Below are 67,373 nucleotides of genomic sequence, written 5' to 3' on the forward strand. Positions count from 1 at the left end.
TTTTCTTTCTCCCCTCGTTCTCGCGCGTCTCCTGACGCGATTCTTCCCGCGTTTTGTTCACCGCAGCGCCCCGACGACCCGGACCCGAAGCCTCGCCGCCGCCGCCGCCTCTTCGTCGTCCTAGGCGACGAATCCGGCCACGAGGGAGAACGTCGACCCCGTCATCGTCTTCGCCGTGCCGCGCCGCTTCGTCTCCGCCCTTCCTCGAGCCCAGCCATCGCAGGAATCACCCCACGCCGCCGCTCCCGTGCCCGCGCCGCCACTCCCGTACCCGCGCCGCCGTCTCCTCCAACTCCGGCGAACGCCGCCGCCGCCGGTAAACCCTAGCTCTTCCCTCGTCCGTCCGATCCAGATCCCAGGGTCGAGATTAGATCTCGCGTTTTATTTTTAAACGAACCGGTATGCACCAATAGGGACGTGACACATGACACAGTAATAGAAAAAGGAAAATGCAATTTTAATCCCGGAATTTATTTAAATGGCACTTTTGCAGAAAAACCCCTAGAACTTCAAATGATCATAACTTTTAAACCCTTTGGCCAAATTTGACAAACTTTACCTTTCTGGAAAGCTCTTGACCTGTAGAATCTTTTGCACTGTTTAAATTTAAATTTGAATATTTGAATCACAGTCAATTTACAGAGAGGCCTTTTATGCCATTTAATTCATAACTAATTAATTAGAGATGCTTTTTAATTGAAACCAGTGCCCAAAAATTTGTTTTATTATCCTCTGTCCATTGGGACAGGGAGATAAAAATTTTGAATTAAATTATTTGGCTGATGCCAATGAAACTATAATTTAGGGTTTTAATCAATTGTTTTTGCCTTTTGTTTAAAACCCTAATGCATTTGTTTTAATTGCTAATGCTTTGGATCAGTTGATCACCCAAATAAAATGAACTAAATCATGTCACATGTTGCACTGCATCATAGCATATCTTATTTTGTCGTGATGTGAATTGTGTGTTTATGTAGGTGTATGTTTGTTTGTTCGTATAGTTTTCTCGGAGAGCGAACCTTGTGATTGTGATGAGTGTTTGAACTCCAACTGCTACCAAGGCAAGTTCACTTTGATCATAACCTATTACTGTTTATTTTTAAAATACTTATGCATTAGAGTTGTTTGTAGAAATGCATTGATAGGACTATTACTCGTACTTATGCTAGCTATGATTGACCTACTAGTTATAGGGTTACCTTTGTCATGAATCCTCCACCAATAGCCATCGTGATTAGTATTGCTTAGCCATGCTATGTTAGTAAACGTGGGAGGGAATCTCAATCACTGTGAAATGATGAAGTGGAGTGATTCTGGAAACTTGGCAAAACAACCCTAATGAACCATCCTGAGTGGACTGCTTTGAGATTTTGAGATGTTATGCGACGTCAAGTCCATTTCTATGGGTCCCTCTTAGTCAAGTCTCCGTGGATACGGAGATGGATCGTCCATGGACGTCTCTTTCGTGGATTCGGGGAGCGCTTGCGTCGCAAATGTGGAATGCCACCTGGGGTATCAGAGACTGGACTAGTTTCCTGTTTAGTAGCTTCCAGTACAACCACAAGCTAATATGGGCTCTGGCTGGATGGAGTAAGAAATATGAACCTAGATCCGAGGGATTGTACTGAGGTAGTTGTGTAGGTGGGAGCGCGGGTCCCTCAGGTGCTCTGGGTGAATATGTTCTGAAAATTCTTGAAGTCGATGTCGTTGCTACTCCACCCGGAGAACAGCAAGGGATTAACACGTCGATTTCTTGTGGGGAATGTGTACAACCTTTCGAGAGTGTCAAACTAAGTACTTAGCCGTGTCCCCGGTTACGGACAATTATGAGCGACTAGATCTGGGGGCTGTAAAGAAGGCCGCACTCATTCCAATTTCTAAATAAAATGAATGGTTTGAATTTGGGTTTAGGAGCATCGATGTGTCTACTCGATGCCCTTAGATTAATAGGAGCATCAGTGTTTCTACCCGGTGTCCATTAGTTAACATTACTGTAACATTCAATTGTTGTAAGATAAACTATGTTTTGCTACCACGCCATAAAGCCTAAACTCCACTATCCCTCAATTGCATATACTTGGTAGGATTTGTTATAACTTACAGGTGAACTTGCCAATACATTCAATGTATTGACCACGTAGTGGCTGCAATCAATAATGCAAGTGAATCTGCCGAAGAGTGAGGTTCGTCGATGTTCTTTGGGTCATGTGCTTACATTCCAACATGCTCTCTCCTCTGGGAGTAGTTGAGGCCCATTTGCTCTTCCTTTTCGCTGCAGTTTTATGATACAATGTTTTATGGTTTTCAAACAATATTTGTTTATGCTGGCCCAAGGGGTCATGCAAGTTTGTAAGTACAATTAAGTCTGGATGATACGATGTAATAAAGTACTTTTGACCTTTGTATCTTGGTATTACATCTTGAAACTGTGTGTGCTAGTGAGTCGATTCAGAGACTAGCACAAATAAACACAGATATCGAACCCTGTACGGGGGCGGTCGCTTCCGGGTCAAAACACCCCGGCCAAAACCCTAGCTGGCCCAAAAACCCTAACCTCTCTCCGATTCTTCTCTTACTGGTGAGCGACGGCGAGCCGCGCTGCCGGCTCTTCTCCTCCCCCCGCCTCCCTTTCTTTCTTCCTTTTCTCTTTCCCAGTGGAAGCAACAGCCCCCGTCCGGCCGGCGCCCTCCCCGGCCCCTTGCCGGCGCGCGCGTGCACGCGTCGCCGTCAAGTGGCCGGTGGCGGCGCCACTGTCCGGCGACCCGGCGGCGCCAAGGTCAACCGGCAGCGAACCTTGAGTAAGAGGTAGGCTAGGGTTCCTTTTTGTTGTTGTTTTCTTTCTCTTTTCCGACGGATCTAAAAGCCTAGAGGGTGGCTCTGATACCATTGTTAGAATCCTAGTTATCTCTAGGAGTAGATCTAGCCGGTAAAACTGTTCTCTGTGGATCATCTTGAGGTTTGGGTATGGGATCGGGAGAGAGAGAGAGAGGAGCGGAAGAGGGATGTGTACCTTCTCCCTGGGACGACGAGGAACTCGACGGCACGGCCATGTCGACGGTGAGAGAGCAACGGCGAGGGAGAGACGGCGGCGGGGAGCGACGGCGTCGGCAGAGTTTCCCGTCGCTGTCTGCGCAAGCCCTAAATTGGTAGGGGTATTTCGGTGGGGTGGACGGCAACGCAGTGAACCTCGTAGTGCATGCCCCGGTCCCCCACCTCTTTATATAGCACAACGCGACAGGGGCCCGTCAACCATATTGGGTTGGACGTCCTCGATCAGGACGCGTCAGATCTAGGCCCGGTGGGCCGTTGGTCCCACAAGGTAGGAGATCACTCTGACAATATCCAGTGTCATGAACGCACGAAACGCATATGTGCAACTTGGTGATCGATCGGTCGGTCGAGGAAGGAATTGAACGAATGATGTCACTGTTGTTGCCTTGCAGCGCAGGCATGGCAATATAAGGTCATCAGGCCATGTTCTGATGCCGGCCGGCCGAATCGAGTTTAATTATAACAAGCAGAAGACATAGAGCCAGCAGCAGCTATATATTTATATCGGGATAGCTAGCCACATCATATCCACACCATTTTGGATGAATAGGCTATCTAGCTAGGGTGCCCTTTTTGGGAACAAAGGTATATGTGCATCTTCTCACTATATCATCAATTATCTGCAAACGGCGTGTTAGTTTGTCTCTGCAGGGACAGGACGGATGGACATAAAGGGAGCTTCTAGAAAACTTGTACTAATATAACCGTGTTTTTTCTGAGATGCAGCGATACAGACAATGCCAAATATTATGCAAGTAAAGTTGTAAAATGTGACAAAGATTTTAATATATTTTGTTAAATCTGTTCAAATTAACTTTGCTCAGGCCACTTGATTCCAACCGGTACGGTCGCCTTACCGGCATGCATGCAGCTCTACCTTCGAGACCACTACGGAAAAGGCTGCGTCTTTGAGCAGCCCATTTTGTGGCCCAACAGATTTTCTTTTCCTGCAAGAATGTGGGCCATTAGATTTTTTTTGAGGGGGGGCATTAGATCTGACACCGGAACGACCACCAAATCCTGGGCTCCTCTCTCAAAAAAAAGAAAGACCACCAAATCCTGGGCCACAAAGGCCGAAAGGTCACCACGGACGCCCTGCGGCACAGAGGCCTGAACGTATGTCACTTCACTGGCCTTCCGAGATTCCGGTAGATGCAGAGAAACGCAGCCGGCCGGCCACAAGCAAAGGTCAGGATTTCGCTAAAAAAAACGGTTCTGCTATGACGACACTGAGAAATGACTATTTTATTTTTTTAGTTGATGATAACAACTTTTTTGATTCAATTATTGAAATTGCATCTCAGCAATTTCCTTGCATGGCTGCAACTGGCGTCCAAGCTAGGGCCCTGGATTGGACTTCCATTCCTGCGTTTCTTCAGCAAGCAAAAGTCCCGTACAGAGACGGAGTTAACAATCATGAATGGTGTAGTGACTGATGGATGGTCCAGTTCTATCGCTGCTGGCACTGTACAGTGTACAGTACTGTGTACATATTAGCTCCAGCCCATCGATGGTAAATCGTGTACTCCCTCACAGCAAACGCATAACACACGCAACAGCAAAGCAGATGGTCAACTCAGCACAAGCCCAGCAGCAGCTAGAGCTCACACAGAGAAGCCTCGGTCGGCCGGTCACACTCACACGTACGCACCATGCAAAAGGAGATGCAAACATAATTGGTTTCTTTGTATAGAAGCAAAGCCCTGCAGATTATTCTCCTTTTTCACGAGAGAAATGGCTTTCAAGATAGAGCCCTGCCTGTGCTAGTACATATGATGTTCGTTCCTTGCAAGCATGCAAGTAACGGAATCCTGCTGCATATCAGTTTGGATTATAGTAACATGTACGAGTAGTACTGTAGTGTGATTCTTGCCCCGTACATCTTCCAATCAAGCCTGCCAGGTTCTTGGCTTCTGTAGTATACTACTCCCTCCGTCCCATTATACGAGGCACGCACGTTTTCCAATATCATCAATTTAACTACCAAAATATAAGTTATATAATGTAAAGAATATATCATTAGAAAGTACATTTAATTACGAATCTAATGATATAGTTTTTATAAAATATAATTTATATTTTGCTAGTTAAATTTGTAATCTTGGAATGCGTGCGTGCCTCATATATTGGGACGGAGGGAGTAGCAGCTAGCGCTCACTGTTCTTGTTTATACTGAGTCTATATCAGTATGTATAACCCAAACAAACAAATCTAAAGCAAAACCTCTCTATTAATCTGGATTTGATTCCTGGCTGCACGCAGAAACAGAAGAATCCAGCACTGCCAATTGCACTACGCAAACAGACAGCGGGCAGCTGGGGGCACGTATGTGCCCACTGCTGCTAGGCTGCATTTCTGCATCACCCGTTCGCGTTGAACCGTTACTATGTCCAGCCTGTCGAAAGTGCCAACATGACTTTATTTCCAGTCAACGAGCACCAGTGTCCACTCAACCACAATGAGCAGCACTTTTATTTCTCCGTGTTTTCCGACTCTTTTCCCTCTGTTTTTCCTTTTTTTCGTTTCCAACTCTTTTCCTCTGATGATGTGCTAGCTAGCTGCCTTTGAAAAAGTCCACGCAGCGATGGGTGACACGTCATGAACACAGCGGCGCAGCAACGATGACGTACGGCTAGATATGTGCAATGCTAATATACAGTTAGTAGAAGAAATCGACGTCTGCCATCACCATCAAGGCGACAACGACGAACCGTGGAAGAAGAACCGGGGGCTAAATAAAGCAGGTTCGCTTTCAGAGTTTGGAATTATGAGTCTATTTGGTTTATGTCCAATGTAGCCTTACCAAATTTTGGCAAAATTTGGCTTGTCAATTATTTGGCCAATAATTTTTAAACCCACACTTGACCAAAGATTTGGTAAAAATCTATGAGAGTGATATCTAGAAGGTCATTGTCAACCAAATTTTTGGTAACAAAACAAACATGCACCAAATTTTAGTGGGTTGCCAATATTTTGGCATGGCTAGAGTTGGCTCAAAACCAAACAAGCCCTGTATGTCCCGGCCAAACTTGTGTCGTCCGTTTTGTAGAAGAAGTACTAAGGGCCTGTTTATTTGTGCTTCAATTTCAGCTTTTGGTGCTTTTAGCAATCTCAAAATCACTTCTTCTGTTTACACATGAAGCTGAGAAGCACATCCGGACGTGCATTTGGTGCTTCTAGCTGAGAAGCACATCCGGAGGTACTTCTCAGCTTCATGTGTAAACGGAAAAAATGCTTTTAATATTGCTAGAAGCACCAAAATCTGAAACAGAAGTCCAAACAAACAGTTCCTAACATGGACACATTGACCTCTCACTCTGACGGGGAAAACTAAAAAAGAAAGGCAGTTAACCACTTCAGCAGGGTGCCAACGGATCTGCTGCTGAGTTGACTTCCAGGTTTGCAAATTGCAAGTGATCTCGAGAGCACGTGACTGTAATAATAAAGTACTCGTAGCATTCTTTCGCATAAAGTAAGAACACAAAACCACACACACACATGAGAAGGAGAAAGGAGAATTTTACTGGTTGACATCTACATTTGACACTCTGAAAGGAGCTCAAGAGTGCAAGTGCATGCCATCGATCGTCAGCACTTACGCCTAATTTAGCCAACGACACTTTGACCGGTTAATTAACACATCATCATGCAATTCATGAATCCTGTTGCAGCTAGCTTTGGCACCAAGCATAATTAAATACGATACGGAGGAGCAGCAAAAGGTTGCTGGCTGGACCAAAACTAGAGTACCTAGAGTAGACCGCCGTGCTGACCTAGCTAGCTACCACTGACGACTGCACCTCAGCTCTATTATTGTCGTTGTCGGGCCGGCGATGGCGATATATGGCTAGCTCCGTCAACCGAGATCACTCTCTCATCCTTCTTTTCCACGGCAACTCAACTCTCACAGCTCGAGATCTCAAGATGGGAGTAATTGAGAGTGTGCATGGAGCCTTGGACACGACAGATCATCCGACCGGCTCGTTACTACGGTGGTTGCACTTGCACGACGCACGTACCACATCACATGTCGATCGAGATGCCTTGCATTCATTCAAAATTGTAAACGGAACAACAGCGGCCGTACGTAGCACAGTCCTTTGCTTTATGGTAATACTACAGGAGTTTGGACGCTGTAATTCGTGGTTTAACTTCAGTTTTGTTACTTTGACGAGAACTGCACCTATACCTGGTATCGACAGAACGTCCGGAATTCGGCCCTTCGTCCATCGGCGTTTGGTGTCAATCCAAAAATAAAAAGTGCATTGAGTATTTTTATTCTCATTTAGCAATATTGACTCTTCCCACCGATTTTCATTGAAAATAAACCCGCCACGAGTGAAAACTACATTGAGTATGTATTTCAACGCGGGTTTTGTCAGGGTTTTTTTTCTTCAAAACTCGAACAAAACCTTTACCTCATTTCATTGATACAACACACCCATCAGGGACTAGGCAACTCTGATTCTAATGGTGAGCAATGGAAGAGAGATGCGCAAGGTTCGCCCTGCAAGAGGATCATCACAAACCAATCGCTTATCATTGTCACCGCCTGAATGACCACGGCTATATACTCTGACATCACAACAACACACAAAGGCCAATGGGAACATGTCAAAGAAACGACTACCCAGACACAACAATGACCCGAAGACCACTCTCCGCCGTCATTGTTGCCACACAAACCCTTAAGCCAGCCATCCCCATCATCGATCGACCTCCTGTCATCCGTCAACATGCGTGAATGCGAGAACAAGGTCCAAGATCTTCAAGGCGACAGCCCCCAAAAGGGTAGCGACATCGTCACCCGATCTGGCAAGCCAAGATATTAGGCTTTCGCCCGAAGTACAAGACCCAAGGCAAGAAGAAACTTGAAGCTGTGATGCCTCAACAAGGAAACGCCACCTTTGTCAGGAGACTTTGACCCAACAACTCCACGCATCCGCCACCAGGGAGGGCCCTGCTTCCCGCAGATGCAACCCAGGGACAACGACCGCGAGCCCTATACAAAGCCCAGCACCGCCGAGCTACCAGCCTCCACAGAACGTCATGGCGGCGGCGAGGATGGCTAGTCGCGTGTGTATTCTCTGTCGTGTTCACGAAATTATGACGTTATGTATTCTTTAACCTTACAAGATACTACCTCTGATACTAAATTCTTGACTCAAATTTGCCCAAATATGGATGTATCTATTCTTAAAAAGCGTCTAGATACACGTAATATTTTGACAACAATTTATAATCGGAGGGAGTAGATCGGAAGACCATAAGGATGAGCACCACTAAAACACAAAGAAATCCTAGCTAGCAAAAAGTTTGACCAGATGTAAATTTTCCTCCAAAATAAGGACAAAGGAATCAACACAAATATTTTTTTTAAAAGAACCCTCCAAATATTCTTTAAATTTTGAACGAATCAGAGGAGCCCTTTGCACCTGGTTCCCGTTTTATTTCAGCTTGGCCGAGAGAGAAATCAGGCCGTGTGGTGCGCCCCGTTTCACCTGGCAGGGGGCCCTGCATTATTACCGCATCTACGGTTTTACTCTCCCAGTTCATTAGTGCCCGCCGAGAAAGCAGGGGAGGAAACGGACTACGGCAGAGAGGCACCCACTGACCAGTGACTGACAGCAGGCAGGCCAGGAGAGTGTTGTATGTGTCCTGGTACTGTGGATCCTACACCTTCCGTTCCATTCCTCCCATTAAACGCCCTCATCTCTCTCCATCTCCTCGCATCTCGGACTCGCCGGCGTCTCCCTCAGTCCCTCTGACCCTCTCTTCCCCATCTCCGTCGCCGATACCCAGCGGCGTCTCCGGAGAGCGACGACCGCCGGAGGCGAAGAGGCTGCCCCAACTGCGCCGCGCGCCATTCCCCGCCGCCGCCGGCCGCCGTGGAGGTACGTGCGTGCTCCTACTGTTCTCCTCCGGCGGCTCCGCATTCACGGCCGCTCTAATCTCCTCGATTCCGTCCCGCTAGTAGTGTTTCTCTGCTGCTGTTGGCGAGTGATCTATTTTCCAGGACAAATTTGCTTTTCTTGGAAATTACAGGGTCTTGATGCGTTGAACTGTTGATTGTACTCCGTATTTTGGAAGGGAAAGATCCGTGTTCGTTTCTGGTTTGGAGACTAGTGTTCCCATCTAAACCCCCACGAGCATTCACTCGATTTTGTTTCTTTCTCCACTTTAAATTGTTTTTGTTTATTTAGAAGACTGCCGTTTTTGGATTATATAGAACCCGACAATATTTAGAGGGTAGTCGGTTACAGTTGTAGCAGCACCGCATCATCTTTCTTTGTTCATTTCGACGCATCGAGGGTACGCAATGACCGCAGAAAAGAAAAGGTTGGTTCTTGTTCTTCCTTCCAAGTTTTTACCCTTCCCGGGCCCAATTCCACTTCTTTCCCCATCAGGAATTCTCATGGCTTTTACCTTTGTTCTGATGCGCTGGGGTTGGCATCTCTTAGTTACTCCGTCCAGGTGCATTTGGAAACCTCTTTGGGTGCATAAGGGGTTCTGGAGCGGGTTTAATTCCTTAATTGTGTCTACCAATCGATCAGATACTAGTGATGCTTACACATACACGCACAGGTTTACTCAGCCTAAAATCACTCTTTTTTGGGTTCAATTTTGCTGTTTGGACTGGCTAAAGGTTGAACCTCTGCCGAGCTCCAGTTCTTGTTCTTGCCCTGTGGTGGATCTAGCAGTAAAGAGTTTTTATTTTGTGGAGTAATAAGCAGTAAACAGTAGCGCCCACATGAGTGTTAATTTCTCGTACCAGCATGTTCCTGGCTCTTGTTTAGAATTGACTCAAACCAGCTACTTTCACATGAGCTGTAACTTGTCGGGAGCTAGTAGTAGAGCTTAGAAATGTGTGAGCTGGGCTTGGACTTTGGACTTTGGAGCACTGGTGATTAGTCATTTGCTGGCTCTGATTAAGAAATTGGTCCTTGTCTTTAAGTGCAGATGAAGCAATTGCGTGCTGCTCTAGACCTTGTAGTCAGTAAACAACGCTGTAAATCTGGACGCACATTGCCATGTGCAGCAGTTCCGACCATCTATCTCCAAGGCCACATTATCTCCAGAGTTTCTTAACAGTTCTCTCTTTTTCTGTGGCAAGTGTCAACCTTTGTTTAGTGGATTCTCTGACGAAGCAGTTTTTCTCAGCAATGTTAAAGCTAAGTCGTTTTAGTCCTAAGCGTGCCCAGAGATTCCACAAGTAAGATTTCAACTTTCATCAGACAGTTACATCAATTTCTGTCGGCCGTGTTGCATTACAATTCACAATGTATGGGAGTTATGTGCCTGAGTTTCACTCTTTCATCTAAGTAGAGACAAAGGTAGATACATGATGTGATGTGCTCATCTTTATGGGATCTATGATGGATGGGTTCAGCTTTGTTCCTGCTATTCTCCTTCTCCCTGCTTTGTTGATGCTTTTGGCTTTTATACGCTGACCGTATCATGCCACTTTTGTTCTTTTTCCTTCTTACCCTTTAGTTTGCTTTCTGCCAACAATTTTTAGGACATGTTTTCCTGCCTTTAGACTTTAAAGGGCGCCATTCCTTGAAGGTGGAATTTCTGTCCCTTCAGTTGATTTTCATGTTCAACTTGTTATGTATTTTTACTTTGTCGTAGAGAACCATGCGTAATGTGAGCAGGAAGTTCAGTAAAGTGCCTGGCTGCTCGTCCATACTGATCTCTGCTCAACTTGCAATTTACTACCGGAGAAAGCAAGTTGCACTAGTTTGGAATTATCAAATCTGTAGACAATGATGGGAATTTCCTCTTTTCAAAGTGTCCTGCTTCTTTCAGACAGTCACTTGATGGAAACGAATAGCTTTTTTTTGTGCTGACATCCCTTGTTTATACAGACATGTGTAATTCACATGATTGCATGCGTTGGTGTTCCCTTTGCACCTCAGACATGCGTGCAGTGATTGCCAATTTATGTTTGTTCTCTTTTGATGAAATGTACATGCTGTTCACGTTTGCAGCTAAATTTTAAGTCTTACTGTCGGTAATGCTTGTTTTCGTCACTGAATGTCTACCCTTGTTTGATCAGGGTTGGTTACCTATCTGGTACAAACAAATGAAGGCGCTGCTGATCTAGTTCCCCCATTTGAAGACTTGACAGATGGATCGTCTCAGTCTTAGAAGCCCTTTCCATCTCCTGCTGTCACTACATTTGTTACTATCGTCATTCAACCCCTTGGCAGTAGCGGACTTAGCCTCTGAGAAGCAAGCCCTTCTTGCCTTTGCCTCTGAAGTCTATCGCGGCAACAAGCTCAACTGGGACCAAAGCACATCAGTGTGTTCATGGCATGGCGTTACATGCTCAGGGGATCAGTCACGCATATTTGAGTTGAGGGTGCCAGGTGCAGGACTCATTGGAGAAATCCCTCCAAACACTCTTGGAAAGCTTGATTCTCTCCAAGTTCTGAGCCTGCGGTCTAATCGCTTATCTGGAAGCCTTCCATCTGATGTGGCCTTGCTTCCTTCTTTACGTTACATATACCTTCAGCACAATGAACTTACAGGAGATTTGCCTTCTTCTTTCAATCCTAACCTTAGTGTATTGGAGCTGTCCTACAATTCCTTCATTGGAAAAATTCCTACAAGCTTAGAAAACCTTACTGAGTTATCTCTCCTAAATTTACAAGAAAATTCTCTCTCTGGATCAATTCCTGATCTGAAGCTTCCAAGTCTAAGACTGTTAAATCTGAGCAACAATGAGCTGAAAGGCCCAATTCCTCGCTCGCTCCAAAGGTTCCCGAATGGCTCGTTCTTAGGGAATCCTGAATTATGCGGGCCGCCCCTAGATGATTGTTCATTTTCTCTTTCGCCAACACCCTCACCAGAATTGCCTTCATCTCCACCACATCCGGTGTCACCGCATCACGAGAAGAAACCTGGTACAGGGTTGATAATTGCAGTTGCTATTGGAGGATTGGCTGTGCTGATGCTAATTGTGGTTGTGCTGATTGTGTGCCTTTCAAAGAGGAAGAGCAAGAAAGAGAGTGGTGTCAACCACAAGGGTAAGGGAACTGGTGTCAGGAGTGAGAAACCAAAACAGGAATTCAGTGGCGGTGTCCAAACTGCTGAGAAGAATAAGTTGGTTTTCTTGGAAGGTTGCACCTATAGCTTTGACCTGGAGGATCTACTAAGAGCTTCTGCAGAAGTCCTTGGCAAAGGGAGTTATGGGACTGCTTACAAAGCTATACTCGAGGATGGTACTGTCGTGGTTGTTAAGAGACTAAAAGATGTCGTGGCAGGGAAAAGGGAGTTTGAGCAGCAGATGGAGCTCATCGGGAGGCTGGGCAACCATGCAAATCTAGTCCCGCTTCGTGCTTTCTACTATTCCAAGGATGAGAAGCTTGTCGTCTATGATTACGTTACCACCGGCAGCTTTTCTGCCATGTTGCATGGTATGCCTTTTCATCTCTACATATTTCTTGTATGCTGAGGTCAACATTTCAGTGTCAGCCTAATAAATAGCTTAGCTTGAACTATGCAGCTCATATCCATACCATTGTAGATAGTTAACTCCACATGTAAATTCACACCATTGACTAGTCACCAGTGATAAAATGCCCATGATACAATGTGCAACTTGTGTTCGATAAAACAAGATATTTAATTGTTGAATTGATAGTATCCCTTTCAATCTTACTAAATTGCTGATCAACAGGTATCAGGGGTGTTTCTGAAAAGACACTGCTAGATTGGAATACCAGGGTGAAGGTCATACTTGGAACAGCATATGGCATTGCACACATTCATGCAGAAGGTGGCGGCAAGCTCACCCATGGCAATATCAAGTCAACCAACGTCCTCATCGATCAGGATCACAATCCTTACGTTTCAGACTACGGTCTCAACTCTCTGATGAATGCCCCTGTCAGCGCATCCCGCGTCGTGGTTGGTTATCGTGCTCCAGAGACCGTTGAGAGCCGGAAAATCACGCAGAAGTCTGATGTGTACTGCTTCGGCGTCCTCCTCATGGAGATGCTCACCGGGAAGGCGCCGCTGCAGTCACAGGGTAACGACGACGTCGTCGACCTCCCAAGATGGGTGCACTCGGTGGTCCGAGAGGAGTGGACGGCCGAGGTGTTTGACGTCGAGCTGATGAAGCACCAGAACATCGAGGAGGAACTGGTCCAGATGCTCCAGATCGCGATGGCGTGCACGTCGGGCCCGCCAGAGCGCCGCCCGGCGATGGAGGAAGTCATCAGGATGATCGAGGGGCTCCGTCATTCTGGCCCCGAGAGCCGCGACTCCGCCGATGAGAAACTCAAGGACTCCAACCCTCCTCCAGTCTAGTTCTAGTGCTGCTGCCCTCTCATCAAACCTCCAGATGATGCCCCATTCGATTCGTTAGCTAATTTGTGATTTGAGTTCCTTCGTTGCCAACATTGGCTGACACCAGGTGCAGAACCTCAATTGATTTAGCGTTTGGATTGTAACTTTGTACCTTGGCAGGTGTAGAATTTCTCATTGGGAGATTGATTCGTTTATATAACTGTTCATTGCTGTGTTCAATACTTGAGGTGCCAGGTGAAATCCTTTCACTACCATTCAGAGCAGCCAACAAACACCTGACCGGCGCTGTCCCTCGCGGGCATCATATGATCATACCCATGGCGGCGGCTGGCTGGAAGTTTTCTGTGGAACCAATGGATAAAAGGGGAAACTTCAAAATTTCAAAATTCCCTTGAACCTATTGGAAACTCACCCGCCAAGTTCTTTGAACCAATGGGAACTCCCCCGCCAAGCACATCACATCAAGCCCTTCATATAAGCACCATAATTAGTTCTGCAGTCTTCACCGAGAGAAAATTAACCAGAAAGGATTCCGACAGAGAAAATCCTTACGCCAATCCCTTCGCCGCCGTCTCTCTCGCAACGATTGATTCGCCGCATCCATGGTGGACGAAGAAGAAGAACGCGTCCATCGCCTGTCTCTGGATTCTTGGTTGTCGACTTGTCGTTGATTTGATAATCTTTTTTTTAGGGGTTTGTTGATTTTTTTTTGAGGGTATGAGGGGTTCGTTGATGATAATCAGAAAGGAATTAGGGTCCTTGGGCCTTGCCCAAAATATGGCCCGTTATGAGGCCCAACGAGCTAAGCCCAGCAGGTCAGTATATCTGTAGGCTGTAGCACCCTGTCGCAGGACCTGAGCATTGGTGAAAGCTTCGGATCGTCTTTCTTGGGAGCCGCCACATGGTGTGAGGATTGAATTGAATTGAATTGAATTTGACATGAATTGTGGCCCCCATTTTTGCAATGTGTCCTTGTGTGGCCATGAGTTTTGTTCTTTTCTTTTTGATTCATAGGAATGCAAAAGAGTTTAGAATTAATCACAGGATTGTGTTGCGGCTCAGAAAGAAATCCTGTCTTTTCCTATCCATGAAGTATATATTTTAAGAGATTGCATTTCTGAGTCCCGTTAACTTGGCTAGCAACTAACACCTGCCAATACAAAATGTCAGATGTTTGCTTCTCTGTTTCAGTAAGAGGCCAAAGAACTGATATCATACAGGCAGCAGTACAACATGGTTAACAAACTATTATCAAAATTGCACGCATATTTCGCTGCTGAACTCAGCTAGTCTTGCAGCCTAGCTAGAAGTGGAAGGCTTCAGTTCCCGTAGGAATGGCGTGGGCCTGACGTAGGTAAACCCGGGAAAATTGCCTTGCCCGCCACCGGCAGTGACAGGGGTGGCAGCGGGTGAGTCCAGCACAGAGGTGTTCGTCCAGCATGCATCGAAATTGGCGATGCAGGTCAGGCCGGCAACGTTTGGTCTGAAGCTCGGCTGGATCTCCCGGGCTTCTAGCTTCCTCCAGTTGATGGGCTTGAACCACTTGTGCTTCTTTATCTCGTCGCTGCCACCAGGACCGGTCCCCAGCCGCTTAGCAGCATCTTTGTTGAGCAACTGCAGTGGACAGCGGGTTGTCAGTTTTCAGATAAAAACGACATTTTAAAGAGCTCTAAGCCTGTAGTATAGAGACAGTGCATTGGTATTCTCTTGCCGTTGGAATGCATGTGAGTGATATTCTTGAAGGTCATACTTCAGTACAAGTTACATGAATAATGAAAGCAAGCCAGCTGGAAAACTTACTCCTTTAAGGAGGGAGTGAGCTTCACTAGACAAAAATGGTGGAAGCTTCAATTTCTCCTTCACTATCTTCTGCTGAATTTTCTCCCTGTTCCCGACAAATGGGGGCTGCAGTAAGGAGCAAGGCTTGTAACTCGTGGACGCAAGTAAGATCACAGCATCTGCTACGCAAATATGCAACTCACCTTGCCCGTCACCATTTCAAACAGGAGGATTCCAACACTCCACCAATCAGCGGCCTTGTCATGCCCCTGGCCAAGAATAATTTCAGGGGGCATATATTCGAGAGTACCACATATGGAATTTGATCTGGTATTCTCGCGAAATTCTTTCGCAAGACCGAAGTCAGTGAGCATGGCCTAGAACAGTGGCACAAAAAAATTCATGTCAGACAACTAAAGAGGTGGCAAAATGGTTTGTTGGTTATAATAAAGAATTCTTACATGGCCATCAGCATCTAACAGGATGTTTTCAGGCTTGAGATCTCTATGCATAATACCATTGGCGTGGAGGTGGGATACTGCAGAGACAATTTCGGCAGTGTAGATTCGTGCAAGTTCCTCCCTGTTATATCAAAGGATTTAGTTAAATGCATGTGCTGCTATCCTTTCGACAAACAAAATAACTAATAAGAAGCAGGACATGACCTAAATAATCCTTGCTTGTAGAGCTGGAAGAAGAGATGCCCCCCATTTATGAAGTCCAGGACAAGGTAGAGTCGATATTTTGTCTGCGCACACAGAATACTGTGTTTGAGTATCGGCACTATAATATTCGACAAAAAGTGATTTCAACATAGAGATGAGAATATGGATACAAAAGGCCTACCTGAAAGGAATACCTCAGCTGCACTACAAAAGGATGGTCAACTTTTGTCAGTATATCTCTCTCAGCTTTCATGTACTCAGAATGGTTTTTCTCCAAGATCTTATCTTTCCTCATAACTTTCATTGCATATATCTCTGAAGTGCCTTTCTTTCTCACCTGAAAGACTTTACCAAATGCCCCTTGGCCTACAAGTTTTAAGATTTCAAAGTCATCAAGCCCAACACCCTCATCCTCAGTCATGGCGTTACCAAACTCTTCATCACTGAGCTGCTCTAGGTTCACCTCATTTTCTTCTGTGGTGCAGTCTACTGGTTCTGGTGAGCCCTCTGCTTTGCTTAGCGTGAGCTTGTCAAGTCCCAAGGAACAGCTAACAAGTGATGTTGGACCAACAAGAGAATGGGACCGCTTGATGATGACAACAGGATCGTTATAAACCTCCTCATTGGACTCAATCGGAGCTGCAGGACTGTCTGGACCAAGAAGACAAAGGTTTTCTGCCATCTGGACTGGACTGGAACCAAAAACATCAGAGAAATCATACTCGGCATTTTCAGAAGATGAAGCATTTGGGGGATCCATTGGTAGAAGTATGTTTCTTGTAAATGTCTTAGGTCCGTGTGCAAGCTTTATTGTCAGAGAGGATATCTGCGAAGAAACCATCGATCAAAATCCTATACAGCTGACGATGGGCTGGTGACAGCTACATTACACCAAGGATGGAAAAGATGCACTGCTCTGACCGAAGGCCTTGGACAAGTGAAAGTTTAAGCCAGGAATTCCCAAGTATCGTGCGAAAAGGCAGAGCAAGAAGATGATGCTGTTCTCTGCTGAATATGAGTTGCTGGATGCCAATGTGCTTCCTGGAGTCATGAAGCGGAAATCTAAAATGAGCACAGAATAGGTAAACATTAGTCTTATCTTTTACAGGATGCAATCTAAACAGAGGAAGTAAGTTTGCCAGGAAAATTATCAGATAGGATACACGATGCCTTCCCCTTCCTCCTCTACAAAACTAAATGAATTTGACCTGAGTGACCGATCCCAGTTGACATCAACATTCATCAGCACTGGTCACTGGACATGGCAATCACAAGTAGGTAGCCCCGCAGCTTTGTCACTCACAAGTAACAAAGCTGCATCATCGACAATATGAGTATCTGGAATGCCCTCAAGCATGTTTTCGGTCTGCTAATGCACGCACTACACTACTACGATGGGGAGTCGGAAGCCTTGCACTACAGCAGGGACCGCAAATTTATAGAGCAAAGACAATAAACCCTGCTACGACATTTGGTTAAAAAGCAACAAGTCTCTTTATCCAAAATTGTACTCCCAGATTCTACAATCATGCTATTCGCGAAAAATAATTATTCTACAATCATGCCATCCATCCTAGGCAGGCAGTTCAAGCCTCGAATCAACCCACAGATCGACATCCTATATGGCCAAAATTACCAGTCAGTTGTTCCCAGCTAACCCGGAGAAAAAAGGCAAGCAAGCATCGATCGATCGCCCCGAGAGATCCACAGGATCTGCCGCCGGGAGACGGAAGAGGGAACCGGCCACGCCAACAAACCCAGATCGATAACCCGAACTCATAGCCGATCTGCTAGCTCTTCTCGCGAGGACCGACCCCGTCAATCGTGATTAATCTCAAACGCAGGACGTGAAATCGAGAGAGCGGGCCGGGCGGGGTGGGGAATTTTGAGATAGCAGGGACTAGGGAGTACTATTGTAGTAACCTTCCGTACCCGGCGGTTTTGCCGAGGGTCGGGGAGCGGTGAGAACGAGGCGGCGCGCTTCGCTCCGCCTCCGTGCGCGGCGATGGCGGCGGCGGCGAGGCGAGAAGAGGGGCGCGCGGTTGGTGGCGGGCGCGCCGGAGAGGTGAAGGGGAAAGGCACGAAACGGAATGGCCCCCGCCGCCGCGTCGGACTTGGCTGGCTGGCCTACCTGCCAGTGGGCCGTCGTGGGCCAGATTGACCAGCAAGTTTGTTTGTTTTTTTCCGACGGCTGCTAGTTTCGCAGCAAATGCGGGCGGGGCACGTGCAGAAGAGCACGTCACGCTAGCGTCCTCTGCTTTGCTGCCTCGGATCTCAGCCGTTGGTGCGTCGGAGACGAACGGCCCCGGATCTGCTGCTTGATACAGTAAAAGCATTATTGTATCCGAGCTATTTCTCGCTTCTTGAATTCTTGCTGTGGTTTTAGTTTGAATTTAAAATTAGAGGGAGTACAAAATTAGGCCTCCTAGCCAAGACGCTGAACCAGTCGTCTTTTTAAAGTTCAGGCCCTCGTCTCCCTTCTCCCCCATTGATTTTTTTCGCGACTTTCCTCTTTGTCTGCCCGCTCCTCACCCCTCTATGTGGCGGAGACGACGCTCTTCCACCTCCTGCTATGCTCGCCTGTAATTCATCGTGCCGTCGAGACATCGAAATCGCTTGACCCCCTTTAGTGGGACGGCCCGACGCTGCCACGATCCCAACATTCCTGGGGCAAGAAGACGGCAAGGAAGGAGCCTCCTCGACGTCCTTCTCGCCCCCTCTCCGCATGTTATTCCTCTTGCAACGCCGTCAGGCATGCAAGGCAATTGAACGTACACTGGGCTGCCGCACCCTCTTAGCATGCATCCTTGCTACAACATTCATGGTGCATTCCCATCGGAACAAACAAACACGTCTTAAGTCGTGGCGTTGCAAACAAGGGTGGTTTGCTACTATACCCTAGCCGGCTAGCCCTCCTATGCCATGACCGATTACGGATTGACTAGCGCACCACATTTTTTTTCGTCGTCTCTCTGTCATAAACATCCAAGAAAAATTATTAACAGAGGTAACTACCTATTCATTATGTGCACGATGGAACACACTGGTCACTACACGAGCAATGGTAATAATCATGATCAGAAAAGAAAGGAAAGATAAGCTGAATTCGGACAGCTATCATGGAACCCCGTACGCCATCGCGACAGGCACGTTATTACTAGGCAGAAAAATGACACGACATGGCTCACGTACAAAAGAAGTTCGTCCACAGTCACACAAGCGTGCGCTGATTTGCCATAGAATTTAGCTGCACACGTACTTATTAGTTTTCTGAACAACATGCTTTACCTAAACTCATGAGTCATGAGTGCGTATGTTCCAAGCAAAAGGGAGAAGAAGAAAGGAGTGATGTAAGCTCGGTCGTCACGCTCTACAATCTATCCACCAGGACACCAGGAGTAAACTAATTAATCCATGGGTTCCCACAAAAAAGGACACCCTCTTCCGCGGTTTGGTTGCCCAAAGTACTAGTACGTGCGACTCGCCCTGGTCCCTGGTTGACTGATAAACCCGGTTCAATTCGCCCGCGTTAGTCGTTAGTTGTAGCAGGAGTACTACGTAGGTCCCCTGATTTAGTTGGTGCCGGTGCTCCGGGTCCCTCAGGCGGCTGGCACGGCACCGTCCGGGCACCCACACGTATGTATACTACGCCGCCCTCCACCGATCCCTGAGCTCACCGCCGTTGACAAAAACAACAAGAAGAACCTCCGTGCATCCTTAATAACTAGCTTGACCTGCTGCGTGCCACGGACGACGACTAGCAAGTCTGTACTAACTACGTGCCTCGCCAAAAAACGCCTTTTTCCCATTTCAAGCCAGGGCGGCGCCTTCCTTCATTTATTCGGCCCCCATGAATGAATATCATACTCGCGTGTCAGGCATGTTTTCGTTAAAGAAAAGAAGAAGAACAATGGGTACGTGATCGAGCGAGCGTGACGGCCGCGCGACTCCTTTTGCGTTTAATAATCTTTCGACCGTCTTGACGTGAATTGGTCGCGTGGTGCGAGGCCAAAATCGAGCTACGATCGTCACCAAGCACGTACGCGTACTACGACTTTTTGTGTTGGCTGATCGCGTGTGAGCTGAGCTATAGCGGTGGTGGCGCTGTCGCGGTGGAAAGTCATTGTTTACTTGATCTCCCTCCATGAACCGGTCGTCGCGGAACTCGATAGACAGGAGAAGAGATTAAACAAACAAGAAACAATCCATGCATGCCCCCCGTCGATTTTGGTCGATGGAGCAAACGCTAGATACTTCTGGGTTGTCCAAGCAGTTTTTAACGGCAAAATGCCTCTTCATTTTCAGTTCTTGCATAATTTATACTGTGCTGTACGTATAAACAGGGACCGTGGCTGACTGGCTGTTGGTACAAGTGCGCCGTGTACCCACGTAACGCAGGAGCTCGCTCGCTCGCTCATGCCGTCATGCGTGCCGTGCGCAAGATCGAAAACCTCACACGTAGTTAGCAGCAGCAGTAGAGTAATCCTCCCTACTATGCTACTGAGAGTAAAGAAAGAATCACGAGGTTGGCAGGGGGTTCCCCCGGCCCCAACCGCCCGCCGGGCCAGCTTTCCCCTACGTGCCTGCTTAGAAAAAGACTGCTCTGCAGCCATGCCGGCCCCAAAACAAACCCGCCCAACACACACGAGGAGATCGAGCGCCACACGCACGCGGCTCACACAGTCCACGGTGGCAAAGGCAACATCCAGATTCCAGAAGGCGCGCGTAGCAGGAGCAGGGAGGGCAGACAACGCGGTGGCCCGGCGACTGGCGTCCGCGACACGGTCATCCGACCTGGCCCTTCCACTCGCCGGCTCTCCCGCGGCCAAAAAAGCCCACCACCCGATCCAGGCAGCAGAGCCAATCGCTCTCGTTGAACCGGTCGGTCACCTTCTTCTTCTTCCTCTCGCCCGCCCACCGCGCATATAAATATTCAGCCACGCAGGACGCATCGTTTTACATGAGCTCAGCTCTAGCCTAGCTTCCCCCGTTCTTCTTCTATTCTATTCCTCCCTTCCTTCCTTCACGCGTAGTACCATAATACCGGAGCAGCCTGCCAACCCGCGTTCCCTGCACACCAATTTAGAATCCATACATATATACAGCGTGGTGTCTGGGCTGCTGACCAGTGCAAGAAACCGCGGATACCGACAATTGGAGCGTTGGAGGAGAAGCAGAGGAAATCCATAGCAGCACAGCTTCGCGAGACAGCTGGGAGTCCGATCGATTTGGAGGAGCGGCACAACCTGGTTAATTCCGAGGACTTTGGGAGCGCGAACAAGGCCGAGTTCTCCGGCTCGATTATAGCCCGTGATGTTCTGGGGCCTTGGCGGATTAACGTCATGGCCACCTCGGACGCCATCGGCGCTGTTGCCGCTGCTGTTCGGCACGTCCGGTGCCCCAAGTGCCACAGCGTGCTCCAGGAGCCCGCCGGATTCCCCGTGTACCAATGCGGCGGCTGCGGCGCCAGCCTCCGAGCCAGCCCCCGTGCCGCCAGTAGCCCTCCAGCTCCAGAGCCCCCCGCGGACGTCCGCGCTGCCGATGCCGCTTCGCCGGACAGCGTCCTCCCGGCCCCGCCGCAGCGGAGCCAGAGCAAGGGCGAGGCCGGCGATGTCGCGAGCACCAGCGCCGCCGCTGCCCTCGACGCTCCGACGGAGAACGCCGGTGATGTCGCGCCTGAGGTGAAGCCGCCGGTCGTCGAGGAGAAGGGACATGATCGTCGTCGGAGCGCCGACCGGGAAGCGGGTGCGAGCTCTGAGTCTCGAAGGGGAACGGGAGGGGATGCCGTCCGTGCAGAGCGCGGCGCCGATGCCAGCTTCTCCGGCGGGAGCAGAGACGCCGCCGCAGATTCAGAGACGAGGAGGGAAGAAGAAGCCGATGTTGCCGCGAGGAAGAAAGGTTCAGGCGAGACGGCACCGGCGCCGTCGAGACCACGGTCCCGGAATCTCGAAGAAGCCCCGTCAATGTCTGCTCCTGCCGCAGAGGATTCCCGACCTGCGCTGAAGTCGAGACGGGAAGACGATGCCGCGGCGGCGGCAGAGGAAAAGGCGCCGAGCCCGCCTCGCCACGCGCTGAGCCCGCTCCACGAGAAGATCCTCAAGACGGTGGACGAGCTCAAGGGCGACCTCACGGAGCTTTTCAGCCAACCTCCGGAGGCCGTCGTCAAGCCAAGGATGCCTCCGCGGCCTCCTCGCCAGCATCTTCTTCCCAGGCAGCAGCAAGAACGACGCCACGTGCCCCGTCCGGCGGCCATTCCAACCACCAGAGCTCGCCCTGCCGCCGCCGCCGCTCCCCGCGGCCTGCCGTCGCGGCGGTACCGCCGGTGCAGGGCCGACCCGTGCGGCCACAACGCGCGCCCTGCTGGATCACCATGCCATGCCCACCACAGCTGCTGCTGCCGGGACCGGCATTGCTGCGGGTCGCACAGGCCGCGGGAGGAGAAGGCGGCGGCCATGGCGGAAGCGGCGGCGACGAAGCGGCGAGCGGCGCCGCCGACGAGGCTGCAGCAGCACTGCAGGCCGGTGCTGAAGGGCGCGCCGTTCATCGTCTGCTCCAGCTGCTTCGCGCTCGTCCAGGTGCCCGCGGGATTCGCCGTGTCCACCCACATGGTGCGCGAGCTCCGGTGCGGCGCCTGCTCCGCCGTCCTGTCCTACTCCTACCGCGACCGGGACCGAGAAGCGAAGAAGAACCCCCCGCATCCCCCGCAGGAGAACGGCCATGGCGCGCGGCGGCCGGACCTGTTCGCGTTCATCGACGACTTCGCGGCGCCGAGCAGCTACTCCACCACGGAGGACGACGAGCCGCAGCCGGAGCAGCCGCTGCACGTGTCGCGGAACTCGTCCTTCGAATTCGAGGCGGAGAAGCCGCAGAAGCAGAGGAACAGCCTGCACCGGCTCATGGGGTACGGCTCGGCGCGGGAGCTGCTTCTGCTGCCGCGCTCCCCGAGCCTCTACGAGCACAGGAGCGTCGACGACGAAGAAGCCAAGAGGACGCCGACGAGGGGCACGAGCAGGCGGCACGAGCACGGCGGCGACAGGAAAGGGAAGGGCGTCTGCCTCGACGCCGACACGGACGACGGCGAGGACGATTCGGACGACGCCGGCGCGCTGCGGCGGCGGTCGTGGCTGCACGGGCGCGGCGGCAGGGGGGTTCCGCTGCCGCCGGGAGCCATCAGGATCAGGTCGTAGCAGAGCAGAGCAGAGGGGGATCGACTGACAGACAGACTCGTATATACTGTAGGGAAAGATGGGTTCATTCAGAGTTTCAGACCATGGGATTCAGAATTCTGATGGGGATTTTTTCAGCTGTTCGAATTTCAGACTGACAGGGAGTACATTGATTTGCGTCCATTTTTTAGGCAGGTGAGAGGGAGATTGTGTAGGCGCATCGGCATAGTTTGCTAATTTACATTATTTTTCAAATGTAACAGTGTTACAAAAAAAGTGTACATATTGTTGCATTTTGGAGATTGAAAGGAAGATATTCAAGTCCGTATGTTGGGTAGTGTTGCGAGAGAACCTTGTGGAACCACGGAAAGGAATTTTTGAGAAAGAGCTACCGGTGTTTTCGATCTAGAAGAACTGAGCCTTCGAATTAAATTTGCTTTTAAAAAGAAAGAAACAAGGTTTTATTCCATAGGTAAGTTTCATAGAACGCAAGATTGATGTGAAATGGCTCCATACACATGAGTTCCGGAAAAATTCTATCGTGAATTTGAAACTCATTTATGTTTGCCTTAACATTTTCTCTCGAGATTGTGGGGGGCTATATGTCTCCCAAGAATCGGTTCATGCCTCCATCTTTCACATAAGATTTTACAATTGACATTTATTCATTGTTTTCAAAATCCTACGTGCAGGTAAACCTAAATATTGATTTGGTTTTTTTGTCTTATTTGAAGAGTGATACCCTATGAGCTGCTCTTGCAATGCTTTCGTTTCGTTAAAAGGTTGCTTTGAAAATTAGGCACATCGTCACTTTTCCCGATATGGTCATTCTAGTGAAAAAGAAAAAAAAATATGGCAATGTTTTAGATTTACCTACGCAAAGTTCAAATTTTACCATTCAAAGCTATTATAACAAGTAAACAACCAAGAGATCGAACAAAATAACCCTCTACCCAACTCTACGCGCTCTGGTGCCGGTACCTACCAGTAGTAGCCAGGCACGCGCCGTCATGTGACGTCGAACCAAACCCACGTGTTTTTGATTGTCATTCATACACCAGAGGACAGACTTCAGCCAAAAAGGCACAACAGCGCAGCGAAATGAGATGGAACTACGTCGGCTTATGCTCCAGTTGTCGGGGGGTTTATCATGGGTTGGCTAACCTGACACCACTAGGTATCGACATCGTCACACCGGTAACATCGCCGCTTTAAACTCCGTGCCGATCTTATGGTGCCGTGCCGTGGTGTCACTCGTGACATCACCTTTTCAAATTTTAGTCGAGATCAGGTTCTTTTTTTTCCACAGACGTCACTGAAAAACTTTAAAAAACTTTCAAAAATTAACTCGAGATCAGGTTCGTGCAAAACCCCCCTCTGTCCTTCCGCGGCCGCGGGGAGAGGAGATAGACGCGACGAGAAGCGGAAATCCGCAGCGCAGCCCCGCCCCCCAATCTCCCCGAGCGAGCTCGGCGCGTTCTCTCCACCCCAGCCTCAATCTCCGGCTCTCCCCGATCGATTCCCCTCCTCCTCCCGGGCCCCAATCGCGAGGGTTTGGAGGATTTCTGGAGCCGCCGCCCAATTCCGCTCCGAGCAAAACCCCTTCCGTCGAATGCTGGGCTGGGGCGGGTCGCTGAGGTGAGGTGAGGACGTACTACGTCGCCGCCGCATGGGGAGGAAGAAGGCGCCGCCGTCGCGGGCGGCGAGTGGGCTCGCCGCCGCGCCGAGCCCTAGCGTCGGCGGTGGTGGCTCGAAGTCCAAGTCGAAGTCGAAGCGCGAGGCCAAGGGCGAGGCGAGGAGGGACGTCCTCGTGGAGGTGGATGGCCGCGGCTGCCCCGGAAGCGGCCGCGACCTCGCCGAGCTGGTCCTCCGCGACGTGAGGCTCGACGGCGAGGGGAAGGAGGCGGTGGACTTTGCGGCGGTGGAGGAGGAGTACTTCAAGGAGGACAGCAGGGGGAGGTGCTTGCTGCATCTCCGGGTGCGGGACGCGCCGGAGGAGGGATTCAGGCTGGGCCAGTGGCCCGTGGTGCCGTCGGATTGTGTGCTCCTGGAGTACCACGCCGAGAAGTTTGGAGGCGGTGTGTTTGTCTCGGGCCGTTTCGATGGCCCTGACGAAGGCGTGTCCGGTCTCGCCCATCTGGTTAGCTTGGGGTTCGTGACGCTGCGGATTGGGGAGTGCAGCTCAGGACCGCGTGATGATTCGGTGCCGGCTATTGTACTCCGGGTTAGAGTGGAGGTGATGGACCGGGCTTTTGGTACGTGTGAATCGCTGCTGGAGGTGGCAAGGCATCCGTGGAGGAAGAGTTTGATGAATGTGATGGCTTGGGTTCGCCCTGAGGTTACAACATCGGCTGTCATATATGGGATGGATGATCTAGTCCCACCAACAGACATTGATGGTGATTTCGCCCCAAAGAGTGACTCACAATTCGATCTTGCTGCCTTCTATGAAGCTGTCAAGCCTTCAACGTGCGTGCCTTACATCTCATGATCTTATGTCTTGTTATTAGGAAACAATTGAGTCAGTTATGCTGAATTTGTTTTTGTGCCTGCCAAGAAGTATGCAAAAGTATTTACACTGAGATAAGATAACTATTTTCCCTAGTGATGCTGTCATTATGGCTTACATAGCTTGCTTGGTGGTAATACTTGGGGCTTTCTGTGATCTTGTGTTGTACAAAACAAATTTATATGTATTATGATGGTACCATTCTCTTTCTGTCTGTTATATGACACCCTCATTATTTGTTGATAGGGGGGCAGGGCTGTTGGAAGAGAACCTTCCTGATTTACTTCCTCATCTCCGACCATACCAACTTCGTGCAGCAAATTGGATGGTTCAACGCGAAAAGGGAAATACTGTTTCATTACCCAATGAAGGAGATGTTCATTCGGCACCCTATTGTGTTCCAATAGATTTTGTTGGCACAAAGTCCAGGATGTTCTACAACCCTTTCAAGTAAGAGTCCAGTGCATATTACTTGTACTTCCCCTGATGTTGCCTTGCTTTCCTTGATCGCATATTGACATGTTTGAACTACTGTTATATTAATTATCCTTGGGCTGTTGTCATCATGTAAGGACAATTAATGGCAGTTTCTTTCCATGTTGGGTACTGTTATGACTGTTGTCTGAACTGAAAGAAAAAACTGGAGTTTGTGGGTTAAGTATCTTGAGATATTTTTAATGTGTCAAGGTTTGCGTTGATGTAGGATTTTATCGAGTCATGGACACAGAACAAAGCTGCATGTTATTTGGATATGCTATCGTAAACATCTTAGACTCCTATGCATAAATGCATACTCCGTATTATTTGCTTTGCATATTTGTGGTCTTACTCGGCTGATCTTTGTTTTCTGGAAATATATTTTGTCCATTGTTCTGGATTTTGAATTTATATGTTCCTATCAATATCCTTTGAGTAGTTCAGATTCATGTAAACCTTTTACTTTGCAGTGGAAATGTTTCATTGCAACCAGAGCCTTCTCCACCGTATGTCTCTGGAGGCATTTTGGCTGGTATGTTGGTACTAAGTGTGTCGACGTATTGCAGTGCATTAATGTTTTGGTCGCTAATGATATTTCATCGCTAACTTTACTATTTATGGCTAAATAATTACAGACGAAATGGGCTTGGGGAAAACTGTTGAGCTTTTGGCTTGCATTTTTGCCCATCGTAGCACATTTTCCATAGACTCTTCTGTCACTCAAAGCAGAAAAGAAATAGATCAGATAAATAGGCAGAAAAGGGACAGGGTTGAGTGCATTTGTGGTGCTGCAAGTGAAAATTCTTCATACAAGGGAATATGGATCCAATGTGACATTTGTGATGCTTGGCAGCATGCTGATTGTGTTGGTTACTCACCCAAGAAAGATGTAACATTTGACGATGATGATCTGTCATCAAACAAGGAAAAAGGCACCATGAAATCAAAAAATAGAATGCAAAAGAGAGGCACATATTCTATTGCAGATACAGAAGAAAACTACATATGTCCAGTGTGCTTGGAACTTGCTGAAGCAGCTCATACTACTATATTCAGTCATGCTACATTGATAGTATGTCCATCACCAATATTGGCACAGTGGCACTCTGAGATTACCCGGTATGATTTCTCCCGTCCAAACATTAATTGCGCATCATTGTGAATTTGTGATATTGTCTCTAGTTCTTCAGTTAATAGCAAAACCCTGCATTTTCAAAGTTAAAGATACTGAGACCACTTATAAGAAAACTTACATCATGTACGTGACCAATTAACCATTCAAATTTTACGTGCTATTATTTCTTCCTATTTTCATATGCATATCTCTCTGTTTCAAATGCAGAATGGTGATTTTTCTTTAATAATTTTAGTGACATACTGATTGTTAATTTCCATTTCTCTTAGACACACAAGGCCAGGATCTCTGAATGTTTGCATTTATGGTGGTGCAAGGAACTTGGACACAGGTTCTAACCAAAAAAGTGATATGACTGAGATAAGCACTGCTGATGTTGTTTTGACTACTTATGATGTCCTCAGAGAAGATCTATCCCATGATTCTGATCGGCATGATGGTGATCGCCATTTCTTGAGATTTCAGAAGAGGTAATATTTAATTTTCACAGCAAAGCTTAGCTATACAGATTTAAACTGATTCTGTTATTTTGAGAGTTGACTTTATATAACAATGGAACCATCTGTTAATATGTGTTCCTAACTGACAAAGGAGTGCTGTCCCTTTTATTCTAGACATCCTGTAGCGCCCCTACCTTTAGTACCACATTGCCATTTTAACTTGAGCATCATTGGCACGAAAGCTTTGTCATCCTAGACATAGTGCTTCAAGGTTAACCCTTTTACACCAAGCGAGGTACTTCAATTGTGTCTCTGCCCATGGCAGGCTAGGATGTTATCCTCTTTGGAAGGATTTAACACATTTCTTATAGCACTTTAGGTTCATATGGTTGCTGGGAAGCAGGTACGGCACCGGAAGGTCACTTAAAGATTTTAATACTCTATTTAGAATCACAGTAGACTTATATTAGCTGAAATAGAAGTGCACTAGCTTATTTGGTCCCTTTATTCCATCGAATGCTTGCAGTCTTATGTGCATCCCAGCTATTAGCACATCATGCCTGCCGGTCATTCAATAGTATGAAACTAACTATCACTAACTTCTACTGAACTCTCATTATACACTCTAGGTACCCTGTCATTCCAACTGTACTAACAAGGGTCCACTGGTGGCGGCTTTGTTTGGATGAAGCTCAGATGGTAGAGTCGAGCAAAACTTCTGTAACTGAGATGGCAATGAGGCTAAATGCGCAACACCGTTGGTGTATCACAGGAACTCCAATACAACGCAGGCTTGATGATCTTTTCGGCCTTCTACGCTTTCTCAAGACAAGTCCATTTGACACATATAGATGGTGGGTGGACATTATTAGAGACCCATACGAGGTACATTGACTGCCAATGGTAACTACGGGCATTTAATTCATCTATCCTAAACCTGCAGTTGCTCTAAGTATTGACAAAGGAACTTCCATACTATATCATTGATGGTGAAGATGGTGCAGTGAGGCAGTAATAGCCATAAACTTAAGATGGTATTGATTTTACTGTTAGCTCATAAGCTTGCTCATCGATAGGTTCATGCATTTCAAAAACATGCATGGATAATGAACATCTTCGAAGAACTGCGAAACGGTTTTACTAAAACCTGATAAAAGAATGGCAATCCCAGTGAAAATTTGTTGATTTGTGTAGCAATACATGAAATGTTGCTGTGATGGACGTGCATGTAATGCTGGTTACTGCTCTGCAGCTTTCACAGCATTCATTTCTTGTAATTGTAATGGTTGGATTAATTAATCCTTTCACCTTTTACTCATTGAATTGAACTGCAGAGCGGAGACATGATAGCTATGGATTATACACACAAGTTCTTCAAGAAAATCATGTGGCGGTCCTCTAAAATTCATGTCTCGCAAGAATTACAGCTGCCTCCACAAGAAGAGTGTTTCTCATGGCTGATCTTTTCTTCAATTGAAGAATATTTCTATCAGAAGCAGCATGCAACTTGCATGGACCATGCGCACGAAATTATTAGACGTTTAAGAGATGGTGCCAACAGACAGCAACAAACATCAGGTACTTGGTCCATATATCAGTATCATTTATTTTCTCTTTCAGGCAGGGCCAGGCTTTTAGTAAGTTCCATTTATTTTCTGCCGCTTCCTTTTAGTGTTGTGTTTGAATGGAAATAATTACAGAGAGTCCGAAGGACATTTCTCACAGAACAGCACTATACGAGACAATTATGTAAGATCTGCATCTGGCAATGAGATAATCTGTCCGAAATTTCTATTTCTTTTATTTTTTTGCATATCTGCACTCAAAGAAAGCAAACTCTAAAGGGATTTGTTGATGACCACAAATTTGCACTGCTGTACGGTCACCATGCTTAGCCGTTTGTTCAAAAATCTGAAACTGTTTTAACCTTTTATTGTTTTGTAGATTCAAATGCTTTATCAAATGTGTATCTCTCCAATAATGATACCGCCAAACTTCTAGTCCCGCTGCTTAAGCTTCGGCAGGCCTGTTGCCACCCGCAAGTGGGTAGTTCCGGTCTCTGCTCCCTGCAACGTACTCCTTTGTCAATGGATGAAATTTTACAGGTGGACCTTCAATGATTTTACCTTCCTGATCGCCAGCCAATTGTTTTTAAAAGCAATGACGTGATTTTGTGCTTAAAGCTGATGATGATCCTTTTATATCCAGGTTCTTATTGGTAAAGCAAAAGTTGAAGGGGAGGAAGAACTTAGAAAAATTGTCGTTGCCCTGAATGGTCTTGCTGGAATAGCTATCATTGAACAAAAGAACCAAGAAGCTATCTCTTTGTACAAAGAAGCATTAGATTTGGCTCATCGAAATTTTGATGATTTCCGCATTGACCCGTTGTTGAATCTTCATATCAACCACAATCTTGCGGAGATGCTCACAACTAGTTCTGAGTATTTACAAGAATGCCCACGAAAAAAACAACCTTCTTCAGTCTGCAATAAACGAAAAAGAAAAGAAGCTGACCCTGCGGATTCAGATTTAAGTGGCATAAAGCGACATAAAGTATCTGAGAATGGCTGTTCAGTTTTGACAGCTGATGGTCCTGAAACCTCCGAGGACAACAATCTTACTGGACAAGCATCCACAAGTGTAGAGTTGGACGCAGATAATGATTCTGGATGCCACTCGTCATCTGAATGTTTCGCTGATGGTTGCTTGAGAAAGACTTGCAACACACTGAAAGAAAAATATTTGTCAGCTTTTGCTACAAAGCTACTAATAGCACAGAAGGATTTCAATGCATCACTTGAAGAGGTTGGTCACTTCACCTGACTGTTATTTTTTGGGTTGCCACAAATGATCTTTGATCAACGCCTCCTTTTCTTACTCGGAAAGTTTTATGTTTTCTTGCAACATTCTTGTGTGTTCTGTTTTATATCTTGCTACTCTATGAGCACGATGTTTGCCTTACTTAAAGTGCTCTAGACTAAAATACTAAATTCATCACTGATTTCTATTGACCCCTGGCCCTTAGGTCACAGCTCTTAATAAAGAACTACAAAATCAAGGTATGAATTGGTGGCTACATGCTTTAGACTGCATTGAGAGGAACAAGGATTCATCCGATGAGCTCTTTAGGAAGATTGATAATTTTTCCACTAAGAGCCCCACTGCCTTGGGTACAACTGGAAGGTCAGCACCAAACTTTGGTTCAGTATGTTCTCCATGCAGACTATACTGTTTTAATTATTTAGGAACTTATATTTTTTTAACTATTTGGGAATTAGCATCAGTAAATTAAAATATTTTTGGTGGTTGACGGAGAACTTGGTCTTTTATTCATAGGGTTCAAACTATTGCTGGCTTGAAGTATACCGTTCAAGCTGGTATTGATTCCCTGCAAGGATCAAGGCAACAATTGATGGTTAGGCTTTTGGAAATTGACAAAACAATGGATAATCCATGGGACGAGGACATTGAGGGTCAGAGATATTGTCCGAACTGCTACGATGGTACCGGTTCTTTGTGCATACAGTGTGAATTAGATGACCTGTTTCAGGTAATCTTATATGCCCGTGCTCTTTGATGTATTTGTGATAAAAATTGAAATTGACATTTATCTCATCAATTCTTCTAGGGGTATGAGGCACGGCTGTTTGTTGTTAAGAAATCAAACAATGGTTCTGTTATTGCTTCAGTAGATGAAGCGCAGGATTTGCAAAGGCGAAAATATGAGTTGAACCACTTCTTCCGCAACAAAAAAACTAATGAAGGACCTGAAGTTGGCAGTGACAATAACAATCCAAGATCAGCCCGGCAAAACATACAGGTATCATTTATTCTATCTCCACCCAGATGATTGTTGTGTCTTTCATCTGTACACATACCTCAGTAGTATGTTTTCACATACCTCAGCTTGGGAAAACATACAGGTACTCCCTCCGTCCACAAATAAGTGTACTTCTAGGTTTTGTCCTAGGTCTAAAATATTGAACTTTGACTGACTTTACTGGAAAACATAGCAACATTTATGACATTAAATTAGTATCATTAGATCCGTTTTGAAATGTAGTTTCATAATATACCAATTTGATGTCATATATGTTGCTATTCTTTTCAACAAAGTTGGTCAAATCTAAAAATGTTTGGCTTAGGACAAAACCTGGAAGTACACTTATTTGTGGCCGGAGGGAGTATGTTTTGTTCTAACGAAGGAAACTAATGACATCACTGGGCCATTGTCTGCTATGATTTTTATTTTTAACTTCTATTTAACTGGATTTTTTTTTCTCCTGTCAGTTATCTTCAATTAAACCTGGCATTTCGAAGGAACAAAATGTGTTCAACTATCTATCTATTATTATCATTATATTTTTGGATCGAGCATTATTATTAAAAAGTAGTTATGTACTGTGCCATTCTTTACAGGTCTACAGGCATCCTTCTCAAACTGAGACTACCCTAAGGGCTATTCGAACCCACTCAAAGGCAGTGTTGGGAAAGCAATCTTTGGAAATTGCTAAGAAACATATGCTTCTTTTTGAGGTACATTGCATTTATATATTGATGCCTTATCTCCTTGCATTTTTTATATGGTCTTTTAATGGCAATCAGCACATTTTTAGCAGCTAACGTTGCAGATTATTCTACTGTAGCAGTAGAAATAGCAAATATAAGCGCACCGTTGGAAAAAAGTGTACCTTTTCGTTACAAGTAATATTTTGTCATGTCATGATTTTGTTTATCAGAGGAACAGCACTTGTTTATTTAGTTACTACTGCCCTGTTATTAGTGTAAAACCTGCTACATCTTATTTGATGATCATTTGCATTTGGTAATTGCCGAGTAAACGTCAATGAGACAGATGCCACACTACTTGTTTAGCCATGATTTTATGAATCTGGCCATATGCCAATCCCTTTTTTTTTTCTTCTCAAACACGCGTCTAAATGCTTGTCATTTACCATATGTCAAACCTTAAAATCTTGCATACCTAGTGATCCGTACACTTAAGTTTAAATTTTATAGGTTTCAAAAATATCGCGAGCTAGGGTATTCTCTGACCATGGTTGTTAATTTAGGCTATGCGTAAGGAGTTTTCTCTTGCCAGGAGCCTGTCAATTGCTCAGACCCAATTATTGCGTGCTCATGATGAGATCAAGATGTCTATCTCAAGGATGCAGCTCAAAGAGAATGATGATGAGCCCAGTGCTGTCAATATTGTAACCAGAGAAGAGCTCATACCATACAACGTGCAGTTCACAAGTGACAAATTCTTGGCTCTTTCTTCTTTAGCTCGTATAAGAGGCCAACTCCGGTACTTGAAGGTAAATAATAACTACTACTGCTCTGCTGTGGACTTGATATTCTGCTTCTATATCTTCCTGAAAATAGAACTGTATTCCATCTGGATAACTCTTAAAGAATTTATTCTTGTGTTTAGCCTCGGCAGGATTAATATTTATCTACTAGGATATTTCCAATTTTCATAATCCATTTCAGTGATATCTTTTATAAGGGCCGTTTGCATTTCTATGTACTTTTAGGGATTGATGCTGCCCAAGTCAGGCAACACTGTTGCTATAGCGACTTCCTTCCCTGCCACAGGGCAAACCTTTTCCGGCATTAGCAATGAACCATGCCCAGTTTGTCAGGAGAAGATTCTCGACAAGAAAATGGTTTTCCAATGTGGTCATTTCATGTGTTGCAAGTGTAAGTACCCAAGTTTTCTCCTCAAACTTATTTACAAGTGATACTGTTGTCTGTTCTGTTGTAAGCATACAATGTGTCTGCCTTCTTGTTGGGACTTGGCTCTATTAATCTTTTCATTTTGCAAATCTGACTGCAGTGCTGATCAAACATCTGGGCGAACCATCTATTATTCATGACATTTATGTTGATTTAATGTACAATAAACTCTTGATCTTCACTAAATTTATCTCCTTGTGGCTCTCAGGCTGTCTTTACCTAACAGAACGAGCTGCTGGGAAGCGCCAAAAATGGATTATGTGTCCTACATGTCGCCAATGTACATATCTCGAGAATGTTGCTTTTGTAGTTGAGAAACAGAGTGAAAATGCTGATAAACAAGCTGAGGATTTGGCAGAAAGCGCTGTTTCTGTCCAAGGTTCATACGGAACAAAGGTTTCATTTAATTTCCTTGCAACTGCTTTATCGTTGTGTATTTTAAATATCTGGTTTCTTATTTGTCTGTTTGTAATGATTTAACATGGAAGATGGTGGTTCTTGCCCTGGTGCAACCAGTAACCTAACTAAACTTGCTGTCAAACTGAGTTGCTTGTTGCTTGATTCTTGGCCAAGTACATGATTTGTTATGCAGTTGATTTATCTGAAATTTTTCTGTAAGAAAATGATTTATCTAAAAAGTTAGACAAAGCTAGATATAATGTAGTAGGAGTTTCTGAATGTCGTCAATCTGATGCCACATATTTTTGTGGTCAGTGACCACATGCCGCTAAATAAGTGAATAGCAATAATCATAGGTCCATGGGCCATGTACCTCACTGACGCTGAGCTCTCCAACTCAGGTGTTTAAATTGTAAGTATGTGTTCAAGTTGTATGCAATAACTTATTAATCTTGTTTGCTCTTTTACATGAACTAAGATTGAAGCTGTGACAAGAAGGATTTTGAGGATCACTTCAACTGATGGAGCAGCGAAAATACTTGTTTTTTCTAGTTGGAATGATGTTCTTGATGTATTAGAGCACTCCCTTTGTGCTAACAATATCTCTTATGCCCGGATGAAAGGAGGAAGGTGAGATACTTGTAGCACAGGCCAGACATACTTTAATTATTTGTTTCGCGGTGCTAAGCTCAACAATACTATATATATACGTGTGTGTACACACCTTATCTAGCAGATTACTGCGGGTGCATATGAAATTAGATTTATTAAAGCTATAGAAAGGAGGAAGCTGAGATACTTGTAGCACAGGCCAGACATGCTTTAATTATTTGTTTTGTGGTGCTAAGCTCAACAATACTATATATATGTGTGTGTGTGTGTGTGTGTGTACACCTTCTCTAGCAGATTATTGCAGGTGCATATGAAACTAGATTTATTAAAGCTATATTTTTCTTTTATATTTTCCTGTTCTGCTTTCAGTTTCCTAGATTGTTACATGAGGGAAGTCTTCTGCATATGCTGATCACACGGACAATGCAGTTGCTTAATGAAAGTTCATTTTCCTTCAGAAAATCACAGGCAGCACTCTGTCAATTCAAAGGTCAGGCAACCAGTATAAATGGAGACAAAGTGAAGAAGGCAGATTCCAGAATGCAGCCTGTTCAAGTATTGCTAATGCTTATACAGCATGGTGCAAACGGTCTGAATCTACTGGAAGCACAACACGTAATTCTGTTGGAGCCAGTACTAAACCCATCAGCTGAGGCACAAGCTATCAGTAGGATCCATAGAGTTGGGCAAGACAAGAACACATTTATCCACCGTTTTGTTGTAAGCAGCATATCCTGTCCTCATTTATTTCATTTGAACTATTCTTGCAAAAAAATTAAAATCAAATGGTTATTTGGTTTTCAGGTGAAGGAAACAATAGAAGATAGCATATACAAAATGAACAGGGGTAGAGCTGTCTGCTCCACTATCAACCGCAAATCAAAAAACTTCAAAGACGAGCTTGCACTGACTCTGAAGGATGTGGAGTCACTGTTTCCTGTGGCGGGTCCTGATCAGCCTCCGGATCAGGAGGATAAGAACCATGGTGATAGCTTGAGGAGTTTGCCCCCGTCTGTTGCTGCGGGGTTAGCTGCTGAAATGAGGGCTATCAATGGAGCAACATGACAACGCAGCGTTATGCTAACATAAATCGTCTTCACGCAGTTGGAAATTTCAGTGCTAATCTCTATGCGGGCAGCGGGCTGATATAGCCTTAAGTTGCCACATCATTTGAATCCGGCTTCACCGACAGAATGGCATTAGAGGCTCGGAGCCAGTGATGGTGTAGTTTAGCGAGATGACAAAATGTCATGACATAGGCTGGTTAGTTTTGATAGAAGCATATGCGCATTTCATTTCTGTCATGACAACTTATTTCAGTCCGGTGTACATCTTTATGAATGTAGCATTTTTGTATTTTAAAAAAACTAATGTAGCATGCAAGTTTGTGTAACGGATAGCATATATATTTTAGCCTCTGAACCCTTGGTACGCCCGGTTTCCTGTGCCGGCTTGCGTCGAGTATTCGGCCGTGCAAGTCGGCAAGGGCAGATATGGGCAACATCGTCTACTGTCTTGAGCTTCCTGGGTCCGGTTTGCCGTTTTTCGTCGGAAAGTTGTCATCTCTTCGTCATTGTGTGTACGTACGTGGAAGAAATAGACTCGTGTCTTCTCCCCACACACGAAAATAGTCATATTTATATATCTATACTACTGGGCCCTTGTCTTGTCCCGAGTTTAAACTGAGGGGTCTCCGTGTTAACATCATGCGCGTGCCAAGCTAAAGACTAGTCGTCCTAGATAAAACCATTTTGATAAGAAGGCTGAAGGTTGTCTGTGAGTAGTTTTCTTGGCAGTTTGCAGATTCTCTCCCCTTGGACGATTTCTTCGTGTGCACAGTTCAATGCACATGCAACAGAAAATTATTAGTCGTAGTAAAATATAAGTATATACTCATCGCTTATTCTTTATCGAGTCTTTAGCCAGACGACTTGTCCATGACCTGCAATAAAATTTGCACGCACGTACGTACTGTCCTTTTCCTGCAGCAAAATAAAATCTCATGCCAAAATTATGCATATAAACATCATGTTGAAAAAACCTTATATGATGAACGGAGGTAGTAGTAAACTAGTCCTATTGTGGATTAACATCATGACTGTGCAAGTGCAACCCCTTTTTGCCAAGTGATATTCATGCAGCTTGCAAGAGACTGACGGAGAAATGCTATAGCTTGATGGCTTGACCCGGCCAAGACCATGCATGCATGAGGCGGCCGCCGATGAGCTCACCTGGCATCGTCACGTCCATGACGCCTTTGCATTGCAGGGTCACATCTAAGCCGGGGCCCCGCGCGCGACTCCATGTCCTCCCCACTTCCTCTCCCTCCCACGGTAGCTCTCGCCCTCATCATCTTTACTTTTCCACCCTAACTTCCCACCGGATGCACCAATAAAAACTAAACTGGAGCACCCAGCACCCTACCCTACCTACTCTCAAGCTACGGGCTGGCCGACTACAGCTCTTCTGTTGCCTCCTTGCCAGCATGACATCCCACAACGGCGGCCGCTCGTCGGAGCCGCCCCCGCCGCAGGCAGCGCTGTACGACGACCTGGTCGGGGTGCGCGAGCGCGCGGTGATGCTCCAGACCGTGTTGCAGGGGTCACCGGTCGGGGACGCCGGGGAGCTGATGCAGGGGATGATGACCAGGCTGTCGAGCGCGTTCTCGAGGCTGGGCGCCAACGGCGGTGGCGTGGTTGCAGCATCAGGGGCAGGCAGTGCAGCGGCGACAGCATCAGGGGCAGGACGGCGACCGGGCGGGAGGAGGACGAGAGCAGGTGCGGCGGCCGGGCCGGTCCGCCGGAGCAGCGGCTCGAGGAGAAGGTGAAGAAAGTCTAAAACCCTTAACACTAACCGTGGGTAACTAGCTAGGTAGGTATAGCTAGCTCAGTGATCATCATGTATTACTTGGTATGCGATTTAGTTAACAAACGTTATGCGGGTTAACGTTCCTCTTTAGCCTTTATGCAATTTGGACTATTGATTTGGCCTAGTGGGGAGTGGGGACTAGCTCAACTTTACGTCCCAATGATCAGGGAAGAAAAGTAGCCGACTGGCCTGATGATGATCCAGCAAGTTTGTCTTGTCACAGATCATCGAAAAGAACAAAAGTACATGCGGCTAAGATTTTTATGTATACATGGCTTGATCAAATTCTATGTAGGTTCTAACTAATTCTGTATGTCTTTATATGCACACATGCATGTCATATGGCAGGTCGAAGAGCCCTTTTATCAAGACGGAGACTGTTACGACTCCGGAGGATGGGCAGTCATGGAGGAAGTATGGACAGAAATTCATACATAAATCCACTAACCCGAGGTATACATGTATATGTGTGCATATGCTTACAACTAGACAACTAGAGCTCTTAATATATTTGTAGTACAGATGTACTGTCTGTTCTGTTGTGCAGCAACTTGATTTACAAAAGGAAAAGGAGATACTAACGTATGAATTGAGATTGGGCACAATCTGCATGCCAAAAGAACAACACACCAGTTTCATTATGTCTGACTTGTGTTAAAAGTAATTTAAAGGATGATGCGGCTAAATGTGGTTGCTGCATTATGAGTCAGTTTTAGAATAAAGGATCCATGAGTGTTGATCAAATCACTAATTGGAGCCAAGGACAAGTGAGGACACACTTGCCAACTGGTTAAATTAACTAGTTGATTGTATCCTTATTCCTAGTTGAGCTTTTTAACAGTTCAAGTGCATGTAGCACCAGTTGATTATATCCTAGTTGAGCCTTTTTTAACTGTTCAAATGCATATAACTTCACTATATATAGCACAAGTTGTATGCCTAGCTAGCTATAGCTACTAATTTGTATATGCACATGTGGTATCCAGGAGCTACTACAGGTGCACGCACAAGCACGATCAAGGCTGCAAGGCCACGAAGCAGGTGCAGAAATCCGAGTCCAACCCCTCTGAGTTCGTCATCAGCTACTTCGGCGAGCACACCTGCAAGGACCCCTCCACCCTGCACCTCGAAGGCGCCGCCGCACCGCCGGATCACTGCGCAAACCTCATCGATTTCTCATCCATCAATAATGGCACCGCCGCCACCGCAAGCACGAGCGCTTTTCCTCATTCCATGCTCTTCCCCGGCATCAGCTACAGCTCCTTGCCGGCTCAGGGGTTGCCGGCTTTCTGCGAGAAGCTTACCCAGGCCGCCGCTGACCAGGTCGCTGCCGAGGAGGGCCAGAGGATGGCGGCGACGGTGCCGTTGACTGTGGGGTCAGCGCCGGCAGAGTATTGGCCGGCGCCTGGTGAGGTGGATGCTGTTGATGCAGGCATTAGTAGCTTCCCTTCGTCGCCGAGCAGCCTCGGATTCACAGGCTCGTTTGGATCCTTTGGCGACGACGACCTGTTTGGCTTCGATTCCTGACGAAGACGTGCCTGATGCATGCATTCAGACTTGCTTCTGTCGTGCCTGATGCATGCATTCAGACGTGCTCCTGTCGTGCCTGATGCTGGCTTGTAATTTTGCATGCATTGTGTAATGTGATAGTACTATTACACATATATTTGCTATATGTACTGATGAACATGTATTTGCTATATGTACTGATGAACATGTATATTAATTAGTTGCATGTGATCACAGACGACGGCTCATTACATCAAGGACCCGTCGGTGATAAGGGTGTGTTTGTAGTAGTGTCGATACGTTTGCATTAATATATTTCGTAAACAGGTGTACATTATTATTTAAATTGTGTGTCTTGGAGATTCGTCTTCTTTTTCCATAAATTTTGGGAACTTATGACCAGGGATCTAATTTACCATTGTATGCGAAAATTTCAATGTTCGGAGCTAAAAACATTTAGCTGTTATTCTTGGAACAAGCTTAGCATGGGTCTTGGACTAACTGCAGGATCAGTTATACATTACTAAAAGATTGTTCATGTTTGACAGTATCAGCACGGTTTGTATGGCTACCTTTTAAAGCCTTTTAATTAAGTTGCCAGTAATACACATATGCTTCTGTTTGTTATATTAGATGATGTGATCGTGCATGAGCTCTTGAAAACCAATCGCTAGGGTTCTTTGTGCGTCGATGCTTGGCTGGACCAATGTTGGACATCCAAGTTGGCCCTAGCTATAGTGACAACGAAAGATCGACAGAAAACATTTTCCTTGCAAAATAGAGTTAAATATTGTCACGCCAGCTTTCTCCAAGTCTTTCACTCCAAAGACTTTGACTCTACACACACACACTGCTGCATGTTTGTTACTGCAAATGGCTGGCTAGATGACCCACTCGATCGACACATGGAACCAAATTAACACATTTTCACATATAAAACAAAACTCGTGCATATGTATTGATCTCCTCATCTCCAGGTGATAAGGCTCCAGGTTAATTAATTAACTGAAGCAAAGAACATGTACATTTTCGCTTCTACCATGTCCCCTTTGTTTTAAGCTTGACCGAGAAAAGGAAGCAAGGAAAACTACTCCTACTACTTTCCTAGTCACCATGAGTGGTCTCAAAATTCCGAGGTCGGTCAGTTACATCTATTTCTTATCCGGGGGACTTTACACATCTGTAGAGAGTCGAGTGCTTTTTTTAGATTTTCCCTTGGCGTATATGCTAGTACTTACAAAAGTAAGTTGAGGTAGCTTCCTCATTAAGATTAACTGAAGATTAAAGATGCACCTTTCAGTTAGAAAATTACGAAGAAGTTTCAACTGCAGAGTCTGAATCTATCTACATAGCTAGAGCTTTTGTTATAAAATTACAATGCTTTTGGTTGGATCTAGCTAGCCTTCTGACTGTGTTTATCAGTTCTTGTCATTAAATTGATCAAGGAATTATCCAAGCTAGAATGTTGCAGTAATTTCTACATATTTTTTCTCTACACATGGCGTGTTAGTTTTTATCAGAGTAAATTTCAGAAAACAGTATTTTTTTTTTGAAAACCTAGATACACAAGTTGTGGTTTTCTGAAATTTACTCTTGTTATTAACATAAGATTTTGTCCAAAACTTTACAGTACTTCAGTGATACGTACGAAACCGCAACTCTCAGTAAATACTTTTCAACTCCGAAATACGACAATCAGATTATTTTGGTTCAAAGCCAAAATTCACCCATAAATATTTTTGTCGTTTGTCTTTGACTTAGGAAGCTTCTTAACTTAACTCCCTTTCATAGAATCTACCAGTCTGGATATGTGAGGCCGATGTGTTGTACGTATAGTTGCTTATTTATTGGCAACTAGCAGCCTTTTAGGTCCAGAGAATTTGCCGATTTTACGTGCGGATCAAAACCCACCTGCCACTTAGTAGTATATACTCTACTCTTAGCGATCCTGTGTTGGTAAAGGAAAATCTTCCCTTTTCGGCTAATTCACCGACTAGATCAATAGAATCCATCAAAGTGAAAGAGACTACAAACATGTGGGCATGCTTTCAAAGCATGCAATGGTGCCATAATTATTGTTAATCCTCAACTGATAAGTATGGAGATGCTGCATGCTGATCATATGTTAGAAAAAAGTTGTTGTCATAGCGCGCTGTGTGTAATTGGTATTACAAGCCTAATTCTTTATCAAATAAAACTTGAAGCAGGAAGACTTGCGTGCCAAGCCATTAGTTGCTAAACCTAACTATGCATGATGCACTCTTGTTTCGTATGGTTAAACGTTTTGTTCTCACTAATTTAGGTTGAATTAGTTTTGTGACTTGCTATAGTGATCGGTTTTATCGGATTTAGACTTTTTATCTCTGGTTCATGAGTTAAAAAGATAGGGATGCAAACTGGATCTCGTATATTGTAATCTTGTTTCTAGGCTAACATACAAATATTAGAACATGGGCTAAAAAGTTTACTCCCTTTGTTCATAAATATAAGATACTCTAGATTTGTCCTAATTCGATCTTCTTAAAATTTGCTCAAGTTTATAGAAAGATCAATATCTATAGATCTAAATTAATTTTATTAAATTTGTCATGGTATATATCTTCGTAGTATATTTATTTGATATTGGATATGTTACCATATTTTCTATAAATTTGGTCAAAACCGAAGAAATTTGACTTAAGACAAAGTTAAAACATCTTATATTTAAGAACGGAAGTGGTATTAGGAAAAAGGACGTAGCAAGATATTTTTTTAGCCAAATAAAGTAAGCTACTCCCTCCGATCGGAATTACTTGTCGAAATATTATATGTATCTAGACGCTTTTTACACATAAATACATCCGTATTTGGGCAAATTTGAGACAAGTAATACCGATCGGAGGAAGTATTTTTTTTTAGATATACAAAGCTAAATTGGATTTGAAACACCTTAATGGTCTGAATGCAACACGATTCTAGACCCATCGAATGGGCCGGCCCATGCACCTTCTTCATCCTTTGCAGAGGGCCCATCGTCAGATTCACAAAGCGGATTTTAACAAGTCTTTCTCCTTCTTCTCCATCCTCTCGCACACCAATTTCCTCCTCGCCTGCCTTCTTCTGAAAGGGAAAGCAACGAAACAGAGAGACGCGAATCAGCAGCCGCGGCGATGGCTCTCCCTGCCTCCGGCCTCTCCCGACTCCTCGCGTCCCGCCGCATCCAGCCCGCCGACATCTCCGCCGCCGCCACCTGGGGCGTCGCCGCCGGCAGCGCCGCCATCTACCTCGTCCAGGTCAGCGTTTAACCTAACCACGACTCGTGTTCACCGCCCCGATCCCCTCCCAGTACGTTTGACCAAGTGCTCTGTCCTTGCGTGGATGTCGCTCGATCCGTTGATACTTGTGCTCCCCATGCGTTAGGGATTGGTTTCTGTAGATCCGATCCGCCATGCCTGGGTGCTTCGGTTGTTGGTCTAGATCGATGGCGTGTCTGATCGGTTTTCATGCCTCGTAATGTGATTCGCGATGATATGATTTGAGAGGGATGATCAGAAGGCTGTTACGTTTGTCAAATTTGTTGTCTGGATCTAAAATTCTGAATAGCACTCCATTTGGTATGATTAGAAAAGTTATACCGATGATCCTGTGATGATCACACGTTTTATTTTGTTTGTTGGAATCACTACCTCTTGGAAGTTTAGGTATCTGATTGTTGCCGCAGCTGATAGGTCAGGGCAAATGTTGAAGTAGCTATGTTAACATCTATATCATGCAAACAAAATGTTTGGCCACATACTACAGAAGCAAGTTTAGCAAAAATTTGCAACATCTTGATAAATGACGTATACTTTTACTTATTCTAGTTGGTAACATGGACGGACTTTCGTCCCATGTTGTTAGTATCTGCTGGGCACCTTGATTTCCTTTAGCTTTATCTGTTGTTTCACATAGTGAAGATGTAGCCATCCTATATGTTCTAGAATACTTCAGTTCTATTGGTGTTCTTATAAGTGACATGGTTAATATATGTCCATTGTTCTAAAAGGCACTACTTTGTTCTGTCCTAGATACTGTGTAATTCACCCTTTTGGAATGGGTATTTCCAAAGATGTAAATGTTTGTAGTTGTGTAACATGGACATCAATTTTCAAGTGCTATTCCGATGTATGCAATCCTGTTGGAGTGTTATGGTATGGAAATTGTAAAAGTATTGGTCAGATCTTTTTGAGGTGTATCATGTAAGTTACAGTTATTACACACTGCTAATCTAAATGAATCCTACACAGCCTATATATTTTGTTTATAGGATATACGTTCCCAGCATTAAAGCCGCATGTTTGGAATATGGTTTGGCTGAAACTGGTATTCCTCCTTGTGATAAATAAAATTTTATTTCCTCCCTTATCCCACCAAATTCAAGCATCTGCCCTGTCATGCTGAACATTAAACACCTCAGGCAATTTCGATGATGTGGCCCAGCTAGTTCAGTTTGCGTGCCTGATACATTCTAGATTTCTTCCTCTGACATCTTTAGCCTGCCTGGGTGGTGTTTACTGGTTCGTGAATCGTGCAACTAAGATTTTGGTGAACATCCATGGGCTACTGTGTTCTGGTTGCTATTTATCCTATACCAAATTGCAAGCAGTTTAATTCCCCTCACAGTTATTTCCATTGTTAATTTCTTTTTTCACAAACCATCACATTGTTCAGTTTAAATTCAAAGTCTTGACGATGCTGAAGATTTCCTCTTGATACTTTTTGCAGCCATTTGACTGGATCAAGAAAACTTTCTTCGAGAAGCCCGAGGCAGAGGCATGAGTGTCCCAGGCACGGTCGTCTGCAACTTTTGATACGTTTACATTTTCAGCACTATCTCTGAACTGAAGAGAAGCTTGGATGACCCAGCAGATATAATAATATAAGACCCCTCATGTTTCCTTGTTTGATATTTCATTCAGCTGTAGGCTTCCTCTTGCATTGCTTGTAATTCTCACGAGCGGAGGGGAACAATGATGTAGAACTTATTTTCATCAGAGAAACCGTTCCATGTGTTCAATTATCTTGCAGGGATCAGTGAGCTTGCCTACACCTTCGGCTCTATTTGGCACTGTTTGGTGTGTTGTGATGATCTAGTTTGCCTATCCAGTGTTTGCCTATTTTACTGTTTGGTACTTTTTGCATATTCTGTTACCCATTTACTCTAGATCGGTGTAAACAAATTGAGTCCAATCGTTGGAACTGTGGTTCCACTTATGATCATCAGAGTTGTTGTTAAAAGTTTTACTATATTTCATTTGATTTCACTTCAATTCCAATCTTGTTTTATAACCGAAATGGAATATCAATAAAAACTGAGAATCTTACTGAAACCGAAGTGAGGTCATGCTCAAACCAGAATGAAACATTAATAATATTTGAGGTGTAAAATTTAATTAAAATTTTCACTCCGTTTATAATAAATTTTAGTAATTTGGGGAGTAAGGTTCGAGAGGACCTGTATTCCCCTACTAGCTTATTTGGAACTAGCCTAAATGCCCGTAGACCGACCTAGGGATTTCCCTCCCAATCTTCTCCGTCGAACATCAGAATGTACGTTGAACTCTGCCTGCGAAGCCTCGATTTACCGTGTGCGTTGTGGTAGGTGTTTCGAAGGGGGGAAAGATATCAGAATGCGGCTGGGCCGGATCTCCCTGCGGCGCGCGGCGGAGCCATGCAATGCGACATTGGCGTCACCGGCACGGCGCATGGCGCCCTTTCTTCCTTTCTTTGTCAGACACTCCACGGAAAGGCGGGCGGGAGGGAGACGACGAGAGCAGAGAAGAGCAGCAATGGAAGGCTTTTGGTTGTCCCTGGGACACGACACTTGTGCCGTGGAAGCGTTCCAACCCCCACGGGGAGACCGCCACGTACTTCTCCTCCGCCTCTCTACAATCTCTCTCTCTCACTCGCACACAACACCATTAAGCACCTCGTCTCCCAAATCCACCCATAATCCTTGCTACACAAGTGATCGATCGCCTTTTCCGCGCAATTCCCCCCCAAATCAATCCCACGCCGATCCATCAGCACTCGGGCCACCCGGCTGGGGTTCTCTTCTCGCTGTTCTTCATTGTTGGGAGTGCAGGGATCGATCGGGCGGCGGGCTGAGATCAGATGGGAGGCGGTCGGAGGTTTTCGCCGCCGCCGCCGGCGGTGGGATGGCGGCAGCGGAACAGGGCGCCAGCGGTGGTTCTGATCGTGGCGTTGGTGATGATGGCGGAGTCGGCGGCGGCGAGGTTCGTGGTGGAGAAGAACAGCCTGCGGGTGACCTCGCCCGCGGCGCTGCGGGGCGTGTACGAGTGCGCCATCGGCAACTTCGGGATGCCGCAGTACGGGGGCACCATGCACGGGGTGGTCGTCTACCCAAAGGCCAACGCCAAGGCCTGCGCCGACTTCCGCGACTCCGCCGGCCTCAACTTCAGCCCCAAGCCCGGCGGCCTCCCCGTCTTCCTCCTCGTCGATCGCGGAGGTACACTACACACCTCGTAACCCCCTGCATTCCGCTCCGTTCCATATCTCCATCCCGTCCCGTTCCTGCCCCCACATGCGCTCTCATTTGTCTGTCAGATCGAGGGGGTTTGATTTGATTTTAATCTAACGATCAGCACACGTGCGGTCTCATTTCTCACTTGATAGTAGTACATGAGGATCCACTTCTAATTTAAATGCACACGTTTTAAATTTGTGATCCAACTGTAGGATTTGGATTGGAACTCTAATTTTTTTTTTGTTAAACGGGTTCAGTCTTTCTCATGTCCTTGAATATACTTCTGTCAGAGAGAGATTAGAAGCTAGCTATGGCATGTTAATGTGTTTACTTTTTGGGTTCATGTTTGGATCTTTCATCACCATTGGATATTTTAGTATTTTACTATGTTATGATCTCTGCTGTCTATTATGCAATGTGGTCGTAACTCCTAATTATTAAGTAACACCTGGTTGCCCCTGTTCTTTGAATGAAAAGGATTCTGTCACTGTCAGTCATACTTGTTGTACCTGCATTCAGTTTGGTAATCTCACTGCGGTGTATTTTCAAGCATTACCAAAAATGGCACGGCGCTTTAATTATTATTCGTAATTTGCAGAGTGCTACTTCACAACTAAAGGATGGAACGCGCAAACTGCTGGAGCTGCTGCGGTTCTTGTAGCCGATGACAGAGTGGAACCCTTGATCACAATGGACACTCCAGAGTCTAGTGGCAAAGAGCACCTAGAGAACATCAGTGTCCCTTCAGCACTAGTATCCAAGAGACTAGGGGACGATCTTAAGAACGCACTGCAAAACGGGGATATGGTAAATGTGCTTCTGGACTGGAGGGAGTCTCTCCCGCACCCGGACGAGCGTGTCGAGTACGAATTCTGGACGAACAGCAATGACGAATGTGGTGCCAAATGTGACATGCAGATGAATTTCGTAAGGAGTTTCAGAGGGATAGCGCAGGTTCTTGAGCAAAGGGGTTACACCCAGTTTGCACCTCATTATATTACGTGGTACTGTCCGGAAGCTTTCATCCTCAGCAAGCAGTGCAGGTCGCAGTGCATAAATCATGGGAGGTACTGCGCCCCAGATCCAGAGCAGGACTTCAGCATTGGATATGATGGAAGAGATGTGGTGGTTCAGAACCTGATTCAGATTTGCTTGTTCAAGGTCGCTAACGAAACCCGCAAACCGTGGTTGTGGTGGGATTATGTGCATGACTTTGCGATCAGGTGCCCGATGAAGGATAAGAAATACACGCGTGATTGCGCTAATGGTGTTATTAAGTCACTTGGTGGGTCCAGTTAACTGTATTCATCACAATTACTCAGCTATTTGCACTATAGTTGCTTAATAACAACCGAAATGAATAGAAACAAAATATCTTCGTCATTCATTATCTGTCTTGTTTACAGGATTAGACATTGACAAGATTAATAAATGTGTGGGAAACCCTGAAGCCGATGAAGAGAATCCAGTGCTCAAAGCAGAACAAGATGCTCAAGTAAGTGTGTTGATGAACTCATAAACCATAATATTTACATTCATCAAGTTTATGAGAGCAGACTGATCTATGTTCCTTTTATCTTTCAGATTGGTCATGGTTCTCGAGGGGATGTTACTATACTACCGACTTTTGTCGTCAATAACAGACAATATAGAGGTACGTTCATTGTCCGTCTACATTTTTTTTCTAGCTCAATACTGCTTGTATTTATTTTGTTTTTCCTGTTTAGGAAAGCTGGATAAAAGAGCCGTGCTAAGAGCAATATGCTCGGGATTTGAGGAGACAACCGAACCTGATATTTGTTTGGCTCAAGGTTTGTGGATTTATCCTTTTTGTGAACTAAATGTACCTGGAATTTGTCTGTATGACTTATACTAATTCTTTGAGCTTCATATCTTGTGTATAGATATACAAACAAATCAATGTTTGGAACACAACGGAGGTTGCTGGCTGGATAGTTCCAATAATTTTACTGCATGCAAGGTACAGCTTCATTGTTTGTTTAATTATCCCATTTTTATTCTGTACGGGTTACACATTTGTAATTTCATGGGTCAAATTATTCTAGGATACCTTCCGTGGGAGAGTTTGTGAATGCCCTGTTGTCAATGGTGTAAAGTTTGTTGGTGACGGGTACACCCACTGTGAAGGTATACCTTTACAATTCAATTATTGAGTTGTGTTGGCAAAAACTATTTCCGTAAGGCCTGATTATTGTATCGCTGAAGTAAAATGATTCTCATAGGGCACTTGTTATACATTCATGCTTATGCCTAAGATGCTTGGATTTGGCAGCTTCTGGTGTTGGCAGATGCCAAATCAACAACGGAGGCTGCTGGAAGGAAACCAGGAACGGGAAGTCTGTCTCTGCCTGCTCAGTAAGATCATTTGTTGTAGATGTCTTCTTGCTTGCAGTTTTCTTGTGGTTGCTATGTTGCGGTAAAAAAATTTATTCTGGAAATCTGCAGAATGAAGAGACTAAAGGTTGCAAATGCCCACCGGGTTTCAAGGGTGATGGAATACACAGTTGTGAAGGTATCACATCACTATTAGGAATATTGTTGTGCAACCTGAATTATTTGAGCTTCTCGAGTAATTTCTTATACGCTTGCAGATGTTGATGAATGCAAAGAGAAACTTTTCTGCCAGTGCAAGGGCTGCAACTGTGAGAACACATGGGGAAGCTACGAGTGTGGCTGTGGTGGTAACAATATGTTATACATGAGAGAGCATGACACCTGTATCAGTGAGTCCCCTAACCTGAATTATCTTTTGGAGCCTTACCATATATGGTTCAGCATTCACCATATATTGAGTTTTCCATTCCAAGGTGTTAATGTGTTATCTCAAGTTGCAGATGCTGTGATTTTAAACATAGGTTTGCTGGACAGTATTAGCCTCAAAAGTGTGTTCTCTTTAATCTTTCGTGTTAGTTTGTCTATTGGCGGCTCGAAAAATATCATCGCTATAATACCATGATGGGCCACAACTTTGTTCCTTTGTCCTGTTAGATTACAAAACTACATTAATGCAAGCCTAGATACAGGTAGCTTTATGCCTCTTCTGCTGAAACAATGTAAAGCAGAAGAAAGTTTTCACTTCAAACTGTACTTCCTTTGTCTGTAATGTGGTAATGTGACACCTTTTTCCGAACGCTGTGCAGGCAAAGTTGCCAGTTCGTCGGTGGGCCAGGGCTTCCTCTGGGTTATCTTCTTCGGCCTCGCTTTCGCAGGAGTTGGCGCATATGCTGTTTACAAGTATCGGCTACGGGTAAACAACTCTTCATCCAAGCAACGATCGAATTTTTTTGGGGTTGCTAGTTCGTCGTACCTCTGCACATTTTGCACTGATTCTCTTAGGCAACTCATATAAGATACTTTGTGCTATTGACAATGCCATGGCAGAGTTACATGGATTCAGAGATCCGTGCCATCATGGCCCAGTACATGCCACTGGAGAACCACGAGATGTCGTCGATTCCGCAACGGCCCGTGGAGCACGCCGATATCTGAAACATCAAGGGTTTATCCAGATCAAGATTCAAGCAAAGAACTTCACTAGCCCTTCGTGAGCAGAAGGAGATGGATTGATTCCCCATTTAGCTTAGTATGATTCTGAAAGATAAAATAGCTGCACACCCTCTCTTTTTTCTCTTCTCTTCTGAAACTTGCAGAAGAACAGGTTAGGATCTCACCGAAGTTATAACTAGCCCTCCTCCTTGGCCCTTAGAGTAGTAGTCATAAATTTTGAGCTCGTGGTCTCCGTTCAGTATCCTATAACCCGCCATGTGTTAGTAACAATTTGTAAATACCGTTGTTGTTTCAGACTGAACCATGTTTACTGTCGTTGATAGCAATAAAAGAGAGACCAGAAGAGCGTTTTTAGCCTGCACACTGTTCCATCCAGAGGGCGCCATAGTAGTGAGGCCTGTACCATTCTCAGGAGTCAGAATGCAGAATTTATTCTCTTTCAGCTGTTCCAGTATTCTCAGGAGTAGTACAGTGGAATGCAATTCTCCAGGATAAATGAGCTCCGAGCTTCTCTCTGTGGCATCTTGTTGCCCGGTGCAATACTCGAGCCGGCGAGCTGCGGCTCTGACAGGCTGCACAGCCTTACAGGCTGGCCATTGGCCAATGGAACATGCAATGCAGCAGGGGACAGGAGGCAATCATGATGCGTCATGTGTGTATGGTATAACATGGGCAGAATAATTAGGCTAGAATTAGTATAGACCCATAACAGCAGTAGTGCTCCTCCGGTGGTGGACCTGACGGAGGAGGATGAGATCCATAAATCCATAATCATGTTGATTAATAGTAATACTAACTGCAGAACATCAGGCTTGGCTTACCTGGACCCGGCAAAACGCACCCAAGGACATTCCCATCAACATTCCATCCGATTATCCAGTAGCGCGTGCTGTGCGGACGCCACTCGTTGTACTACGCGAGATCGTGAGCACCTCTTCGTCTTATGCACTGCCGCTGAGCTCTCCTTCTCCTCCGACGACTCCCCACGACCCACGGCTCACCGCCGAGCTAGCAACGTGCCACCCTTGGTGATCTTTTGACAAAATCGACCCTTGGGACACTGTTATTACAACGGGTGGCCCGTGGCACGAATTTTGTTTTTGACGCTTGTCTGCTTTTTTTCTTCCTCTCACGGTTTACTTTCGCCCGCCCGCCTGCCTGCCTCTTGTTGTCGTTGCCGTCTCCGTCTGTCACGATCCCACGCACGAACGAAGAGAAGCTGGGTTCTCTCCAAATCCTTCACCGGTTCAGTGGCCGCATTCCTCGTCTCCAAATCCCGATGTGGATTTCGCAACCACCGTGACTCCGTGAGCTTACAGTTGGTTTGGTTTGGAGCCACGAAGAGTACTGTACGTGGAAGCATAACACACGAAGGTTACTTGTAAGCCGGCTATCGTAGCCAACTTGTTTCATTATTTGCAGTTTCATGCTAACCTAACAGTAAAGTTAATCCTCCAGACGTTGCTAAATGAGCTAGCCGTGACACGATTTATAAAACAACGTCATAAAAAGCCGTCCGTGATCGATTAAGAAATCGCTTGCGCGCCCGCCCGTTCTATTATTTTCTTCTTCTTCTACCCATTTCAATAAAAATAAGAATTGTTATTCTAGCAAAGACCCCACATGCACGTACCATGCGACACGAGCCGATCGAATCCATTCATGCATTCTTATCCGCCCGATTTCCTTTGAAATTTCTACGCATGCGTGCGTGGGCGGGTTTTATTATTTCCCGGCCGTCTCCGTCGAAGGACGTTTGTTTATTACTCGCAAAGAAAAAAAAAACCAAAGGACGTTTGTTTAACCGTCGCTTTCGCTTTGCGTCGATCCATAGACGACGACGTATCGGCGGTGGTGGAGATTCTGAGACGACAGCGACGTGGTACGTACGAACGCTATTATACTATTTAAAGATGACATGTCAAAATTTACAGCAGCAGGTTATAGCTATTAATTTTGCTCTTATTTTCTCATCGTACTGTGCATTTAGTAGTGTGGATGATCGATCGACTCCACGTACGGGGGAAATTGAGGCCACTAAGTTGCACACGAGCACATGGGCAAGGCTATATGGATTAGTACGTGATATTATTTTTGACAGTACGAACTGAAAGTCACTTCTTTTCTATAAGTGTGGCTGATTGAGTATAACTTTTTTTTTCGCGCTTCAACCTGCTTCCACCACTCGTGGCCCTGTCATACGTGCGTGCGTATATAGCCCAGGGCGATGTACACGTCGCGTACGTATATGCGTAGAGTAGTAGCGCTGTAGCGGTACGTATTTCCCTAGCCGCACGTACGTCCCATATAATCCGAGCTCACCCGTCGCTGTCGCTGATGCGTGCCCTGTCGGGTGGGTGCACGTAACCGTCTTCGCGTAGCCAACTACTGTAGTCGCCACGGAACGAAAACGCCAGTAGAAGTAGTGCTACTAGTCTACGTACTGTAGCAGGCTGCGCTCCTCCACGTACCACGTCCACGTCCACGTCTGCCGGTGCACTTCACCGATACCCGCGACGTCGACGCGTGCGGGCCCCCTGACAACGGCAGCCACGCGAGAGTGAGACACCGAGATCCATCGGGGCCCAGATGTCAGCGGGGGCGAACAGATCGCGCGCGTGCGTGCACACATGCGTGCCTGTCACGTACGTTGAGGACAACGAGAAGCCTCTCTCCGTGCAATGCAAACCGCACGCAGGCACGACGTAAGCAAGAGCGTCTCAGAACCGGCCGGGTCGGGACAGACCGCCAGCGAGCACCTGAGCTGCTGACGAACGCGCGCCCTGAACCTGACGCCTTCAATTTCTCGTGCCGCATTACTACTTTTCTTTTCTTTTCGCTACGTTCTCTGGCTCTCTGCCCTGTTTCGTTCGTGCCGAGGCAAGCCTACCTTCCGCCGGTGACCGTATGGGCAGGGCACCCACGGACGGACCCACCGTGTCAGGTGAAGGCTGAACCGCTGAAGGCGACGTGACACGCGAGATCAGGCCGGCCGGCCGCCGCGCCGGAGCCGGAGAAGGCATTGATGAAGGATGGCGGAATGGCTCGCTGGCATTCTACTAATTCCAGGCCCTCTGAGGCTCTGTTCGGACTGTTCACAGAGGTCGGGCACGGACATGCATGCATTGCATCGTTTACCTTTTGTTTTCTTTCTGGAGTAGTGCACAGGGAACCACAAGTTGTAGCGGTGATTACTAGTTCGTAGACTGTGAAACGCGCCCCAAAAGTCTTCCCCGACCTTTATTGTCCCGGCAACGACGGCAGCATGGAGGGAGGAAGCCAAGGAGCTCTCGCCGGCTGGAGTACTCTTGATAATTGATCGGGCACTTTCGCTCGTCACCATGGCATTCACATTTCACAGGGACGCATCCGACCACCATGGCTGATGACGCACGCGGGCACGTACATGCCGCCGCGGCACAGCGAGAGACACACCTGCACCTGCAGGAGTCATCAGGAAGAGCAAGCAGCAACGTCGTGCAGGGGAGCAACGGCCGGCCAAGCCAGCCAACGAGGCAGAGGATAGTATATACAGAATAAAAAAAAGTGAAGATGAGCAGAGCATGCCTTGTTTTTCCCTTTTCTTTTCAGAACAAACAGCAAATAAAAAAAGAACGGAAACAAGAAAGCAGAGCATGTCGTGCATGCACGCACGCACACGCGCAGCTGCACAGGAACAAAAAGCGAAGCACGACGCGCATCGGGCCATGCACTTCGCCATTCCCAAGTCCCCAACTCCTATCATTCCCATCAATAATTATTAGCCCACAAAATAATGAGTAAACAGAAGGGAATTTTTTTTAATCTAAAACCCGTTCCTAGTGTATCATCCTTTGGCTCCTTTTGCTGCCGCTGGGCGTTGTAACTGCTGCGGGCATCTCGCTAGCTTCCCTTCCCCGCATCCGATCCGCTCCGCGCCGCACGCACCGCTCTCGGCTTCGATCCATCCTTTGTGCGCGCGTCGGTTGCTCTCTCCACATCCATCTCCACCGGAAAACTACGCCTCCCCCACCCTTCCTCTCCCCTTCTCCCTTCTCGCTCTCGCTCTAGCTGCGGGGTTGTGTGATGTGAGACGAAGGTGAGGGAACTTTTTGGTGGTGGGGGAGCTTTGATCGGATGGCGATGGCGGCGGTGCCGGCCAAGAGGTGCATGAACACGGCGTGCGGCGCGGCGGCGCCAGGGGTTGGTGGGGCGGCGGGGGAGTGGAGGAAGGGCTGGCCGCTGCGATCCGGCGGCTTCGCCGTGCTCTGCGACAAGTGCGGGTAAAGCCTCCCTGCCCCCTCCTGCTTCTGCTGCTGCTACTAGCTTAGCTTCTCCTCCGCCAAGCTTTGCTGTGCTGTGCGCGTGCCGGTGTGCGTGGGATTCCGTGTGTTCCCAATGGAGTAGAATGGGCTGTCTGGCTGGCTGATTCGATTTGTTCCCATGTTTCGCCCCTCGTCTCTTTCCTCTCTGAAAGCAGAAGGGGAGGTTCTGTTTCTCCCTACGCTGGCCATTGTGCGGATTTTGTTTTGTTTTGTTTCGTTTCCCCCCTTATGTGTTTCTAGTGGCTTGATGTTCGAAATCAAGTAATCTCTGAATTTCCCTAAAGAAAAGTAGTCTCTGAATTTATGCGCAAAGCTGTTCCCCAGGTGGAAGTAATCGCTCTGCGTATGTTGTACTACCAGCAGTTTTCAGAAAAAAGTAGAGTTGACTCCATGGCTCCACTGCTGATGCTTGCGTGCGGAGGTCGAGCAAAAATAGGCTGCTCCACTTGGTTGCGTTGCGTTGAACTCATGCTGAATTCTCAGATTTACTGGACGTTCCGCTACCTAGAGCCGACATGGAGTTGCTGTTGAAATTGGCCCTGCCTGTTCTGAACCGGATTGGTGTCCTTCGATGAACACTGCGTGCTGCTCGGTAAAAAGTTCGTTTGCCAAATTGACCTGTGTGTCTAGTGGATGACTCACGAATTGCCGTTTGACAAAAACTCCCATGTTTAATCGAGTCATTTAAGAGGGTTTTTCCTGCCAAAGGACTTTACTGTTACCCCCGTTACAGTTTTGCAGTTCAACTTCCTCGGTTCGTTGATTTTCATTATATAATTTCTCTGTGTACTTAGGTTGGCATACGAGCAGCTTGTCTTCTGTGATATATTTCACCCACAGGAATCTGGCTGGAGGGATTGCTCATTTTGTGGGAAGGTGAGATATATTTCATACATGTACTGAGTTATATGCCGACCCAAATTGTTCCGCAACAATAGTTCTAAGGACCTCTGCTATTTCAGCGTCTCCATTGCGGATGTGCTGCTTCGAAGATTTTTTATGGTCTACTTGACAGTGGAGGAGTCCAGTGCATGAATTGCATGCAGAATTCTAGACCTCAACCCGTAAGTTTCTTGTCGCTTGATCTGCATTTCTGTTGTCCAAAGCTGATTGTTCTTTATGCAGGTTTCATGTCAAGTGGCTCCGAAGCTTTTTTTATCTCCAAATAACCAGAGACTCTTTGGTAAAAGCGATGAATTATTGCCTGGTAGACCGCTGGAGTCACCGCCCCTTATGCTGGATTCCAGAAATGATGATATTGCTATTGTTGCTAAGAGCAATCATCCATTCATGGTAAAAAACATAGAACCTGGGCAAAGCAGTAACATTTTTAGGCAAAAAGAAATAGAAAATGGCGCGAGGCAGATTAAATGGGAACAGCCAACCCTTAGTATTGGGGACATGGGAAGGATGCCTTTCTTAATTAAGGCTCAAAGTACATTAGAGTCTCCCCAATCCCAATGTACTCCAAGAGATGATATTAGAGATCCAACAGCAGATAGCACAACAAGTGAATCACTATCCGAGGCATGTCTCAGCATGAGCTTGGCCATTACTAATAACGGAAACAAGACGGAGGCTACTTCAACAATGGAAAGACCTTCACTATCACCAACGACTCTGTTTTCTGATGGAAGAGAACTTGCAACTTCATTATCTCCATTTCAGCATGCACAAAGGGCTCGACATTATCTGACCAGACCACCAAGAGTTGCTGAAGGTGCTGCTTTTGATCCAATGAAAGATGGTTTTCCACATCTTCGCGTTGCGAGACCACCTGCTGAGGGAAGGGGCCGCAACCAATTACTTCCTCGGTATTGGCCAAGAATAACAGACCAAGAGCTGCAGCAAATTTCTGGAGAGTATCCTTAATAATATTTTCTTTAACATCTGGGCGATATTGATATATCGTCTACTTGCAAATTACTTGATCACGTAGGACAATGGACATCTTCAATGTGTTGTACCTTCTTTTTGCTGCGCATATTGTGTTGTCTTCCTTGACTGTATTTTGCTTCAAGTTCAAATTCCACCATTGTTCCGCTGTTTGAGAAGGTTCTAAGCGCTAGTGATGCAGGCCGCATAGGACGCCTTGTTCTCCCAAAAGCCTGTGCTGAGGTGATGATTCTTTATCAGGCCTTCTGCTTCCTTTCCATAAATTTTAGTATGCTGTTGCCAGTTGCCACACATTGCTGATTTATGTTTGCTGCATAATACCTTATGAATAAAAACCTTGAGGCAAAAAAGCATCATGAGCTCTACGTTGTTAGGATTTGGGGAATTACAGTTGCCTATGTTCAAGAGATTGATAGGTAATGACATTAAAATATGTGGAAAACCTGTTACAATGTACCACAGACAATCAGTCAATCTAACACCTAGCCCTTAGTCCCTTGCTGTTCTACCTGTATGCATCCCATTAGTGAAACATTACTGTTATTGTGGGAGCATTGCAAGGCTACTTGTATTCTTGGTCTCCTGATGTGTCCATTGATACTCCTGTCTACGTGATAAACTTAAACCCGTTTATGACTATGATATTTTGCTTCGAAAGTGCCATTCACAAAGCTTTGCTATGGTGGGCAGCTGGTTGATACTATAACCATTTTTATGTATATTGTTTTTATTTCCTATCATTCTGAGTTTTTGAGGTACTCTATGTAGGCATATTTTCCACCAATCTCTCAGCCAGAAGGTCGTCCTTTGACAATTCAAGATTCAAAAGGCAAAGAATGGCACTTTCAGTTTAGATTTTGGCCAAATAACAACAGCAGAATGTATGTCTTGGAGGGTGTTACACCATGCATACAGTCCTTGCAACTACAAGCTGGTGATACAGGTGATTTACAACCCATTTCTCGGATATGATAATCAGTACCACCTTTATCGCATCAAGCACATGACTTCTCTTATGGTCTAGGCTTTATTTTACACGAGTGAATCTTACTCTATGAATACCTTTAACAAGCCTAACATCTAAGATTAAAATAACACTTGAATTTACTTTGGTATTTATGCTGAGAAAGCACCCAAAGCAGTAAGTTCTACTTCGATAGGAAAACAAACCATGTATCTCCTTAAACAAACTTTGCCAGTTATTATGAACTTCACAAGTGCAAGTAGATACACGACATATTTCTATGGCGGTTCTCTTGCAGAAATTTTATTTTTGTTATGTCCTGGTCACAATATTTCTGACTGAGACTATGTCCATGGTCTACAGTCATGATTATCTATTTCTTATGTGGTTTCCATGCTACATAGAATTATCAGCTGTATACCATGTTATTTGAATGTGATTTTAATGGGAAGTTTTCACATATACTGGTATTTTTCTTTGTCTGCAGTAACTTTCAGTCGGATAGAGCCTGGAGGGAAACTTGTTATGGGCTTCCGGAAGGCGACAAACACTGTCAGTTTGCCAGTAAGTTAGAATTACAAAGCAATCTTCTGCCAAGCTATTGTTCTGTAAATGTTTGTTTCTGTTTCTCGTTCCCTTATCTCCTCCAGCTTTACTTCAACGTTCTTACATTACAGGACTCACAGATTTCAGCGATTGCAAATGGTTCTCTTCTAGGTGATACATTCTTTTCTAGTCCTAGTGAGAACCTATCAATAGTAAGTGGTTACTCAGGATTTCTTCAGTCAATGAAGGGAGCTACAGATCATCATCCAAGCTCTCTATTTGATCATCATGCGAACTCAGCTGATGGGGACGTTAGTTGGCTTAAGACAGATAGATTTGGTGGTAGGTCAGATGAGGGGTCTTTGCAGTTCTTGCAAAGAAGAAGCCGCAATATTGGTTCAAAAAGCAGGAGGCTTTTAATGGACGCTGAAGATGCTCTAGAACTAAAGCTTTCCTGGGAGGAGGCTCAGGAGTTGTTACGTCCTGCTCCATCTGCAAAACCAACAGTTGTGATGATTGAGGACTATGAATTTGAAGAATATGATGTAAGTTTGCTAGCCATTTTATCTTCATGTTTCAGCACTTCAGGGCACCCTTTATGGGGTGCGCAAAAATGTAGCTATGTTCTCAGCAAAGGACTTGAATAATCGTATATTTATTCTAACTTTACTACATTCATGCAGGAACCTCCTGTCTTTGCAAAGAGATCAATTTTCACCCGGCGTTCTACTGGGTAAGACACTAATTGAACAAAGATCTGATGACACTCTAGTTTACACCATGCCGGGCATCCGTATCTTACTGTCAGCCTACCCATTTTGTGAAATACCTGATTATGTTTATTTAGGGAACAAGATCAATGGATTCAATGTGATGATTGCTCAAAATGGCGAAGGCTGCCTCTTAATGTTATTATTGCCTCTAAGTGGACATGTCCTGACAACACATGGGATCCAAAAAGGTATAGTATTTCACATCTGCGATTAAATATATGTCTCCTCCCCGCAATAAATAAATAAATAAATAAATAAATACATATGCCTCTTCTTATCTGTTAAAAGATTTGAAATTATGATGACCAGTAGGGGAAGTATACCTTTTTCTGCTAATTAAGCAACCGTTTGCTTTATCATCTGACTAACTATTCGGTGAAGATTTTTCAGATTTATCTTTATATCTGAAAAGATGAACCTTTTATTCTTTTTTTTAATGCAATGAACCTTTTATTCTATTGTATAGGATCTTCTGATAAAATCTGTGGAAAAACCTAGTGGCATCATTTACCCGATACTGTTCACTCTCATATGGTACAATTATATGCAGCTGTTCCTGCTCGACACCTCAAGAATTGGCAACCAAGGATTTGCATAGTATTCTCCAGCAGTACGAAGGTATGCTTTACTTAGATTCGCTGACACCGAAAACAGGATAAATTAAGGACATTGGATTACTTGTCCCTTTGAAAAATAAAAGAGGAACTTTTCGCACAAGACATCCGTAGTCACGGTCTCACAAATGAACATAATTCAAAAGTCTGACAATCGCTGCAGATATCAGGAGGCGCAAGAGCAGCTATTTTTTGAAGCAGAACATCCCTGAAATGGATGCATCGAGCTTTGATGCCTTGGCCGCAGCCACAGTCTTTGGTGAGGTCGGGAACCAAGGTGCTTCTTCAGTTGCAACAACTACCAAGCATCCCCGGCACCGCCCCGGTTGCACTTGCATAGTGTGTATTCAGCCACCCAGCGGCAAGGGCCCGAAGCACAACCCGGCATGCACTTGCAATGTCTGCATGACCGTCAGGCGCCGTTTCAAGACACTGATGATGAGGAAGAAGCAGCGGCAATCCGAGCGGGAGGAAGCCGAGGCTAGCAAAAAGATCACTTGGATGAGCAGAGATGAACCTGAGGGAAGCAGCCTGTCACGGTCCCCCCAGACACTGGACCCTGCTCGAGACGGCGATGTGACCATGCTCGACAAGGTCGACATGAACAAGGGCCACATAGACCTCAACTTCCACCCCGCCAGCCGCGACGAGGTGAGCATGGTCGGCCTCCTTGAGGTCGCGAGCCGCCCCCTGGAGAGCTACATGAAGCAGAACGGCCTTGTGAGCCTGGCGGGGGAGCAAGCGAGCTCCAGCACCCAGCCCCCCATGGTCCTGCCTCAAGCTGCTCCGGTGGGGAGTGAGGAGCAAACCCCCGACGAGGCGCGTGTCATGTCAGTGGTGGAGGAGCGGGAGAGAGAACCTACGGACAGCATGGCCATCGACGAGGCAGCCGGCGAGAACTATGGAATTGCTGCCACTGACAATGCTGCGACCGCCTGAACTGAGCTTATTGTATTGGTGTTGTAACTTTTTTTTCCTGTGTGCGTGTGTCTGATCGGCTTTACCAAATTTTTTCACGGAACAGCTGGTAAGTCTTCATGTGAAAAAAAAAACAAAATCAAAATCTATCATAGGGGTTCTCATCGTGTTGATGTACTTGTTCTTTGATTTCCTGCTGTAACATATACGTGTACAGGGCTGTGCAATTCCCGTTAGTTTGTGCTACGTTGTAACCTTTGGTGACTCTTGAAGCATTCTATAAATCACGTACCGCTGTTTCTAATCCATGGGAGTCGACAGCGAACCCAATGTCAGGACAAAAACAAAGGCAGGATAACAATCTTCTAGCCGACACTGGCTTCATCGTCGAGGCTAGATGGCCTAAGTTGATCCGTGGTTCCTAAGTTGATCCGTGGTTCCATCGCAATGCAAGACCAGATGTTCAGGAACGAGTGGAACCACCGGAGATCAAAGTTTTCTCCAAATCGTTAGGTTTGATTTTTCCGTGCTATTTTTGATGGAGCTAATGAACAATAAACTTGGATTATGTCGATTTCTCTGATGAAAGCTCAATTATTTTCGGCTTTCACGAATGTACTCCCGCTGCAAAAACAGACATCTACATTTTACATTTAGAAGCTTAATCAAATTTTGGGAGCGGCTTTTCTAGAAAAGTGAAGAGAAAACAAGCTTCCTGAAAAAGCCTAAAAAAAACTGGGCCATAAACTTGGATTATGTCGATTTCTCTCATGAAAGCTTAGGCCCACGAGTCGCTCTGTTGTGCCTCATCCTTAAGCGGCCCACACTAAGATAAGAGAGGCCAAAGCCCAAGAACCCCAACCGATCTAAATTCCAAAACCACGTTCGAGTCTTTTTTTTTACACACCTGCGCGGCCGCAAAGCAAATGGCGATGCCGCCCAGCCCCGGCGAGGCGAGCCGCCGAAGCCGTCGCCGCCAGGGCGGAACCGCAACAACCTGAAGCGCCACCACCATTACCCCGCGGCGGGGGGTCACCACCACCACCCTCCTCACCACCGCCGCGCCAGATCTGAGGTGGGCAGGTGGCCTTCCGCCAGCATTCCGACGACCTGGCCGAGATTGCCGGCCCCGAGGACGAACTCTTCGTCACCTCCATGGACATGGACCGCCCGGGAACGTCGTCCTCGCCGCCGCGCCCCACCAAACACCGCCGCAGCGCCTCGTTCGACTGGGGCGGCGGCGCTGGGAAGCAGAAGGGGGACGGCGGCTGGGTGTTCTCTTGCATGCTGGAGGCGAAGAAGGCCATGTCCCCCGAGGAGCTTTTCCGAGTTCGCCTCCGTCGACCCCAAGCGTGCCAAAAGGTGACCACCCCCCTTTCTCCGCATCGTGAGGCCACCTTGTATATGAGCTAATGGCTGAGGTTGCTACTCCGTAGCATATATAGACATGGATTACTACAGCGTAGGGTAGCTCTTACTTGTGATCGCAAGTTGACTGAGAGACGGTTAGTCAAGGGCTTGGTAAGAATTGTGTCTCGGTAGGTCGGTAGGTGTAGCTCACTTCGATTATTCTGCAAGCAAAGAATACAGGTCATGGTCTGTCATATGCTAGTCATGGCAGATAGTTGGGGCTAGTGGTCTTGAATCTAGATGGACAGTGAAAGGTATATGGTATCATCGTAGAAATAGGACTGAAGCAAGCTGGAAAACTGAACTAGGTATCCTAGTGTCTCATTTTCGCCTTCCTTGCTTATGTGGGTTTATTTTTGAAATGCAAGCACCAATAGAAGTAGTTGAAATGCTCTTTGTTATTTCTCTAAGTTGCTCTCTTTGTCTGAAAAGCTGCATCATGCCATTTAGTTCTTAAATAAAGCGACTGACGTGGGATGAAAGGGGCAGGAGATTGCAACGAGTTGTGGTATGTTGCTTAGGCAAGCGCCTCCTTATGGTATTTTATTTCTATTGGCTATGACTTTTTCATATCATTTTCCAAGCGTTGAGATAATGTCCAATGAAGGTTGCATGCCATGTTTATGGAATTACAATTCGCCTGTTTCAAAGTCGACCATTTACCTTTTTTATTGGCATTCAGTCGCATACAACATCAGTTAGTTTTCTCTCATTTTTTCCTGCAATCTGTTTATTCAATACCCAATTGCTCATATTTACGCTGTAGGGTTTTACCTGTGGCAGTGGCAATGTTGTTTCCACTTTCACTTATAATATAGTCTAAGAAATACGTTTCTGTAATACAGGGTGATATTTGATGTAACGGTGTGACGTACTTATCCATGCATACAAGTGTTGAGACGCTCATGTGCTTTATTAGGTAAGTTGCTGTCTTGGTCCAAAAAGCTGCTTATTGTCATTTCGTTCTTAAATACTTAACCAAGCAAAGAACGTATGATGGAAGAGGTGGGAAATGACAAGTTTTTGTATTTGCTTAGGCCTGCAATTTTTGTGGTTCGTTCTCGCTCGTTTTCACTACGCCAGAATGGGTTACTGACGCACGAACTCCAGTGGCGGTACAGCTGGTCCAAAAAATTCACCACCACTGGACGTCGTGGGAGAAATCTAAAACGAATACCAGTGGCGGTGAGCAACCACCGCCACTGCTAGTAGAGCACCAGTGGCGGTGAAAGCACTCGCATGACCAGCACCGCCACCGGTGCTCTAGCACCCGTGGCGGTGGTCATTCACCGTCACTAGAGCTCTTTAGTGGTCACCGGCGCACGATTTACAGTGGCGGTTAAAGTGGTCGAAAAAACAAACCGCCACTGGTAAGTCGTTAGAAAAATCTGAAACGAGTACCAATGGCGGTTAGCTTCCACCGCCGCTGTTAGTGGAGCACTAGTGGCGGTGCCAGCACTCATGCGGCTTTCACCGCCACTAGTGCTCCTAGTACCAGTGGCCGCATCAGTTAACTGCCACTAGTGCTCCTTAGAGATTCCCATCCCGGTTACCAGTGGCGGGCAGATTCTTTGAACCGCCACTGGTAAGTTATCTATAACGCAAAGTCACTGTGGCCTTATCTTCCTCAGCTCGTGCGTCTCTGGACCAACTGCGGCTCCTCAACACACAGGCGACGGCGAAGCTCTGCCAAAATTCCATGGCACCGGCGGCCGGAAGGTTGCTCCCTTTCCCTCTCCTTCTTCCTCCTCTTCCTCTCCTTTCCTCTAGCTCCTTCCTCTCTTCTCTTCTTCCTCGATGTGGCTGGAATGGCGCCGGCGGCCGGGAGAGCTCGATCTCTCTCCAGGAGCTGTCCCGGTCGGCCCCCTTGCTTGGGAGGTCCCACACTCTTCCCCTAGCTCCGTTTCTCCCTCTCTTTCTAGTGTTGGTTGCTGCGCGCGCGCCCCCTCCCCTCTGTCTGTGTGGTCCCCTTTCTCTCTTTGCTCCCCTCTCTCTCTGTGATTAATTAAGCTCTCTCTCAATAAAATATGTGTTGAATGTGCATGTTCCGCGGCCATCGTGCCGTGTTTGTGAATATTTTTGTTTGTACATGTATACGAGCCATCGTGCCGTGTGTGTTCACATGTGGGTGTGGGTGGGTGTTTATTTGCAATTTTTTGTAAAATTTGTAAATTTTATACCAAAGGTCATGCTGAAATTTTGTGTGATACTATATGTAACTTGATTTATGTTTGTTTATCGTGTTTTAGCCCGATGAGCCGTGCTTGGATGTACGAGGAGACAAGAAATTGCGAAGATTGGATAAGAAAACTGAAGGACTTCACTGATGTCGCCACGGAACATATGCTGAGAAAAGGGGACGACATGACATGTTGTCCATGTAGCAATCGTCGTAACACAATGATGCTTCTGCCAAGTGATGTGAAGTTGCACTTACTCCTACACGGTTTTGTGTTGGGTTATTCACGTTGGACTTGTCACGGCGAAGATGCCATTGAAGTTTGTTGTAGTAAAATAAAACCCTTATATGGGCCGGGCCGTAAATCGTACGTGGCGACGACCAAGTCAACATTTCCCAAGCACGAGTCAAGACGCCCGCGTGGCGCGGTCAATCCTACGTGGCAAAGGAAGACAAGTCAACAAGTCAAGTCTCTCATGCCATGTTCAAAGGGTCAAATGAGCTAGAGTAGGGGGGAAGAATGGTGTGAGGAGGGGGCCCTTAGTCCATGGACCAAGCCCCACTTTTCCCACATGGTGCACACAAAAGTTACGGACCAAGAATCTACCTTTACCATTTTGCCCCCACTTTTCTTTCTCCCCCAAGGGTAGCCATGGTCTTTTGTCATGAACCCCTAAGCTATAAATACCCCCCCGCATGAGGGCATGTACCATTCACTCTCACTTGAATAAACTCAAGGGGAGAGGGCTAGAGAGCCTCTTTGAGATGAGCTGTAGTTTCGGGATTTCGGGAAGCCTCATTCGGCCCGAGCCCGAAGGAGAGGGAATCGGGTTAGAGTCTTAAGGGTATCTCGACCTCGCTACTTGGGAAGCCTCGTTCGGCCCAAGTACGAGGCGGCCACTTTCGATCTCTCGCTAAGTGATTTGGGGTGCCTCGATCGACCCGAACGCTTTGGCTAACGACCCCCTCGAAGCCAGTCCAAACATAGGACTAAGTTGCACCCGCAGGGTCGATTGAACCTATTCAAAAAATATCGACGTGTCAACTTGTCCAAATGTACGGCGACCTTCGCTATAAGGCCGGCGTACACGCCCTACTTTCATACTCGCACTCGTGCCATCCTGCATTGGCACCCCTTACTCTAATTGTTGTCGAGAACAACAACAGTGGCACCGACCGTGGGGAACCCTCGCCGCAATTGAAGATCTAATGGTCCCGACGAAGCCTACTTCATTGGGTCCTCAACTTGCCGCGAAGTCTACACGGTTGCAAACGAAGAAAGCAAGTGCCTCAGGGGCTCCCGAGGAAGAAGGAACCCTCACCAATCCGGACGTCACCGCAAGCATGGTCGCCACGACGGAAGTCGCGGTCGCCCCTCTACTACCGGCCGTCCCGGAAAGAACCGAGGTGCTCGAAACCGTCGTAGGCGGTCCCTCGACACTCACTAACGTAGTGGCAAGGATCGGCGAGCTGCCTACGGTTGCCGCCCCCGCAGGGGATACGGAAGTCGGCATGCCTCGCTCGATGGGCTTCGCGCCACCTTCCCTACAACCGGTGGTGACCTTGCCCTCAGAACCTACAAGAGGAAACAATGTGGCGTCGGGAGGATCCGTGCCAGAAAACCAAGGAGTCCCGGCCTACGGCCCCTCCAACCAGGGATTACCTCCACTGGCACTTGCCGCGATCGCCCAAGGAGCTCCTTGGTATCATCCTTATTGGGGGCTTCCGCCACAAGGTTCTCTCCAAGTCACACACACTCAACATCAAGCTCGCTTTGCGAGTGCCCTGCAAGCGCCCCTTGCTCCTCCCGTCGGGGTCGAACAAGGCGGCCACCAGGTACCACCTCAAGCTGCGCCTTGCGGGTAACGCGACCCCAGTGTGCATGGGAACGAGCAGGTGGCGGAATCCGGAGCCCGTGCCGGAGGTGAAAGGAAATCCCTTCGACGCTCCGACCCTCCAAGAAAACGCGGAGGTCATTCTCCAAGCGACCCCTCTAGCGATGAAAGCGACGAGGGAGGACCTCGCCACCGAAGGAACCAAAAGAATCGGTCGACTTGCAACTCGCCCATGCGGGAGATCCAAGACGCGCCTTTTCCGCCAAGGTTCAATCCACCCATGATACGGCCGTACGACGGGGAATCGAATCCTCTTCAATTCTTGGATGTCTACTCCACCGCCATACGGGCCGCCGGGGGAGGTCCCGTCGAGATGTGCAACCTCTTTCCGCTCGCACTCACCGGAATGGCACAAACTTAGTTTTATAACCTGCGAAAAAACTCCGTGCACTCGTTGGAACGCCTCCAAGAGGTCTTCATCGCCAACTTTCAGGGAAACTTCAAAGAACCCGTACAGGCTCACAAGCTATATGCCGTGAAACAAAAGCTGAGGGACTCCCTCCGAAGCTTCTTCCATCGCTTCGTGAAGGTACGAAGCCAAATCGCCAACCCGCCGTCGACCACCGTGATCGATGCATGCATGCAAGGCCTTCTCCAAGGAGAAGTGAATCGGGCCCTAAGTCGCAATCCTCCAAAGACGACCGAGGAGCTCTATCGGATCTTGCAGGAATACGCCCGGGGCGAAGACGAGGACATTGCTAAGAAGGACGCACCACGCGCCGCTCCCGAAGGAACTCCCTCGTCCGACAAACCCCCGGCGACTGCTTCATCTTCTAAGAAGAAGAGGAGGTGGGGGAAAAAGGGCGCCGGCAAGCAAGCCCGGAAAATTTTCGCCGTCGAAGGACAAGCTCCATCCCAAAAGACTTGGCAACCCAAGAAGCCACCTCATCCACAAGTCGGCAAGCCATAGCACCGAGGAGTGCAACACTCTCATCGCGGGCCGCGAAGAATTCCAGGCATGAATGCAGGCCCGGCGCAAGGATGAAAAAACTGCCGAGGCTCCGCACCCTGCCAACGTCCTCGTAGCTGACCCAGCACCTAAGGAGGACAAGCTCCCGTTTCTGGAACCCGCGCATCACGTAGGAGTGATACTCGGGGGCTTTTCCACAGGCCGGGGATCAAAGCGGCAGCGCAAGGAGTATGCTCGCGAAGTCAATGTCGTGGGAACCTTCACCCCGACACCACCACCAAAATGGGCAAGCGTGCCAATCATCTTCACTGAGGAAGACGCCAAGGGGATACGCTTCCCGCACGACGACGCCCTCTTCGTGACGGCGATTGTCGCCAATTGTGACCTCAAAAAGATTCTTGTGGATGGTGGAAGCTCCGCCGACATCCTATATCTGAGCACTTTGGAGAATCTGATGGAACCACAAGGGGGATACAAGAACGGCTCGTTGCAGCCGTCCCTTTATCCTCTCACCGGCTTCGTACCGGGGAAGTCCATTCAACCGCTCGGACAAATTGAGCTCCTCACGACCTTCGGGGACGCCACAAATCATCGAACCGAGCTCGTGCGCTTCGACGTGGTGGACATGGAAGCCTCCTTTAACGCCATCCTCGGGAGGATGACGCTAAATTGTCTCTGCGCCACCGTTCATCACAACTTCTTATGTATGAAGATCTCGGGCCCAAAAGGCGTGATAACAGTCCGCGGCGAGCAATCTTCCGACAGGAAGACCCTCTACCGCCATGAGAGCAAGTGCGCCGAAAAGGGAGAATCATCCAAGAGTATCAACATGCTTTCGAATGCAGGAGCATCCGAAACCGATCACCCGGAGCGCTACATCCCTAAGCCCCTCCCCGAAGGAGAACTCAAGGAAGTACGCGTCTCCCAAGAAGACACCACGCGCACGGTGAAGATCGGAGACGACCTCCCGAGTAAACTCGAGGAAGAACTCGTTGACCTACTTCGCAAAAATTCTGATCTCTTCGCTTGGTCACCTTCCGACATGCGAGGAGAACCACGCGACGTCATGGAGCATCACCTCGCCGTAAGGCCCGACAAAGCTCCCGTAAAGCAAAAACTTTGAAAACTCTCCACCGAGCGATGCGAGGTCATCAAGCAAGAAATCGCCAAACTTTCCGACGCTGGGCTAATCCGAGAAGTTTGGCACCCCGAATGTCTAGCCAATCCAGTCTTGGTGAAGAAGGCCAACGGCAAGTGGCGAATGTGTGTCGACTTTACCGACCTGAACAAGGCATGCCCCAAGGACGACTACCCGCTCCCTCGGATCGACCAACTGGTCGACTCCACGGCGGGATGCGAAAGGTTGAGTTTCTTGGATGCCTATTCTGGATATCACCAAGTCCACATGGCCAAGGAAGACGAGGAAAAAACCAGCTTCATTACTCCCATCGGCACCTTCTGCTATCGCAGGATGCCTTTTGGTTTGAGGAACGCCGACGCAACTTTCCAACGCCTCGTCAGCCTCATCCTCAAGGAACAATTGAGGAGGAACGCCGAAGTACATGTTGATGACGCCGTCATCAAAAGTCAAATTGCAGGGACCCATCCCAAGGACCTGCAGGAAACCTTCAACAATCTCCGCAAGTACGGCGTGAAGTTCAATCCGGAAAAGTGCGCATTTGGAGTTCGAGGAGGGAAACTCTTAGGCTTCCTTGTCTCCCAACGGGGGATCGAGGCCAACCCAGAAAAAAATCCGGCCCATCCTGGAGATGGAACCTCCTTGCTCCGTCAAAGATTTGCAACGCCTAGCGGGAAGAATGGCGGCCCTAGGACGATTCGTCACCCGGTAGGGCGAAAAGGGTCTCCCTTTCTTCAAAGCCCTGAGGAGCCTTGACAACTTTTAGTGGACCGACGAAGCTCGAAGGGCCTTCGAAGAGCTCAAGACCTATTTGTCGACCCCTCCGCTTCTCACGAGCCCAAAACAGGGGGAGCTTTTGCTCCTGTACCTCGCCGCGACCCCGGTCGCCGTAAGCGCAGCACTCGTGAAGGAAGAAGATGGGTCACAAGACCCGATGTACTACGTGAGCGAAGCTTTGGGAGGAGCAAAGGGTCGATGCACCCAGATCGAGAAGATCGCATACGCCCTCCTCATGGCCACTCGAAAGCTCCGTCATTACTTCATGAGCACACCATCATGGTGCCAACTACCTTCCCACTCAAGGAAGTCTTCAGCAACAAGGAGGCCACCAGAAGAATCGCCAAATG

General features: G+C 46.7%; 8 protein-coding genes and 2 long non-coding RNA genes across 21 annotated transcripts; 6 read left to right on the plus strand and 4 right to left on the minus strand.

The window, feature by feature from the left end:
- Positions 1 to 8,673: 8,673 nt before the first annotated feature.
- Positions 8,674 to 13,574, plus strand: LOC100827445 (probable inactive receptor kinase At5g58300). Of its 2 annotated transcripts, none has more exons than XM_010235561.3 (3): positions 8,674 to 8,945; positions 11,111 to 12,473; positions 12,737 to 13,574. In XM_010235561.3, the coding sequence occupies exons 2-3, from the start codon at positions 11,183 to 11,185 to the stop codon at positions 13,366 to 13,368; spliced, it is 1,923 nt and encodes a 640-aa protein (XP_010233863.1). In that variant the 5' UTR covers positions 8,674 to 8,945; positions 11,111 to 11,182; the 3' UTR covers positions 13,369 to 13,574. The 2 variants fall into 2 exon arrangements, with proteins under 2 accessions (XP_010233863.1, XP_003562443.1); XM_003562395.4 differs by lacking the exon at positions 8,674 to 8,945 and adding an exon at positions 9,479 to 10,264.
- Positions 13,489 to 14,221, minus strand: LOC112269720. The gene is made up of 2 exons (XR_002961636.1): positions 13,921 to 14,221; positions 13,489 to 13,836 (listed from the first exon to the last, which is right to left on the minus strand). It is a non-coding gene; the product is annotated as an uncharacterized LOC112269720 (long non-coding RNA).
- A 231-nt stretch (positions 14,222 to 14,452) lies between these two features.
- LOC100828359 (serine/threonine-protein kinase AtPK2/AtPK19) lies at positions 14,453 to 17,903 on the minus strand. 7 transcript variants are annotated; one of them, XM_024456658.1, is made up of 8 exons: positions 17,745 to 17,900; positions 16,734 to 16,853; positions 15,994 to 16,638; positions 15,813 to 15,895; positions 15,609 to 15,729; positions 15,351 to 15,524; positions 15,169 to 15,273; positions 14,453 to 14,982 (listed from the first exon to the last, which is right to left on the minus strand). In XM_024456658.1, exons 3-8 carry the CDS (start codon positions 16,570 to 16,572, stop codon positions 14,668 to 14,670), a joined length of 1,377 nt encoding a protein of 458 aa, XP_024312426.1. In that variant the 5' UTR covers positions 16,573 to 16,638; positions 16,734 to 16,853; positions 17,745 to 17,900; the 3' UTR covers positions 14,453 to 14,667. The 7 variants fall into 7 exon arrangements, with proteins under 7 accessions (XP_024312426.1, XP_014754732.1, XP_010233883.1 ...); XM_014899246.2 differs by having other exon boundaries at positions 17,736 to 17,900; XM_010235581.3 differs by having other exon boundaries at positions 16,734 to 16,874; positions 17,736 to 17,900.
- A 3,047-nt stretch (positions 17,904 to 20,950) lies between these two features.
- On the plus strand, positions 20,951 to 23,315 carry LOC100829438 (protein ENHANCED DISEASE RESISTANCE 4). The gene has a single exon (XM_010235583.3). The coding sequence runs from the start codon at positions 21,155 to 21,157 to the stop codon at positions 22,997 to 22,999; it is 1,845 nt and encodes a 614-aa protein (XP_010233885.1). The 5' UTR covers positions 20,951 to 21,154; the 3' UTR covers positions 23,000 to 23,315.
- A 1,025-nt stretch (positions 23,316 to 24,340) lies between these two features.
- On the plus strand, positions 24,341 to 35,705 carry LOC100827745 (E3 ubiquitin-protein ligase SHPRH). Of its 3 annotated transcripts, none has more exons than XM_010235591.3 (19): positions 24,343 to 25,447; positions 25,734 to 25,937; positions 26,435 to 26,496; positions 26,600 to 27,083; positions 27,369 to 27,569; positions 28,169 to 28,424; positions 28,874 to 29,117; positions 29,484 to 29,644; positions 29,748 to 30,344; positions 30,565 to 30,722; positions 30,876 to 31,089; positions 31,168 to 31,359; positions 31,959 to 32,075; positions 32,612 to 32,857; positions 33,077 to 33,242; positions 33,487 to 33,674; positions 34,156 to 34,307; positions 34,748 to 35,009; positions 35,094 to 35,705. In XM_010235591.3, the coding sequence occupies exons 1-19, from the start codon at positions 24,648 to 24,650 to the stop codon at positions 35,352 to 35,354; spliced, it is 4,965 nt and encodes a 1,654-aa protein (XP_010233893.1). In that variant the 5' UTR covers positions 24,343 to 24,647; the 3' UTR covers positions 35,355 to 35,705. The 3 variants fall into 3 exon arrangements, with proteins under 3 accessions (XP_024312598.1, XP_010233893.1, XP_024312599.1); XM_024456831.1 differs by having other exon boundaries at positions 25,305 to 25,447; positions 25,742 to 25,937; XM_024456830.1 differs by lacking the exon at positions 35,094 to 35,705 and having other exon boundaries at positions 24,341 to 25,447; positions 34,659 to 34,800.
- Positions 35,706 to 36,053: 348 nt separating this feature from the next.
- Positions 36,054 to 39,008, plus strand: LOC100829747 (probable WRKY transcription factor 29). The gene is made up of 3 exons (XM_003559741.4): positions 36,054 to 37,112; positions 37,506 to 37,610; positions 38,144 to 39,008. The coding sequence occupies exons 1-3, from the start codon at positions 36,775 to 36,777 to the stop codon at positions 38,682 to 38,684; spliced, it is 984 nt and encodes a 327-aa protein (XP_003559789.1). The 5' UTR covers positions 36,054 to 36,774; the 3' UTR covers positions 38,685 to 39,008.
- Positions 39,009 to 44,455: 5,447 nt separating this feature from the next.
- LOC100828057 (vacuolar-sorting receptor 1) lies at positions 44,456 to 49,060 on the plus strand. Its single transcript, XM_010235600.3, has 12 exons — positions 44,456 to 45,153; positions 45,770 to 46,456; positions 46,578 to 46,666; positions 46,756 to 46,825; positions 46,899 to 46,982; positions 47,076 to 47,152; positions 47,238 to 47,319; positions 47,465 to 47,547; positions 47,638 to 47,704; positions 47,784 to 47,915; positions 48,333 to 48,439; positions 48,574 to 49,060. Exons 1-12 carry the CDS (start codon positions 44,799 to 44,801, stop codon positions 48,679 to 48,681), a joined length of 1,941 nt encoding a protein of 646 aa, XP_010233902.1. The 5' UTR covers positions 44,456 to 44,798; the 3' UTR covers positions 48,682 to 49,060.
- LOC106865918 lies at positions 48,129 to 49,954 on the minus strand. 3 transcript variants are annotated; one of them, XR_002963585.1, is made up of 3 exons: positions 49,521 to 49,937; positions 48,500 to 49,436; positions 48,129 to 48,416 (listed from the first exon to the last, which is right to left on the minus strand). It is a non-coding gene; the product is annotated as an uncharacterized LOC106865918 (long non-coding RNA). The 3 variants fall into 3 exon arrangements; XR_002963584.1 differs by having other exon boundaries at positions 48,129 to 48,677; positions 48,864 to 49,436; positions 49,521 to 49,926; XR_002963583.1 differs by having other exon boundaries at positions 48,129 to 49,436; positions 49,521 to 49,954.
- Positions 49,955 to 52,503: 2,549 nt separating this feature from the next.
- On the plus strand, positions 52,504 to 59,018 carry LOC100828664 (B3 domain-containing protein Os07g0679700). The gene is made up of 12 exons (XM_003562399.4): positions 52,504 to 52,961; positions 53,798 to 53,879; positions 53,966 to 54,067; positions 54,129 to 54,865; positions 55,025 to 55,121; positions 55,668 to 55,842; positions 56,351 to 56,427; positions 56,541 to 56,954; positions 57,093 to 57,142; positions 57,257 to 57,370; positions 57,733 to 57,800; positions 57,960 to 59,018. Exons 1-12 carry the CDS (start codon positions 52,816 to 52,818, stop codon positions 58,733 to 58,735), a joined length of 2,838 nt encoding a protein of 945 aa, XP_003562447.2. The 5' UTR covers positions 52,504 to 52,815; the 3' UTR covers positions 58,736 to 59,018.
- LOC106865868 lies at positions 55,080 to 60,111 on the minus strand. Its single transcript, XM_014897213.2, has 2 exons — positions 59,622 to 60,111; positions 55,080 to 55,209 (listed from the first exon to the last, which is right to left on the minus strand). The coding sequence occupies exons 1-2, from the start codon at positions 60,019 to 60,021 to the stop codon at positions 55,136 to 55,138; spliced, it is 474 nt and encodes a 157-aa protein (XP_014752699.1). The 5' UTR covers positions 60,022 to 60,111; the 3' UTR covers positions 55,080 to 55,135.
- Between the last annotated feature and the right edge of the window lie 7,262 nt (positions 60,112 to 67,373).

The sequence above is a fragment of the Brachypodium distachyon genome, chromosome 1 (genome assembly GCF_000005505.3).
Source record: "Brachypodium distachyon strain Bd21 chromosome 1, Brachypodium_distachyon_v3.0, whole genome shotgun sequence".
In the NCBI taxonomy this organism is placed as follows: domain Eukaryota; kingdom Viridiplantae; phylum Streptophyta; class Magnoliopsida; order Poales; family Poaceae; genus Brachypodium; species Brachypodium distachyon.

Coding starts and splice junctions, on each gene's coding strand:
- LOC100827445 (XM_010235561.3), top strand. CDS start 11,183: ATGGATCGTCTCAGTCTTAGAAGCCCTTTCCATCTCCTGCTGTCACTA. Junction 12,474..12,736: donor CTTTTCTGCCATGTTGCATG/GTATGCCTTTTC, acceptor GCTGATCAACAG/GTATCAGGGGTGTTTCTGAA.
- LOC100828359 (XM_010235579.3), bottom strand. CDS start 16,653: ATGGTTTCTTCGCAGATATCCTCTCTGACAATAAAGCTTGCACACGGA. Junction 15,730..15,812: donor TACAAGCAAGGATTATTTAG/GTCATGTCCTGC, acceptor TTGATATAACAG/GGAGGAACTTGCACGAATCT. Junction 14,983..15,168: donor CTCACTCCCTCCTTAAAGGA/GTAAGTTTTCCA, acceptor TGTCCACTGCAG/TTGCTCAACAAAGATGCTGC.
- LOC100829438 (XM_010235583.3), top strand. CDS start 21,155: ATGGCCACCTCGGACGCCATCGGCGCTGTTGCCGCTGCTGTTCGGCAC.
- LOC100827745 (XM_010235591.3), top strand. CDS start 24,648: ATGGGGAGGAAGAAGGCGCCGCCGTCGCGGGCGGCGAGTGGGCTCGCC. Junction 30,345..30,564: donor TCAATGCATCACTTGAAGAG/GTTGGTCACTTC, acceptor CCTGGCCCTTAG/GTCACAGCTCTTAATAAAGA. Junction 31,360..31,958: donor CAGCCCGGCAAAACATACAG/GTATCATTTATT, acceptor CATTCTTTACAG/GTCTACAGGCATCCTTCTCA.
- LOC100829747 (XM_003559741.4), top strand. CDS start 36,775: ATGACATCCCACAACGGCGGCCGCTCGTCGGAGCCGCCCCCGCCGCAG. Junction 37,113..37,505: donor AGCAGCGGCTCGAGGAGAAG/GTGAAGAAAGTC, acceptor GTCATATGGCAG/GTCGAAGAGCCCTTTTATCA. Junction 37,611..38,143: donor CATAAATCCACTAACCCGAG/GTATACATGTAT, acceptor TGTGGTATCCAG/GAGCTACTACAGGTGCACGC.
- LOC100828057 (XM_010235600.3), top strand. CDS start 44,799: ATGGGAGGCGGTCGGAGGTTTTCGCCGCCGCCGCCGGCGGTGGGATGG. Junction 47,153..47,237: donor ATAATTTTACTGCATGCAAG/GTACAGCTTCAT, acceptor AAATTATTCTAG/GATACCTTCCGTGGGAGAGT. Junction 47,548..47,637: donor AGTCTGTCTCTGCCTGCTCA/GTAAGATCATTT, acceptor GGAAATCTGCAG/AATGAAGAGACTAAAGGTTG.
- LOC100828664 (XM_003562399.4), top strand. CDS start 52,816: ATGGCGATGGCGGCGGTGCCGGCCAAGAGGTGCATGAACACGGCGTGC. Junction 52,962..53,797: donor GTGCTCTGCGACAAGTGCGG/GTAAAGCCTCCC, acceptor CTGTGTACTTAG/GTTGGCATACGAGCAGCTTG. Junction 54,068..54,128: donor AGAATTCTAGACCTCAACCC/GTAAGTTTCTTG, acceptor TTCTTTATGCAG/GTTTCATGTCAAGTGGCTCC.
- LOC106865868 (XM_014897213.2), bottom strand. CDS start 60,021: ATGGCCTTCTTCGCCTCCAGCATGCAAGAGAACACCCAGCCGCCGTCC. Junction 55,210..59,621: donor TTTGCTTTGCGGCCGCGCAG/GTGTGTAAAAAA, acceptor GGTATTATGCAG/CAAACATAAATCAGCAATGT.